A 72,089-nucleotide genomic window follows, 5' to 3' on the forward strand; every position below is an offset into this window, starting at 1 on the left:
CATTTTACTATTAATAGAAACTGGCAATATATTAGGCTACATTTTTTAAGAAGTTCTGGACAACAGAAGGGTTTAACTATGGGAGGGGAGAAACACCGGTATGGGGTATTATTGAAGGGGACACATGGTTGGAAGGGAGTTCTCCAGGGTGTGTATATAGGGTGTATAAAAATGTTAGGATATTTTCATAGCGTTTACAGTTAAAAACGACAACTGAGAGAGTGCTGAGTTCCTAGCCAGAGGAGCTCTATCACACTCCCCAATGGAACAGCAACAATTCCCCAAGTGCAATGGCAAGGACCAATGAAAGGATGGTCTAACAATGAGCACTTGATACTGATAACTATGTTTATGAGCCTGTGTGCCTGATATATGAAGTAGGCCTAGGGCTGCAGGGTGCCTAAGAGTTACCTCCTGACAGCCTCCATGTTGCTCAAATGTGGCCACTCTCTAAGCCAAACTCAGCATGTAGATGCATTGTGTTTTGCCCAACAAAGGACATGACTACTGGCGATGAGCCTCTCTGGTGCTGAGGGATTACTACCAAGAACCAGATGAAGCTTTAACTAGAAAAAGACCTTGAATAAAGAGGTCAACTCAGACTGGCAGAATATCTCAGCCTACATGTAATATCAGTTGTAAAAAACTGCTTTTTGACTTTGGATAAAAGGGGGAAATGGAAAGGACAAGTGATTCTATATGGCTATGAGTCTCCAAAAAAGAGTCTGGTGGTCATCAGAGAGGTGATGCTTATGCACACTTCAGCAGGGTACCAGAGACAGCCAAGGTAGATGGAAACCCAGCTGCTGGTTCTCCTGAGGGCTGCATAGACTCACAGGTTCGATGGTCATGGCAGATGGCTCTGGATTTCAGGGCCATGTCATTTGGCCATACTTTGGAGTTCCTGAGTGTGATGCAGTTGGACTCAGATATGACCTTTCTACATTTGCCTCTTCTGTTGCTTTTACCAGACCTGTGATTGGCATTTGGGTTGGTGTATACTCAGGAGACCTGAATCTCTGAACTGTCCATGTGATGGCTAGGTCCTGGGCCTCAGTAGACTTGCAGCTCCTACCGTCTGGTTTCTTGGACTTACCCTGGCCAGTTGACAGGGAGGCGAAGAGGGTCAACCACCACCTTAGGGAGCCAAGAATGCCTATAGCTACAAGCAGGAGAAGTGCAACCATCAGCAATGTGGTATCTAAGCTCCCTCTTGATGTAGAGGGTAACTGGACATAACCATCCCAGGTTCCACAGGCTGGAGGAATAGAATATGGATTAAAGTGGACTTACTGGTGTTCTGCTGGGAAATTATTGTGATTAGTAAGGGAAGAAATTGTAGTAGTGTGGAGAGGGTTGCCACGGTGTCTGCTGATGGTAGGGAGACAGAAGGAGAGATTTGGTGTGTGGGGGCATTTTCAGGATTTGGAGTTCACCTAGGTAGTGCTGAAGGGACAGATGCTGGACATTGTATGTCCTGTTGTGGCCCAGAGGGTGGACTGGGGGAGAGTGTGGACTACAATGTGGACACTGTCCATCCAGGGCAACAATACTCCAGAGTGTATTAGCCAGGTGCAGTGGATGTGCCGCCATGATGGAAGCGGTTGTTAATGTGGGAGGGGTAGAGTGGAGGAGTGGGGGTTATATGGGGACCTTGTATTTTTTGAATGTAACATTTAAAAGAAAATAAATAATTAAAAAATAAATAAGTAAATAAATAAATAAATAATGGGGAAAAAAACGTTAAGTGGGGAAATCTCATCAAACAATCACCCAAGTGAATTTTTTTTCATATATAAGAAGGGAGCTACCATGTTGAGATGCTTTTTCCTGAATGGCACTTTATTTTACCTTCTGTCACTGAAAACTCACAACAATCAAGTGAAACAGGAGCTATGTTATTGTCCTGTTTTACAGAAGAGAAAGCTGAGGTACAGAATGCAAAAGTAACTTGTCCAAATTCACTCAGCTAATAAATGGCAGAGTTAGGATTCACACAAAAATCCATATTATTCCACTTCCTTTCCCACATTTTTGTGCTATACAATAGTGCAAATATATCTTCCTTGATTCTTCTTTTTAGCAAAATTTTTATTGTCTTTTTAAAAAGATAGATAGATCACACAAAATGTTTCATTAAAAAATATAAGAGATTCCCAAATACTCTACTCCCCATACACCCCCACTCCTCCCACATCAACAACCTCTTTCATCAGTGGGGCACATTCAGTGCATTTGGTGAATACATTTTGCAGCACTGCTATGCCATACGGATTATAGTTTACATTGTAGTTTACACTCTCCCCCAGTCCATTCAGTGGGTTATGGCAGGATACATAATGTCCTGCATCTGTCCCTGCAATATCATTTGTGACAACTCCAAGTCCTGAAAATGTCCCAGTATCAGGCCTCTTCTTCCCTCTCCCTGCCAATGTGGCTCTGTGGTTGAACACCAACTTCCCACATACAAGGTCCTGGGTTCAATGCCTGGCTGAGTACCTCGAACAGAAACCAAAGCAAGCAAACAAAACGTGCTCTTGGTTCTTCTTTAGAACAAACCATTAGGGGCAAACTTAATGATATATTCATTTATAGAAGAGGAAATTGAAGATTAGAATGATATGGTAATTTGCTTAATATTATACAAAGGAACAATGGCAAAAGGAAACATAAAATAATGTTTTTTGTGATCTTCAACAGATCTGTCTTGAAGGTTTATTAGTCATATAGACAACCTTATAACTAAATAAGTCTTCCTAGAGTTTTTAGGCAACACATTTCCTACACTTAACCTTAACTATTTCTGCCCATCTCGGGGATTTTCCTCTTTAGCCATTTCTCTCTTCTTTACACCAAACCCAAATACTGAGGGAAACCAGAAGCATCTCTTTACTACAGAGAAACTGGGGACTCTTTAATTAAAGCAGTAGTTTTTAAACAAGGGAAATGTTGTCCAACCTCTCCCCTTGTCACACTATAATGTATGGAGACATTTTTAAGTGTTAAAAAAGAGGGGGTGGCATTGGCATCTAGAAGGTGGAAGTCAGGAATGCTTTGAACATTCTACAAGGCACAAGAATATGCCCCTGAACCCGCATTAGAATCATTATGTCAAAAATATCAATAATGTTGAGGTTCAGAAATTCTCATTGGAAAGTTAATCATAAATAACCTTACAAGGGTTGTTGCATGAGTTTCCCTGGTAGGATAATACCAGTAACTAGGCTGCTATCTTGTAAATGCCAACAGCTTTAATATAATCAAGATGGCTCCTGTGAACAAAAATTATTGTCTCAAAAGTGTTTCCCAAATACTTATAAGATTCTCTTGCAAGTGATTAATAATTTATTCAAAGGAACCCGGAAACAAACAATTGAAAAGCAAGTCATTCCTTTTCTGGGAAGGGGAGGAATTGAGATGTTCTGAAAGAAGTTGACTCATGCCTTAAATTTAGTTCTGACCTCGTATTTGGTAACTTGTGCCTAGACATACAGATAGTCAAATTTTGCCCTCAGATATTTTTGTTGAAACCTTAGATGTCTGCAAGAGTTAACGTGAGAGTATGCGAGGATAAATATCCTCTCTGAATGTTGTAAAATAAGCAAGTGCACATCTACAGATAGACTAATAGATAATGTTATAATTGGAGCCAAACCATGACAGCATTAATACCATATATTTTTTATAGGTATTTTGGGTTATTAGGTGGCTGTATTTAGACCAATAATATGCTCTGCAATCAGTTATTGGTTTATCTTTAGAATATTCCTGGAGTGGTAATGGTTCATGGTAGAAGGTTTTCAGCTTAAAATGGAATCAGACATAGTATGAGAACTTATGAGGGAAAAAAGAGGAAATTATTGCCTCAATTTTATCAATAAAATAGCATACTGACACCTTCCACCTAAGAGTGTTGTGAAGATTGAATGAGATTAAGCAAGTTAAATGAGACATACTCTTCCCAATACAAGATTATCACTCAAGATATGGTAGCTCTCTCCCATATAAATTTCTCAGGAGTGGACTAAAGTAATGGAATTTAATACATAAAACATTAGGAAATTGCACATTTTATTTGTTTGATGGCCTGCTTGGCCCCCTTAAGTCACAATAGGATCTCATAAAGATTTTCATCTGGACATTTGTTGTGTAATGTTTGTTACATTCTGGTGAGAATTTAGCATAAAGATGGAATTTATTAAGAACTATAACTAAGTGACATCAGACAACAAAACCACTGATTTGACTTCTTAGCCATATTGAGAAGTCATCTTTCATAAAGATCTTTAGATATCTATAGAGAATCATTTTGATTATAGAAAATAAATGGCAGTAGATTTGGCATAGAAATAAATAGACAAGACCCTTGCACTTCTGGGAATGGGTCAGGTTCCCAACCTGTAATGAAAATACTGGCCCATAATTGTCACATAAAAAGAGTTGCCAAGTTACTATAATATACTTCTGGGGGGAGTTTGTAATGGTGGAATTTTGGATGATAATTTAGCAATATGCTTTAGAAACTTAAAGTGATCCTTCCTTTTGATTGCTAATCACACTTTTAGGAATCTATTTGGGGGAAATAGTTCTTAACTACATATAGATAAAGATGCTCATCTAAGCATTATTTCTTACAGTGAAAACTCAAAAAAAAAAAAAAACAATGCTAAATGACCAAGAATGGATTAAATAAATTGTTTTACTCATATGCAGACATATTTTAAAAGGTGACATGAGAAAAATTTCAAAATATAATACTAGGTACAAAAAATGAGATCTAAATTTTCTTCACAATATAATTTCAATATCATTTTGTGTGTATGTGTGTGTGTGTGTGTGCACATGCATATTTTAAAAGCACATGTCCAAATAACAATGGCTGTATCTGAGTAGAGGTATGATGGAGGATTTTTGTTTTTCCTTTATATTTTTCTTATTTTGTGAAAATTTTCACAAAAAAAAATATCTTGCTAATAATCTGTAGGTAAAATAAATGTTTTATGGTTTTGGTGTACTTAAAGAACGTACAATTTCACCCTAGCCCTGAGATTTGAGTTTGCTGGACTGTAAGGAAAGAGAGCTGTCAAAAGATTGATCTGGGGAAACGGACTTGGCCCAGTGGTTAGGGCGTCTGTCTACCACATGGGAGGTCCGCAGTTCAAACCCCGGGCCTCCTTGACCCACGTGGAGCTGGCCCATGCGCAGTGCTGATGCGCGCAAGGAGTGCCCTGCCACGCAGGGGTGTCCCCCGCGTAGGGGAGCCCCACGCGCAACGAGTGCGCCCCATAAGGAGAGCCGCTCAGCGCGAAAGAAAGTGCAGCCTGACCAGGAATGGCGCCGCCCGCACTTCCCGTGCCGCTGACGACAACAGAAGCAGACAAAGAAACAAGGCGCAGCAAACAGACACAGAGAACAGACAACCGGGGGAGGGGGGGGAATTAAAATAAAATAAATAAATCTTTGAAAAAAAAAAGATTGATCTATCTAGCCTGGAAGAAAAATCTAGAGCAAGGGCATATTTAAAGATTTAATTAACAAGTAAGCTGTCTCTAGCTAGTTTAAATGATAAACCTGTATACCTGCAATTCACCTAATCTGCGTATACTTTTATACCCTCAATTTGTCACGCTTTATAATAGTTTTGTGCTCCAGCTGGCTGACTGAGCATGTGTGAGCAATAGTTTTTGTGTAGAAGTAGGGAAGCAAGAGAGAAGGAAAGAGGAAAAGCTATATAGGCCATAGGGAATGAAGATCAGGAATGAATCACCCTCCCCTCTGCTACCAAGCCACTACCTTGGGTGATGTCAACAAAAAGTTAACCAGCAGGAAGCTGCCTGTTTGACGTTAGTCTAGCCCTATTTCCTCTTACTCCCAGTTACTGAGAAGTTGAGAAGAAGTGTAGTAGACACCATCAGAGTTTCTAGAATCCATTTCCTCCACTGATTGCTTTTAATTTTAGACCAACATTCAGGGCATGAAGAGGAAAAGTAGAAGTTTGGACTAGAATTTAAAGAGATTCTGAGGCTCACAGCTGCACTCCTTCTTCCCTGAGGCATCAGAAATTAAAGAACCACCAAATGTTTTTGTCTTTGTCCTTTTTTTTTTTTTTTTAATTTTTTTATTTTTTATTGACTTTGTAATAATATTACATTAAAAATATATATGTGAGGTCCCATTCAACCCCACCCCCCCACCCCCCCCTCTCCCCCCCCCAACAACACTCGTTCCCATCATCATGACACATCCATTGGATTTGGTAAGTACATCTTTGGGCAGTTTTTTTCCCTGTTGGTATTAGTGTAGTCCTACTCAAGTGAGAGTTCTAAGGAGGAATTCACAGGGCTACTCTAGGAATTGGTTAAGCTTACGTGAGCACAGTCCATAAATACTGGCATGTTCTTCAACTGCACTGAAATTACTATCACTTACAATTACCTGTCCCCTTTCATTTTCAGCCCTTGAAAAAGTGATGAGAATGGAAAATCAAATGTAGATTTTTATAAACAAATAAATATATAAAATGTGGTTTTCTCTTGTTATAAAAAATACATATTTATTTATTACATGTTTAATACATGTTTATTAATAATCTCATCACCCAAAGAAAAGTTCCCTTAGTATTTTGGCATAATTTTTTCTTTTCTTTTGCAAGTGTTTGTGTATTTATTTGCCTATTTCTATGTCATTAAATATTCTTCAACTAGAATTTTCTTGGCTGAATAATACAAAATTTACTTAAACATTTATGAAATTTTAGACTTTCAAAGTATTCCTTGTTTTTCTCCATTATGGATATCACTTCAGTGAAGAGTCTGGTAGATAAATTTTTGTCCACACCTTTGTTTCCTTAGGGTAGACTCCTGAATTTAAGATGTGCCAAGTCAAAGGGTATGAACATTCTTTAGGCTTTTGATATATGTTGCCAAATTGCTCTCCGGAAATTTATTGTTGATTAAGTCCCATCAATTGTGCAGGTGAATGTAAATCTGCATGTTCAAACCATAAGAAATAACAAATCATGTTGAGTGAAATAAACCAAACACAAAAGGACAAATATTGTACAATTTCGCTTACATGAAATAATTAGTAAACACAAATTCATAGGACAAGAAAATAATTACAAGTTGGGGTGGGGTAGGGAGTGAGGAATGGGGAGTTAATGCTTAGTGGACATAGAATTTCTACTTGTAGTGGCAGAAAAGTTTTGGTAATGGATGGTGGTGATATTAGCACAATATGAATGTAATTAACACCACTGAATTGTATACTTGAATGTGATCGAAATGAGAAATTTTATGTTGTATGTATGTTACCAAAATAAGACATTTAAAACAAAGAACAAAAAAAGAAACATCACAAATACTATAATAAAATTCAATTCTGATGACAGAGAAATAAAAATGAATCCTACTTTGGTCATTCCTGAGCCTCATTTCATACACTGGGACTAGTTTTTTCCTCACCAACTTTCAGACATACTTAGGTAGAATAAAGGTATAGAAAAAAGAGTGAATATTAAATAAAACATGAAATAATGCTAAAGGCACCTTGGAATATTCTCAAGTGATTGTTATTGATGGTCACCCTCTTATCTACAGGATGAAATCCAGTTTCAAACATCTCTACCATCATGCTCAGCAAGCAACAAATATTTATTGATCCACTTACTCTCCATGCCCTGTTCAAGGCACTGGAGATACAGTTTTGGAAAAAACAAGGTACCTCCTTCATGAAGATTACAGTCTGGTAATCCCACTGCGATGAGCTAACAATTTCTTCTACCCCTCCCCTACACAACTTTTTTTTGCTCTAGTCAACCCTGTAATCATGTTTCTTTATGCTCATTCCTTCCTGTTTACAGCTCTCTTGTCCCATTAAGTGCTAATCCTTTCAGTCAAGGCTCATCTCAAGTTCCCCGTGACTCTCTCCCCACCTATTCCAATCTTCAGAGCACTTAAATCTGTACCCACAGTTTAGTACCCAATTATTCACAGTCTTATTTAGCTCTAATAACCATTCTTAGCAAGACCATACACTCTTTATGGACAGCTTCCCCACAGCACCTAGTGTAGTGTATGTAACAAGTGCCCCCTTTTTAACCAGAACCTTTCTTTAATACAGTAGGATGAGTTTCCGAATGTCTTCAACCACTCCTGCCCAAGGAGATTTCATTATCGAGGGTCCAAATGTCTTCATGTTAGTGTAGTTGCATGTCTAAGGCAGAAACCCTGAAAGCAGTGTAGAAAGGGGCTCCAGCAGTACCTGAGAAGAGCACAGGCCTAGGAATTAAAGAACCAGAGTTTATTTCTGGCTCTGTCACTCACATAAGGAACCTATGTAAACACAACACTTTAGAGACTCTTATGCTCCTTTTGTTTTATAAAATGGGGACAGGGCTACCTTTGCTACCTATTTCATAGAATTCTTAGGAAGATCATATGAGATGTTATCTGTAAATGTAGTATAAATATGTGAAGTGCTGTAATTTCATCCTTTCTTCTGAAAGGAGTTGTACTAGTCAGCCAAAGGGGCGCGATGAAAAGTACCAGAAAACTGTAGGCTTTTATAAAGGGTATTTATTTGGGTAGAAGCTTAAAGTCACAAGGCCCTAAAGCATAAGTTATTTCCCTCACCAAAGTCTGTTGCCACACATTGGAGCAAGATGGCTGCTGGCCTCTGTGAGTGTTCAGCATTCCTCTTCCTCCTAAGGCTCCATGACCCCAGCTTTTTCTGATCTCAGCTGTAGCCTGGCGTTTAAGGCTTATCTCTCTTCCTGGGGCTTGTCTCTTTCTGGGCTCAGCTGCTCTGCTTGCTCTACAAGGCCAGCTGTAACTATCAGGTGACTGGCTCGGTTCTCTCCCCAGGGCTCCAGCATCAAAAACTAAGCTCTCTCCTTTGCCAAGTCATTTTCTGTGTGAGTGTCTGCCCACTAAGGGGGTGGGGACTCAACATAGTACTAATGTGACTGAATCAAAACCCTAATATTAATTTAATCAAGTAAAAGACAAACCACTGAATTCAATACAATCAAAGGGTTTCACTTTCAGAGGAACAGACCAATTTACAAATATAATAAATATTTCTTTTTGAAATTCATCAATTATATCAAACTGCTACAGGAGGAGAGAGGCATTCCCTAGAGCCAAGTAAGGGTGGAGGGGACTCCAAGATGACTGCTTGCCAGAAATTTCAGGGCCTGGAAAAACAGGGAGAGTGGTATGACACTTTTTGTTTTGTTTTAACCTCTGCTTATCCAGTGGATTATCTGATCTGTCCTTATGATTGTGTGAGCAGGAGAAGAAAATGGAATGATAGAAGAGAAATGGTAGGGTAAAGATAGGAGATGTCAGGAATAGTCTTCACTCTCACATTAGGCATAGAAAGTATATATGTTTTCTATTGGTCAAATGGATGCTACAAAACTTAGCTAGGCTTGATACATCTTGCTAGTATGCTACTGAAGAGGGCTGCAAAATGATAAACATATGCCCAGCAGCAGGGGGCTGTGAGGCATACCACCAGAAGCCAGAGCTGATGGATGCTTGGAAGAGGCTGCAACTTGAACAAATCTTTTATGTTAAAAAACACTGTAGGAAGAGCCATGCTTCCATATAGTTCCTGAAGAGGTCACATCACCCATGATTTGGATACCTTCATGCAGAGAGTGCTGATGATCGATCATTCATAGGGAAGCAATGAGAGCTGAAAACAGATTATAATGATAGCTCTTCCCAACATCAAAACACAGAGGAGAAAGAGGCCCTGAAAAGAGGAGAGGAATGAAAGATCAGGTTACATCCCTTCATCATTCCAAGTACCTAGGGCTGAAGTCTAGCTGTTACTTGGGGAAGGAGAAAAGATGAACATTAAATTGCCAGTTAATTGAAGTTTTAAACTGGGTTAGACAGGTTGGACTTCTGAATACAGAAAAGTGACCAAGAAGCTATGGGAGATGCCTGAGGTGTTTGTAAGGGAAAAGAATTGGAGATTCAACAGACCATGGTAGAAGGCAGTGACCAGAAAAAATTTTCATGTTTTTATCCACCACTGTTAAATAAACTGGATACCAACATAAATATTTTTCTATTCCCTAAAAGGCATCCTAGTCGAATGGGTAATAGGATTTAGTACCTATGTAAGTAAATGTTGCTATTTCTCTGGCTACACAGCTTTCTTTGCAACAAGAAATAATATAATAGCAATGTGGATATTTATCTATTTGCTATTTAGAAAAATATAACTAATATATGCTGGACCTATTTTACCTGGCATACCTCATTAGAATGAACAACTCAAGTTGTTAAAATGATTTAATGGAAAGGTATTATGTAACAGGTTGCATTTTCATTTTTCCTGCATTTTTTCAACAATATATCCCAGTAAGTCTTAAACACATAGCTCCCTTCATTTCTAGACACAAAAGATCTAAACAAATGAGTCAGGCTGTAATCTTCCCTGACGTATTAGCTGGTGTTGTATAATTACAAGACAGGTGTATCACCACTCCTAACACTAAAAACAACAATATCCCATTAATACAGGGTCATGAGCAGCGTGAAATCCTGACCACTAGTAACTAATTACTGTACTGCACTGATGTTATTAACTATAACAATACACTGAATATGGAGCTGAACTCCCCATTATTTCTAACCCAACCCCCATAGGTTTTGGCAGAAGTTGTGGTGCTGGTTTTATAAACTGATCTCTGATTGTAGGTAGGAAAACCTATGAAACTGATCCAATTGGTTTGCATGCTGAACCACCCCTCCTTTCTTCTGCAGTTTCTAGGGAAGGATCCCCTGCTTGGAGTAGTGAGATAGCTGTCAGGTGTTAAGGTGTTATCTGTTTAGGCTGGTAATGATTTTTAATTACTCTTTGTGTTTTAAGGAGAAACCAACTGAGGGGAGGGGTGAAAGGAGAGGAGAAGGCCAAGAAAGGGAAAACACTTTGGGAGAGGTCTAGGTAAGGATGATATGGGGTAAAGGAGAAATTGAAGTAAACAATAGGGAGGAATGCTGAAAGAGGGAAAGAAAGTTATAGCATAATCAAGACAAGGCTGAGGTAGGAAGAAGTCCCACAGAATAATTATGTGGAAAAGCTCAGGCTCTGTTAACTAGAACTGGGTTTGCATACTACCTCCCACATTTTCAAGTCCTATGTCTTAAGGAAGTCATTTAATCTCTTTCGACCTATTTATTCATCTATAAAAATAGGGATAATAAGAATATCTCCTTGGTAGATTTGTTGTGGGAATAGAAAATATAAAACATAAACTGTACATCATATGGTAGCAGCTCAAAAAACAGTAGCTTATGTTATTATTATTGTGGTGATGATGACAATTGTTATTGTTTTTATCATTGTTAGAGACAGTAGTATCATTATTGTTAACAACAATATTGTTTGACGTAATAAAATACAGACAAACCAGTAGCCATAACACTCAGCAATAAAAATGCATAGATGAAGGAAACTTAAGATAGCCCTCTAGAAGTCAGTTTCAGCAAAAGAAGCTTAAGCATCACTTTTCTTGGTGAAAGAGTAAATATCGCATTGTATTGTTCACACACTAGACATTCTTCTGCACACCACTTTTATGTTAAATGGCTTCAGCCAAGCAAGGAAAAACAAATGCTACACTCTTTACACATGATTGATTTTGTTCGCAGCATTTCCTTTCTCAGTTCTTTAAAAAATGCCGTGATGTCAGCCTCTAATCCAGTCTTCCTTAAATAAAATAAGATATTGAAAATGCATGCAAATGACCAAGGACAGTATTGACATAGTTATTCTTTGATTGATTTTTATCTACTCAAAGGATTATAGCCGGTGGGTTTTAGTTTGTTTCCACATTTTATTATGCAGGTTTTATTTAAAAATTAGTGAGAGCAATTATTCTATGGACTGTAGAATTGTATAGTTTCTTTAGAGGTGAGAAAGAAAAGATTAGGGACCAAGGTCTATAAAGGGCTTGATGTTTAAGAGCTGTGGCACATAGTTCTGATAAAGTTGATTATTATAAGTGCAAACCAGCAGCAAGCATGCCTTACAGCAATGGTTTTAAAAGGAGAAATATCAGTACATCAAAGGTGAAGACTAAGTATTTCTCTCCTTTAAAGCTTTATTACAAAGCATTATTTTTAATTATTCTCAGATAACTAAGTTAAATTAACATGTTTATTCATTGTTGCTAATACTTTACAGAATATCTCTATTGGCTATATAATCAAAGTTTCAGTGTGATGGAAAGAATGAATATTGACATACTGAAGAAAGAAACTCTCTTTCCTGGGTGAGAAAATTCTCAATTTTAAAAGCCAATGGACACAACCAATCCAGTGTCCACATAGAAGAGGTGGCATTGGATTGGGAAAAGTGGACATAATGGACAAAGGGTATGGGGAAAGGCAGGAAGAGATGAGAGGTGGAGGCATCTTCGGGACATGGAGCTGCCCTGGATGGTGCTTCAGAGGTAATCACCGGACATTGTAAATCCTCACAGGGCCTACATGATGGAATAGAGGAGAGTATGGGCCATGATGTGAACCAATGTATATGAGGTGCAGAGGTGCCCAAAGATGTACTTACCAAATCCAATGGATGTGTCATGATGATGGGAACGAGTGTTGTTGGGGGGGGGGGAGAGGGGGGGTGGGGGGGTGGGGTTGAATGGGACCTCACATATATATTTTTAATGTAATATTATTACAAAGTCAATAAAAAATAAAAAAATTAAAAAATAAATAAATAAATAAAAAATAAAAATAAAAGCCATATTAGCTTTATTAATCAGTGTGAATCAGGCATGCCTTATATTAATGATGTGATTTGGCTGAAGATTTTTTCTTAAAAGCTGTGTTGCATGGGATATTTTACCAAAGCATCTAAGTATTCTGTAGGCTTTAAACCATATGAGTTTGTTACACTTTGAAGTATACTTCTCTTGGGAAGTGGATGTGGTTCACGCAATTGGGCTCCCATCTACCATATGGGAGGTCCTGGGTTTGATTCCCAGGGCCCTCGGGTGAAAGAAAGCTGACTCACATTTCAAGCTGATCCGAGTGGAGAGATGGCCCATGCGGAGTGCTGGCCTGCGCAGGAGTGCTGGCCCACATGGCAAGCTGGCCCAAGCAGAGGACTGGCATAGCAAGAAGACACAATAAAAAGAGACATAGAGGAGAGAATATAAGAGATGCAGCAGACCAGGGATTTGGGATGGTGCAAGAGAATGAACCCCTCTCCCACTCTGGAAGTTCCCAGGATTGGTTCCTGGTGCTGCCTAAAGAGAAGACAAGCAGCAAATGGGCACATAGAGCAGACAATGAGGAGGAAGGGAAGAAATAAATAAATATTTTAAAAAATAAAGTATGCTTCTGTATTTGTTTCTAGATTGAAACTACTGAAATGAAGCCTTCTCTCTGAGCACCCAGCTGAACCTCTTGTGAGTCATCCTTGCAAATTGACGATATGACACTCAACAGGCAACTGTCTGGAAATGAGGTACAAATATTGTCCAAGTTGTGATTCATCCTACAAGTAGGAAATACAGAAAAGCTTCTTCAGTCTCACTGAAGATGAGGTCAAAAGTTTCATCTATATGTAGTGTTCTATAGGATATGCAGGTTCAAGTGATACCAAGTTATGTTGTACCATCATTGAATTGATGCTCTCGGAAGACAAAGCCATATGCAGCAGGAACACCCAGACAAAGCATTTTCCAACATGTTACCCTTATTTTCTTATAAGAAAGTGATTTGAGAGCATAGGCTTTAGAGTCATATAGTCTGGGTTCAAATTTCATCTCTGCCATATACTAGATGTGTAATCTTGAGCAAGTCAATTATCTGAGTCTCAGTTTCTTCATGTGAAAACTGGGAATTATACTAGATCTAACCTCAAAGGGTTCCTGTGAGAATTAATTAATGTAATAAATCTAGAGGGCACATCCTGGCTCAAAACAGAACTGTTTCTCTTCTTTTCTCATCATGTACCTGCTCCCTCCCATTTTCCTTCTCTTCTTTCCACAGACCATTCCATGTAGTCTTTAAAAATCTATGGGGTAGTGCTGGAAAACTACTTTGAAAAAACTGTTTGGCAGTGATATGGATTGAATTGTGTACCCCTTTTTCTTGGTCTTGGTCCACATTTTAGTGGGTGTAGACCCATTGTAAATAAGATCTCCTCAAGATGTTGTTTCAGTTAAGCTTAAATCATGTTGGGTTTTAATCTGAATCACTGGATTCTTTTGTAAGCAGAGTGAAAGTCAAAATTAGAGAGATGCCATGGAGAGCAGCCAGAAGCTGGAAGTCAACAGAATCCAGAAGAAAAAAAAGATGCTGCCATGTGCATTGCCGTATGAAAGAAAAGCCAAGGACCAACTATCACCAGGATACAGGCTTGGAATACCACAGACTTCAGGGAGAAAACATTGCATTCCTAACACCTCAATTTTTGACTTCTCCACACCTCCAAAGTGTGAGCTAATAAATTCCTGTTGTTTAAGCCAACCGATTGTATGGTATTTGTTTTAGCAGCCCAGAAACTAATACCAAGTAGCAGCCACTAATGCTGAACTTACTATACCCTGTGAGCCAGAAATTCCATTCTAGGTCTATTTCTAATAGAAATGCATACAGAAGACATGTTACAGAAGGTTCATAATAACACTATTTAAAATAAATCCATTCTGGGAGTAGTGCAAACACTCATCAGTAAGATGGATAAATAGATTGTGTATATTCATAAGCATAATGGTAGATGAAATATAGCTATATGCAACAACATCTTGGAACTCTAAAACAGAATATTGGGTAAAAAGATGTCAAACACAGAAGTGTACATTTTGAAATATTCTATTTACAATAAGTTGAAAAGCTGGCAAAATAATTTATAGTATTAAAACTCAGAATAGTGGCTAACCTTGAGGAAAAATGAGAGGTCTTATGAGGTTCTGGTAATGTTCTCTTTCTTGAACTAGGTGCTAGTTACATGGCTACATTAAGCTTTTGAAAATTCATCAAGCTGTACACTTAGGATTTATACACTTTTGGTATGCTTGTTACACTTCAATACAAAGCTTATATTAAAAGAATATTCAGGGAGTGGATGTGGCTCAGGCAGTTGGGTGCCTGCTTCCCACATGGGAGGTCCTGGGTTTGGTTCCTAGTGCCTCATAAAAAACATGAACTGAAACGATGAGCAGATGCAACAAGCAGAAAAAAAGGGGAGATACAATAAGCAGGGACAAGATGTGGCTCAAGCAATTGGTCACCTACTTCCCATATGTGAGGTCCTGGGTTCAGGTCCTGATGTCTCCTAAAAAGATGAGCAGACACAGTGAGCAGAAACAGCAAGCAGACAGACAAAGGAGCCATTTTGGAGAGGGGTGTAGTTTAATAGGGTTTTCTCCAGGAGAGGTCAGGAAAACAATTTGGTTGATCAAGGAGTTACTGGGTTTCATGAACTGTTCAAATACCTGCTCATTTGAACAAATTCTACACATCCAGATAGCTAGAAGAAGGCTTTAGGTAATGGGTCCTCTTTATTTTTTTTTAAATTTTTAAAAATTTAGAAAGTACCAGCATGAATCCAGGACCTTGTACATGAGAAGCAGGTGCTCAACCACTGAGCTACATCCGCTTCCCCCCTCCTGTATTTAAAATTTTTTTTTAAATATATATTTTTTATTTTTTAAAAGATACTTAAATTACACAAATGTCACATAGAATATATAGGGGATTCCCATAAGCCCCACTCCCCACACCTACATTTTCCCACATTGGCAACATCTTTCATTAGTGTGGGGCATTCATTGCAAATGATAAACACATTTTGGAACCTTGTCACTAAGCATGGATTATAGTTTACAATGTAATTTACACTCTCTCCCACTCAACTCTGTAGGTTATGGCAGGATATATAATGGCCTGTACCTGTTGTAATGTCATTTGGGACTGTTCTCGATTCCAAAAAATGCCCCTGAATTACAACTGTTTTTCTCCCTCCCTATGCCCCAAACCTCCAGCAGCCACTGCCTTCACATGAATGATCTTTCTTCCATTACTAGAATCACAATAAGTTTGTAGTAGAACACTGGTAAATATACTTTAGTCCATAGCTCATTCTCCAATCCTGAAGACTCTGTGATGTTGATGCCCACTCCACCTTGTACCATGAACCCAGAACCTTGTACATGAGAAGCAGTGCTCAACCACTGAACTATTCCACTCCCCCCCACCCCGTCCTTTATTTAGTCACTAGAAATAAGACTGAAGGGACCTCTACTGATAATGACATGAACCTAATTTTCATAAGGCAGGAAAAGAATGTAGGATTTACCTATTGGATCATTTTTTTATTTTAACTTTGTTTCATGGACAAAATCAATGCAATAAACTGATTTTAAGTTGTTGGTGATATTACTAAATAAACTCTTAAATCTCTAGCAACACTTTTATTATTAAGTCAAGGAGATTCATGGTGTGGTGTGTGTGTGTCCTGGAAGAGATGGTCCATAGTTAAAAGTCCAGCATTGCACAACTTGTTGCATGGTGGTCATTAATTATAATTTTGAGTCATCTTTGCACAACTTAAGCAAAACTTGCCATATGTCATTCCCACATTAATAATCACTTCACTGTTGCCTATCAGAGCATGGCTTAGGCCTGGATTAAAAGGCACATGAGGGCCATACTTTCTCTCTCCAACCTTATTTCTTATCAATCCAACATTCAATATAGTTTTCTCACGTTCTCCCATGTCATGCTTATTCACACACCTGTGACTGATGTTATGAAGTTCTTTCTCTCTTTTGTTCATTCAATGTTCTGCACCTCTTTCGAGTTTGAAGTGAAGGAAAAAACACAATTTGCTCATCAGTTAATAAGTCAGACCCCAAAGAAGAGAGAACATGCTCTTGGTATTTCATGATCTCTTCAGAATGAATTCTAGGCCAAATTCTCTTTTCCCTTGTTTAACAACAAAGTCATTAAATGACCTGTCTGAGTCAAATATTCTAACAAATATTTACTGAGTGCCTTCTCTGTGTTAGGTTCTGTGATAGGTGTTGAGAATGCAGGAATGATTAAGATGGTGTTTTACCCTCAGAGAATTCGCAGTCAAGATGACTATATGCAAATAGTTTTACACTACGTAAAAATAGTAGAAGGTAGCATGGTGATACAGAGGAGAGGCATTTAACCCTGCCTCTAGTAATAGAGGAGGAACCATTATGAAAAAACCTGGAGGAGGTGACACCTAAGCAGAGTCTCAAAGGATGAGTAGCAAATTATACAATGAAGAGGAGGGTGGGAATTTTCAGAAGAAGAAATAGCATTAACAAGAAGACATAGGTGAGAAATAGCATATATGTGTATGCACAGGAGAGGACACATAAGCTTAAGAGTTTAAGTCAGGGAATGCAAAGAGATGAAACTAAAAAGTGGGCAGGGGACAGGTGATGAAAAGCTGTATTTGACTATGTGAATAACATATACGAAACAAACAAACAGAAGCAAGAAAAACAGAACATTCTTTAAAATATAATCTATTTTAAATATCATATGTAAGATGTCCTAAACTATCAAAGGTTTTAGAAGCTTTTCTATTTTTAATGGCTGGGAAAAATAGTGGTTGTTTTCCTCTATTTAACACTTGCTTTGCTATCCCCTAATTTCTCTATCCTGGGGATTTCTATTTGCCTTCTACTCTGTAGTTACTATCTGTTTGCAGTGCTCCACGGTGAGCTGCTTTTATTTCTATGGAAATTTGATAGTTTGGTAAATACTATTAAATATGTTTTTCAGCTCATCCTTTCATAAAGAGGTATATAAACGCCTCTTTCTTCCCTCTCTTCTATGTCCAAAATTCCTTCAGCTTTTCCTTTATGGCATACCAGTATATAATACTAACAGGCACACACTTACACTCATACACACACCGGTGCACACATATACACATATCAGTCTGTGTTAGATTCAAGGTAAAGTCAATGGAAACTTATTGGTTCTCCTTATTCCTTCCATACTTCTCTCATGGACTATCTTTTGCCCTACTTGCCAAGATTCCCCAGGGCATATTTCTATTGCAAATGGAAAATTCTTGTCGTTAGCCGAGAACAAAGAAGCTGTACATAGAATACGGATTTTGGCTCTCTGCTAGCTTCTCTGTAGGCACTGGTTTGTACTGTGTTTCATAGAACTATCAACATCACTTACCTAGGCAGATCTAGTTTACATCATTTGAATTTTCTGAAGAAAATGTGCTACATTGGTAAACAGTATTATAAGAATTATTTTCTCCCTGGTCAGGTTGGGTTACTTCCTCAAAGTTTACTTTCTAGGCCTCACCTTTCTTGCAAAGTGGATCCCTTTGTTAGGATAAGAATTTCCCATAAACTTGTTCAATAATTTGTTTTGTTTGGTTTCTTTGAAATACTACACAAAGCAACCCCTGTAAATGGCAATGCTGTCTCAAAGCCTCAGAAAGGTTCAGAAAGACATAAGCTCAAAGTTGTTCTTTTCATGCAGAGCCAGATGGGTAATCTTACCTTGCTGGCCGCTTTTCAAAGTAGCCAGTTCAGAGGCTTTCCCTCTGGGAGCAGCGTTTGCCTCAGGGAACCAAGTGCTTTCTAGTGAGGGCCAAAACTTTAGGAAATTCAAGGGCTTAAGGAAATCAGGGCTCAATGTGGGGTATGGTCTGTTCAGAAAAGTCTTGGTAAATAGAATGGGCTCACAGACAGTGCTCCTTCCCCTTCCAGCATGTGTGGAGATCAGCACTTGGCCCCAGGACAGAGACTGGACTGAGAGGTAAAGTTTAGGAGGAAGCAGGGAGCCCGGGAAAAGAAGCAAGATTGCAAAGGCACCTTTAGGGCTCTGAGTCAAAGCCTGTCAGTCGTCTCAGCTCAGGCTGCTGTACTCTCTAGCAGCCCAGCCCTTTCCCTCGGCAGGGGCAAGGGATTGCTACATGTTGATTTACCTGGGGGAAAAACCGGGGCCTCACTTTAGTCCCTTCCGGTAATTGACACTACAGGGCGCCCGGGAGGGGGAGGAGAGAACTTCCCTCCATAAATGGTCCCACCCCTGGGCAAGGTGGTTCACTCTGGCAGGTAGGAACGGGTAGTGTGCACCTGCCACCAGTCAAGCTCAGCCAGACTGCGAGAAGAGGCGGAGCGAGCTAAGGGAGTGAGTGAACCATGGACAAGTTGAAGTGCCTGAACTTGTTCAAGTGCAGAGGGAAAGAGGTAGGGGACTGGGAGCTGCGGGAGGAAGAGTGGATGGCCTGGGAAGGGAAAACTAAATTCTAAGTTTTTACTTTCTTCTCCTTTTCTACGTCTCCGTTTAACTGCCTACAAGTGTGCCTGAGGTGTCTCCAGATAGTAGTGGAGAAAGAGAACGGCTTACTCCTTAGTCAGCGGATCTAGGAACACTTCATCTTCTGCTTCGGGTGGGCCTTCATTCTGTGCTCTCTCCCACTCCAGTCTGTGTTCAGCCTTTAGACTATGGTGGAGGGAGATTGGAAGGTGCTTTGTCCTCATGCAGCTGGAGGAACCTTCCAAACCCCAGGGCAGCTAACAGGTTTGGGAAAGAAATCCTTTCCTATAAGTGAAGAGAGAGCTGCTCCACCTGGTGAGACTGGAGAATTAATCTGACTCTGAATGCTATGCTGTAGCTTTCATAAAAGCACTGATTTTTCTCGACAAATTAGGGAGTGAAGTTAAACTTCCCTTAACTCCAAAACCCCTAAGCTATTTGCCCATAAAAAAAGAGTCTGTGAGGTTTTATTTTTTTCCAGTATATGCTACAGTTGATCCTTCTTAAATATCTGCTATGATCTTAAGAGATTGATTTTACCTAATTAATCTTTAAGTTTTCTGTATGTAAGACCTGCTTTGTCTTCTTTCATTTGCTCCTCATGGCTGAGAACAATATGCACCCTTTCACCAAAATTTAGATGATCTCAGTTGAAGAAGTTAAAATGCCCACCTAAAGAACTTTTATAACATTTCAAGGGGTAAATGTAAAATTAAAAGCAGCCATCAGCAGAAATTTCCCCATCTCTCCAAGTCTTTTTTCTTTCTATTATTCTTTGAACTTGAGAAATTGTGTTTCTCCAAAATTTTTCATGTTAGAAAGACAGATGGTATTTTCTCTTCCCCAGAAAGTGACGGCCTCATCTGAGAATTTCCATGTTGGTGAAAATGATGAGAATCAGGACCGTGGTAACTGGTCCAAAAAATCGGATTATCTTCTATCTATGGTGGGATATGCAGTGGGATTGGGAAATGTATGGAGATTTCCATATCTGACCTACAACAATGGCGGAGGTATTCTTCTTTCTTTCCTGTTTAAGTGGGGTGCTCTATGGCCTCTGAGGGTATTTTAACAGCTAAGGAAAGCTTTGCGATAGTTGGATTAGTGGAAGGTGAGGGAGGTGGGGAGGTCATTGCTGAAGACTATAAGCTACTAGCTCAAGTTAGAAACCTATGTGGCTTTATAGAAACCTCAGATATAAAATATAAAAATTTTATATTAGCACATCTGAGCTTCTGAGTTGAGATCTCATGTAATCTTTAACTATGACTTCTTCTTAATTTATACATGTTTCTATAATAATTTGTTTGGACACAAAATGTGTTTTACGTAATGTGTAACTGAATCTAAGAAAAAGGCAGAGAAATCTAGTTCCGTTAAAAACAAAGAACCCTCAAATAAATTATTTAAGTAGAATAAGGCAGTACATTTTTTGGAAATTTATGTGTGGAAGGAGTTGATTAAAAAGTAGTTAAAGATTTTTTATTTTTAAACTGCAATATTCAGATGCATGGTTTACAAATTGTATTGGCTATGTAGAACATATTTCTAAAATGCAACAGGGTTTAGTTCAAGGATAGGTGATTTATTCCTACAAAATAATACTGTTTATACCATGTAGATCATTTAGACTCAATTAGAACCAGGAATGAAAAATAATACTGATGCGACACACTAAGAAAAACAAAATGAATTGCACAATTCTCTAGTAATGTTGAAACAACTTTTACACCATATTTGATTTACTTGTAATTATAGGTTCTATATAGCATAGAAGTGATATGCCCTTATATTTCATAACTGGGTGCCAGTGAAACTGTGCCACTATAATTTTTTGGTGCAATAAGACTTTGTATGGTGATATTTCAATTATGTATTGTTTTTTAATTCTTTGCAATAAAACATTCACATTGGCTTTCAGAGACTTAAGAAAGGATCTCTGTTTATCAAACACCTTAAGTGTTGATGGAATAAATTCCCCTATTTATAACCTTGGTTATAACACTGGTTTGCTATATGTTTTAGGTAGAAAGTGAATCAGGACTCACAATCTTTTTGATGTCTCTGTCTTAAGGTTCAATGTGGTGGAGAGAATCATTCGGGTTCTTTTCTAGCTTCTTGTGCTCATATTTAGAAGAAATAATTCCCTGTGATTTGATATTATAAGCAGGCCCAGTCATCACCATAAATTCCCAGCAATTACATCAAACTTGTATTAAGAGAGAATTAAAAAATATAGCCAAACCAAAATAACCTTATTTTTAAACCTTATTTATTATATGATGTTATGTATTTCACTATTGCCTCTGAAAATTAATGTACCATATTAGCTCTCAATTTTTAATGGTTACATCATTTGGTAATGGATACTCTAAGGATCTACCAATAGCTTCTTTATCTTCGGCCCAAGATTAGGAAAGAAACATGAAATTCAAATTTGTCAAATGTAAATAGATCAGGTTAAAAATATATGATCAACTCCACAAAACTATTGCTAAAATTTGGAACAATTTTTATGTGAAGATGTTTCTGACAATTTAAGAAACCCGAGTCTCAAACCACTTGAGGGTTTAGGTCAGCAATATTCACAATTTTTGACCCCTATATCATATTAAAATTTTATTATTGATAAAATAATAGGTGAAAAAACATATATGACATTGAAGAAAATATTCAAATTAGTTTTTCCCCAAAAGATCTGCCTTCGTTGTGTTAGTAAAACTTTCTTTTTTGTTACCATTAAACAGGGATATTTTGTATTACTTTTTCTTCATATTTATCATTGGTAGGTCTTACACTTCTATTAGTCATTGTAATGATGGTATGTACATTGCATCATCTATATAAACATATTTGTTCCTATGGTCTAGTAACTCGCAGGGTTAGCATTGAAGTAAAACCACTTAACTATGAGTATGTAACAAATAATTTTTAATAGAACACACACTTTGTGGGTTGGAAAAAATGTAATTCCTAGGTATGTTTTGGATATATAATATGAAAAGTATATGAGGGAAAATACAACATAATAAAATAAGTGTACATAATCCAAAAGTCCATTTTTAGTCACTGATCACCACATCCTCTTATTAAATATTTTGCCAATATTTGTAGAGTATTTTATCAGTAAGCTTAATATTCTGTCCTTGCTTCAACCTACAGTCTGGCAAAGATTCTCCTGAGCAATGTTATCACCAAAATGTGGGCAGAAGAGTAGCCACAAACTAGAAGTTTTTAAAAAACAAATAGAGGCCTACATAAACTAAATGTGGGATAGTTTCTAGAAATTGGGAGTTAACTATGAATGCTTTTCAAAAGTTTAGATTTTTCTAATAGAACCAATATATTTCTTAAAAATTGAGTGAAGGTCTTAACTATTTGGAGAAAAATGAACTTAACTGCAACAACATCTACTCTGAAACAATTTAGCCTTTGTACACTAATTCTTAAAGGTAGTCCATTTATTTTCAAGGGGAACAAGTGGTACATTACATTGAATAAATATTATGTGCTTGATATTTTGCCAAATGTTTTCAACTCACTTCAGTTGTGTAACTGAACTCTTACCATAGACTGATAAGTTGGTATTGCTCTCCCCATTTATTGAGAACTCTGGGTTCAGAGATTAAGTTCCCCTGGATCCCAAAACTGGTAAGTGGTGGAGCCAGGATTTTAAGTACATTGCCAGGTCCAAAACCCCCAGTCATTCAACTTCTCTAAATTATTTTAAATAGGATATCGCTTTTAATATTCACAACAACCTCATTAAGTAATTTTAGAATCACCCATTTTATATATGTGAAATTCAAGATTTAGAGAAATGACTACTTTCTCATAGAAAGTAGTAAATTTGGGGCCCACGTCAAGCCCTCTGACTCTACTATATCAGGATGTTTTAAAAATGTTCTTCTGGTTATCAAAGTGCAATCAAGATTTCAAAATGTAATAATCCTTTATTTTCCCCCTTTTCTAGGTGCCTTCTTGATACCTTATGCGATTATGCTAGCATTGGCTGGTTTACCTTTGTTCTTCCTAGAGTGCTCACTGGGACAATTTGCTAGTTTAGGTCCAGTTTCAGTTTGGAGGATTCTTCCATTGTTTCAAGGTTGGTATTAAAGTGTTTTCCTCACTGTGCTTATTGGTCTATTTGTGCAAGTAGATATCTTCACTATGTGGAAGAAAAAAATGTAATGTTCTGACATATCAGGGTGAAAAAGCAAACATTTTATATATAGTTTGTCACTGTAGAATTTAAAAATCAACTGTTACTTTTTATTTCTGTTCTTCTAAGGCTGCAGCTATGTTAAGGGGACACTTAGGAAGCACATTAGAGAGGGTTATAAGAGTGCCATTTTAAAGGGTGTCTTTCAAATTCCCTTGGTATACAATGAATACAGTCCTCTCATGCATTAACTCCATGGTTCTGTCTTTTTTTCTACTATCTTTGTCTTAACTGTTTTTGTACATCTTTCACAAGGACTGATTCAGAAAAGTTGAAGGGCAAGTCACTATTTTTTCTTGGATTCTTCTATAGAATAGGATACTTGTGGAGTAAAAAAAAAAGCCTTGATTGTGATTAAACACCAAACTTCTTTTCTGTCTGAAGATTAGATATCATTCTGGTATGTACTAGATGCTGAAAACCATTTGTAAAACCTCATTGTGCCATTAAAAATCAATTCATACTGATGTGAATAGAATATTGGAAAAGCTACCTCAAAAGCTATGCTCAAGCAAAGAAGTTATAATCATATTTTAAACTGCATTATGGAATGGCTAATTTTAAACAACTTTTGAACTTCAAATTCAGATTGTTACTAGGTTACTTAATTGTTTTACATATACTTGTAGAAGTCTTATACCCAATCCTTTCAGGACATTAAATCAGAAATTGCATTTCTACCTGTCAAAATATTGGTTTACTTATGAAGACATAACTATTGGCCAATGGGTAGACAGTGTATCAGCTTTGAATTGCATTTCCAAGAATAGTGATCACTCTGACAAGAATTTACAGACTGGAAAAAACAACGGACATCGGTTTTTTTCTTTATGTAATTCTGTTGGGCTTAATACAGGTCTTCTGCCCTTGGCCGTAATACCTTTTTCTAATCAACTGAGAACATGTCTAAAAATGCCAGTCATCAAAATAAAGTTAAATTTGGGATATAAACTCTTCTGGCTGTTTACCCCTACATCAATCAATTATTTGAAATGAACTTTTTCAAAGATTTTGTAGAACTGGAAATGCAACTTTTTAATGAATTAGCAAAAGAAATTTCACTTGAGTTTATTTTATTTTTGTTGTTCTCTTTTCCAGGTGTGGGGATTACAATGGTCCTTATTTCCATTTTTGTGACCATCTATTACAATGTCATAATTGCCTATAGTCTTTACTACATGTTTGCTTCTTTTCGAAGTGAACTACCATGGAAAAATTGTTCTTCTTGGTCAGATGAAAACTGTAGCAGATCACCTATAGGTATAATTCATTTATTTTTTAATATAAACTCTGCATCATCCTTTTATGTTTTCTAAATAACCTTAAAGAGTTAAATTATTCTCTACCCATTTATGTGTAATTTTAAGTTAGCCAAAGGTCATTGGTGAAAGCAGAATAAAGCTTCTATAACTTGAAAATTGATTATTATAATCTGTTAATTTCTGATGGCAACCAGCAAGGCTAAGCAATGCCTAGGAGTATTTCTTGCAAGCCTCAGGCATGGGCAGGGGAGAAGGGAAAAAAATGATGAAGTGATAAAGGGAGAAAAATGCTATCCATAATGTTAGCAGTGTGTCTCAGAAGACAGTGATTATTGGCAATGTCATATGTGGTAATGTTTGAGGAAATGTAGCATCAATATCGTAGACTATTTCTATAGGAATTACCTGTGCATATCCGATAGTAAAGTTGTATATATTTAACACTTCTCAGGAATTTAATGTTGCCACTTTACCTATATGTTAGATAAATCACCTACTAAAAATTACTTAGAGCACCAAGAACCAAATGAAACTGTTGTTACTTTTAGCTGTTATTACTAGGAATATAATCAAAATTTAAAAGGTGATATATTTTCATTCTCACCCTCAGCTTAATAGTAGAGAAGATTTAGGATCCTAAATGTACATGGCTTATTCCATTTGTAAGATTTCAATTCTGATTTCACCAAGTAGCAATTTAGAGAGTAATTTAAATATTTTAATTATAACATTAATTTTTTTCCGGGAAAGTAGTCTTCTAATACTAAGTATGTACCTGTATTTGTGTATATTTTTTCTTTTTATCATTTTTAGTAACTCACTGTAATGTGAGCATAAGAATAGGGGAGATCATCCAAATGAATAAAAGCTGGGTAGACCACAACAATTTTTCCTGCATCAACGGTAGTGAAGTTTATCAACCGGGGCAGCTTCCCAGCGAACAATATTGGAAGTAAGTACTCTAGAAGATCTAGTTCTTACGCAGATGTTACTACACATTTTAATAAGCAACAAAAATATTAATAATCCCCTTCTCTTACTCACATAAATAAGATCAATGAAGAATTAGATTATACTTCACTTGACTCAAATATTTACCTATTCTGGGTGAGTAGGTGAGTAGTAGTTACCTGAAAAATTGCCTCATTGCCAGCAATGTATTATTTATAAATTCATTATTAAAAACAAAATTATCAGTAATGATTTATTTAGTGTTTACTAGCCATAATTTAGGGCTCTGCTTTGAAAAAAAATCAAATTTTAGACAATAATGAACATGTTTTAATGCTAATCAGTTAAGTAGTAAGTAACATTATTATTTAAAGCTAAAATTCCCCATTACCCATTTTGATTACAAATGTCATCATATGGCAGAATATGTGTTTTGGCTTACATTTACTTTTTTATTTAAAATGATCTTTCTTTACTCTCCTTACCCTATACCTACCCTGTTACCTTTACCTAACATCTTTGACTCTGCTGCTGAAATTAGCATTTCTTCATCCATATGTTAATACCATTTGTGACCCTTTGAAAATCTGGAGCTTAAAATATTCCCCAGTATCAAGCTAAGAATTAAGATCCTAGATCCATATATGGCCCTAGTGGAGATTGTAGAATTTTACAGAAAGCCTTTGGAAAAGGAATAAATAATAGAACTATTTGGATTTGATGATATCTAGAAATGTGATGAATAAGAAAAGTAGTAAACACAATTTAAAATATTTTCTCCTTTATTTAACCTGAGAAAAATCTTGCACTGAAAATATATCTGATTTAAGGTTAGTTTCTTTACATAAAGGAGCTTTGAAATAGTACCCCAAAAAAGGTCCATAGATATTTGAATCAATAGATATTTGATTCTGGGAACTTTGGAGTTGCAGTTAATCCTAAAGTTCAGAGATTAGTTTTCAATGAACTATTTTTGCCCCTCCCAAAATAGTATTAATGAAAGGCTTGTAGGACATTGGTGTATTTATAAGAAATAAAATTAATGAAGTTTCCCCCAAATGAAAGATATTACAAAGTTCAATATATTTTTGAAGCCAAGTGATTCTGTCTTCATAAAAGGGCTTATGTGTTTTCAGTAAAGTGGCACTCCAACGATCAAGTGGAATGGATGAGACTGGAACAATCGTGTGGTATTTAGCACTTTGTCTTCTTCTGGCTTGGCTCATAGTTGGAGCAGCATTGTTTAAAGGAATCAAATCTTCGGGCAAGGTAATTTAAAAAACACATTATAGTAATGTAGCTGCTTTCTAATTTAATTGTAGCTCAATATCAAGCATTATAAAGTGCATATTTTTTTCCTATAATGGATATTCAAATATGTAAAAAGCTTTCCATTAATTCTAAGCAGGCAGCTTAACTCTAAGTAAATATTTAAGATCACTGCTATTGTAAACAAAGAATTCTATTACTAGAGTTGTACAATCGCTCAAAACTTGGACCCTACAAGCTGATAAAGCGTTATGAGTTGAGGGTATATTTTTAATTTTTTTGTCTCACTGTATAAATAAACATCTTGAATGGAATTATACATTGCAAAGTTTGTTTTGAAAAATCTATATCCTTGATACAGAGTGTAATAGTGACAGCACACCCCTAGTTGGAGAGAGAGAGAAAAAAATGCATTGAGCCGTCTTTTTTCTTCTTTATTTTCTTTTAAATGTTACATTAAAAAAATATGAGATCCCCATATACCCCCCACCCCACCCTCCCCACCCCTCCCACATCAACAACCTCTTCCAGCATCGCAGCACATCCATCTGCACCTGGCGAATATATTCTGGAGCACCGCTGCACCACATGGAAAGTGGTCCACATTGTAGCCCACACTGTCACCCAGTCCACCCAGTGGGCCCAGGCAGGGCACACAACGTCCAGCATCCATCCCTGTAGCACCACCCAGGACAACTCCAAATCCTGAAAATGCCCCCACATCATATCTCTTCTTCTGTCTCCCTACCATCAGCAGCCACCGTGGCCACCCTCTCCACATCACTATTTCAATTTCTTCCCTTACTAATCACAATAGTTCCCCAGCAGAACACCAGTAAGTCCACTCTAATCCATACTCTATTCCTCCAGCCTGTGGACCCTGGGATGGTTATGTCCAGTCACCCTCTACATCAGGAGGGGCCTTAGATTCCACGTGGATGTTGGATGCAATTCTCCTGCTTGTAGCTGTAGGCACTCTTGGCTCCCTGGTGTGGTGGTTGACCCTCCTCACCTCCCTGTCAGCTGGCCAGGGTAAGTTCAACGAACCAGAAGGTAGGAGCCACAAGTCTGCTGAGGCCCAGGGCCTGGCTGTCACATAGACAGTTCAGAGATTCAGGTCTCCTGAGTATACACCAACCCAAATGCCAACCACAGGCCTGGTAAAAAATAACAGAAGAGGCATGTGTAGAAAGGTCATATTTGAGTCCAACTACATCATACTCAGGAACACAAACTCCAAAGTAGGGCCAACTGACTTGGCCCTGAACTCAAGAGCCATAGAACCTGTGGGTCGCTGCAGCCTTCAGGAGAACCTAGTAACTGGGTTTCCAACTACCTTGGCTGTCTCTGGTACCCTGATGAGGCATGCATAAGCATCACCCCTCTGATGATCTCCCAACTCTTTTTTGGATAAGCCATCAATTTTAAGTTAAAACTTGCCAAATTTGACTCAGAACTTTCCCCCTCAGGGAAAAAGCTTCTTGGAAAATGTTGTTAAATTTTCCCATTCCATTGTTTTATTTTTTAAAACTTCAAAGAACATCACAGCAATTTAAGAGAACACCATGCAATTTTCTCTGTGAGCAGTTGCACAACTCAGAAATGTGAATATTATGTGTGTGTAACTAATAGAATCACATTTCCTTAAAGGAGAAGTCAGGAATAACTGTGCATACTATCTTTGAATTCCTAGTAAAATATCCAGTGTATTTGGTTGAATGTTGAGTTGTAATGAGCCAGTCTGTTAGATCAGAAAAATACTGTGAACATCACAAATGCAGTGGAAACTTAATATAATTTTTTAATTGTACATTTTTAAAGTCTTGGTTCCTTTTCAATGATAATATTGAAAAATCCATTAAAGACCATTTACCCAGGCAATTAATTTTTATTGGTCTCTGGATGCCTTGTTTAAATTGTCTCCTTGGGCATATTATCGAACATAGGGCATTTATGGATCAAAGGAATAATCCACGTTCATGAAAACCCAGTCTCAAAGACAATCTGATCATCTGGAACCATTTATTATCTAGGACACAAGCAGTGAGTGTACTATTAAAATCTCATAATGGTAGATTTAAAGATAACAGTAGAAAATGCCCAGTATTAGCTTTATTTTTTTTTATTTTTAATTTTTTAAATTTAATTGCATTTTTAAAAAGATATGTAGATCACGAAGTGTTACATTAACAAATATAAGAGGTTCCCATATGCCCCACAACCCACCCCACATCAACAACCTCTTTCATCACTGTGGCACATTCATAAATTTTGGTGAATACATTTTGGAGCACTGCTGCACCACATGGATTAAAGTTTACATTGTAGTTTACACTCTCCCCCAGTCCATTCAGTGGGTTATGGCCGGATATATAACGTCCAGCATCTGTCCCTGCTATTTCATTTAGGACTACTCCAAGTCCCAAAAATGTCTCCACATCACATCTCTTCCCTCTCCCTGCCCTCAGCAACTCCTGGGGCCACTGTCTCTACATCAATGCTATAATTTCTTCCATTGCTCATCACAATATTTCTGTAGTAGCCCTGAGTCTCAGCAGAGTTGCAATTTCTACTGTCTGGTTCGTTGGACTTACCCAGATCAGATAACAGGAAGGAGAAGATGGTCACCAACCACACTAGGGAACTGAGAGTACATACAATTGCAAGCAGGAGAATCACATTCCATCAACTATGTGGGATCTAAACCCCTCTCAATTTAGAGGTGTAGTGGACATCACCATCCCAGGGTCCACAGGATGGAAGAATAAAATATGGATTAGAATAGATTTACCAGTATTCAGTTTAAATAGCTTTCATGCAATTTAGTTATCTAGTAGGAGATTATTTTCATTCTCTTTGAGGACTGAATGTATATTAACCATTGCAAGGTTTAAAATCATTTCCCTTCCCACCTTACTGCAGTAACAGAGAGGAAAGAGTCCCCTCAGACATTTATAAGGAAATACTTAAGAAACCACTCTATTTAGATTCCAGGTTATCACTACTGATGCATTGCTTATTTACAACGTGAACCAGGGAAATATTGCACCTTATATCAAGTTGTTTTTGACCACTGAAAATAGAGAAAATGAGGAAAACTTTGGCATGGATATTATTATACTTATTAATAACCTTATGAAATCTCCTTTACTTTTAAAATGTTTGGTTTGCAAAGTCTAGATCCTTGATATATAGTGCAATAATGTCAGCACTATTGGAATACAATTATATACCATGATTTAAAATATAACATTTTTAACTTTGATTATTTTCCTTAATAGGTGGTATATTTTACAGCCATTTTCCCTTATGTTGTCCTACTAATCCTGTTAATACGAGGTGCAACTCTGGATGGTGCATTAAAAGGCATTTCATACTATATTGGAGCACAATCAAATTTTACAAAACTTAGGGAAGCTGAGGTAAGACTTAACTTGAATTTAAAATTATCTGAGGAGGCAAACCTTTAAATAAAATACCAAAAATCTTTGTTTGCATATAAGTGCCATAATGTAATAGCTTGCAAAAGAAGAAACAACTAAATTTATTAGTGTTTCTTTCATCTAGGATGTCTGATTTAACTCTTTAAAATGACATTAATGCTAACTTATTTCTTATTGGAAGTGAGATAATAATTTTTAACAATAGGATTTGAAAACTACCATTATTTTCATCTAACTGATTCTATTTGAACAAAATGATTTTTGGCTCATTAATCTGAAAAGTAATATTTCACACATAAGTACCTCCAAGTTAACTGGGATTATGTGATTTAATGGATACAATTAATAAATAGCTTTAAAGAATACAATAGAAAGTTTGTCTAATATAAATTTTTAACCATCTTAAGAAGTTAATATCCCAAAAGCAATACCAAATTTTGCCTAAGGGATTACGAAATTAAAATACAAATTTGACATTGTCTATGCTTTCTATGAACAAATCTGAAACATGATACATGTGTCATGAATATGAATAAAGTAACTATCTTTTAACGTTAGTCCATCTCCATATGATGGCTACATCTATCATGGGTACATAAAATAATTTACAATTTTGACTGCAGAGAGTATTAACAATAAGTGTATTCTAGGGACTATGTTTCTGTTGGTACAGTCTAAGAATGCTTTCACCTTTTTAGTAGTCACATCATATTCTTGGCGCTTAGTAAATTTCTGGTCACCTAAAATCCCACAAATCAAGAAATGCTATGTTAATAGCATCTAAAATCTGTGTAGTGCTATCCAGAATGGAGATTATTTTAATTTGCGATGGTATTCTTTGTGGAACTCATGTTAACTTCCAGCCATTGTTTATTTTTATAAATGCTAACAACCTGTATATTTAATGACTTGTAGACATTTTTTGGGGGACACAGTGTCAACTTTATCAGCTATAGTTGTGGGAATCCATCCCTTACCCATTTTGAAAATTGAGATGTCAATCTCTAGTCCTTGGTTGCTTTCTTTTGTCCAATAATTTCACTCAATGATTAATCACAATAGGTCTAAATTATTTTAGAATGATAAAATTTTATAATTTAGATTTGGAGATTTACATATTTTGATGTGTTCAGAGGTTGTCTTAATTTATTTTTTCATTTTTCTTGGGCTTCACTCTTTTTAACCTTGTTTGTTAATCTCTTCCCAACTCGAAGACCATTGTTGGTGGTGAATAAAAAACGAATAAAATTGAAGTTGTGATTCATCATCTTCTCCCTGTTAGATTTTTAAGCAAGATAACATATGTTCATGCATATTAAAAACTATTACTTATGTAAATATGAGATCATATAAAATTATTTCAATTATTGCTGCTATATTATACTATATTATTATAATTACAAAATAAAGAAATAGACTCACCAATTTTTAAACTCCATAACTGAGCACATTTGAAAAGACCAAATCCTTTTGGTTGTCTTTAAGTGGCTTTTACAAGCCTGAGATCACCTCGGTTTTGTACTTCCTTGAAACTATCCTGAAAATTTTATATGTTTATTTCATATTGGTCAGTTTTTCTTTGTCTCTATTATTGTTTTAAAAATGAGCGCTAAACTGAAAGTTCCTTGTGAAACATGTAATTTAAACCCCTTCCCAACCGAACACACATTACCCCACCATTCCTTCTTTGGGCTTGCTGGCAATGAGAATTTTTTTTCTTAGATTCTTTTTCGAGTTCTTGCAACCCATATTCCAAGGATAAGATCATACCCATATATTTTTTATTTGTTAATATTTGAACTCATTTGAGATCTACATTTAGGAGCATAGCTAAATGCAGAGGGGTCTTCTTCAGAGATTATTTTACTAAGTCCCTCATTTTACAGTGAACATACTGCAACCCTTTCAAAATATTCAAATTTAGCCAAGTTTACTCAGTACACTAGTGCAACATGAATTAAGGTTTCCTAATCCCTAATCTAATAGTCTGATAAATAGCTATGAGACTGGTAGATATGGAGTTTATAACTATAGAATTTCTTTTCACCTTTATTTACTGCCTAGGTACACATCATGTTATGTAGTAGAGTGCTTAAAAGCATTCTTATACAACCCAGTCCCATCACACCCACTTCCACTCCTAAGTTACATATTCATACAGAATGTAACCAGAAAAAGAGTCTCATGGACCAACATAAACAAGTTTTTCATCTCTTAATACAGACAAATGCCTAAGAAATAAGAAGACATGACTTTACTAACAAGATTTTGTTATATATGAGTGAAATAACTTTGGTCTATCTACCTATCTATCCAACCATCCATGCATCTAACCTATTTTGTACTAGCTTCCTGCCATTATAAAACTTTTATAGCATGATAATAACCTAGTATCAAATATGATAATAATCCAACACCAAGTTACATTCTAAAGATCTAGTAACATTTTGCTGCCTAACAACTTTGCTTCTATTTAACTTGGAAATGGATTATATGCATTTTATCTTTCACAGGGTAAAATGATTGTTTTTAACCTCCATATAATAAACTGACTATGAATCGATGATTGTTTTCCATAATAATAATAGCTACCATTGAATACTCTTCTAAGTGTTTCACATGTGTTATCTAATTTAATTCCACACCATCCCTAGTATATTATTATTATTATTATGTCCATTTTATAAATGAAGAAAGAACCTAGAAGAGATTAAATAAATTTAAGTCAGGGAGCGTGAGGTGTGGAATGTAAACTTCATTCTTTTTGATTCCAGAGCCAGAATTCTTAATCACCAACTTGACTTTTACTGATCAGTTCTGGTTTATGATGGACTAAAAAGATATATTTGCCCAAATATTCTCCAGTTCTTATATTTGAAATCTGCATACTTATATTCCACAAAACCTATATATGAGAAGACATGCACAAGAATGTTCATAGCTATATTCTTTGTTAGCAAATAATGTGAAAATCTAAATGTCCATCAACAGGACAAAGGATAAATAGTGGTGTGTATATATATATATATATATATATATACAATGGGCAATACAGAAATGAATATGATAAACTATATATATTTAACTGAACTATATGAATTTGTTTATATTCTTTAATTTTTGACTTATAAAAATAGTTCAACTTGTTAATAGATACATCTCATATTCAATATTAAATGAAAAAGGCAAGTTGTATAATTTCAAGGCATGAGTATAAGTTCAAAATCATGCAAGGTTAAATGCTATATTGTTTAGGTTTATATATTTATGTAGTAAAAAATATTTAAAAAGCAAGAAAGTTAAGGTAGCAGTTAAAACTGGAGGATGAGAGGATGATATTATTAGAAAGAGTCACAAAGAAGACTTTTAAAGACTAGTAACATTCTATTTAAATGAAAATGAAAATAATGTGTGTTTTTAAATATTTTTTTCTTTTATAGGTTTGGAAAGATGCTGCCACTCAGATATTTTATTCCCTTTCAGTGGCTTGGGGTGGCTTAGTTGCTCTATCATCTTACAATAAATTCAATAATAACTGCTTCTCCGATGCCATTGTAGTTTGTTTGACAAACTGCCTCACTAGTGTTTTTGCTGGATTTGCTATTTTTTCTATATTGGGACACATGGCTCATATATCTGGAAAGGAAGTCTCTCAAGTTGTAAAATCAGGTACGTAACGATATAGTATCAACTTTGATTACAATGCTGCTCGATCAAGAAACTAATATAACTTAAAGAAATTTACTTAAAGCATTCATGATTTTTCTCTTTTCATTTTATATAATTTGGTTGTTTTGATAACATAATTCTTAGATAATCTGGAAAAATAAGTTTATTTTAGAGAACAATTGTTTACTAAGACATGATTTTTTCCCAGATTTTGTTTAGTTCTTGATATGGACCGCTTATGCATAATTACAAGTTCAGGTTTGCACTTCTAAAAACATCAGTATTATATAGATACAAATCCAGGTGTCTGTATTTGAGTGTATAAAGTATACAGATGTGTCTAGCTCTAAAGGAATCTGATGAACTTCCTAACTTTAAAGACATTAGCTAGGTTGACTTAAATTATCTGGCTAAAGATTCTGAGGAAAAGAATTTCAGAATTTTTAAGTAGGAATTCCTTATTAAAATCTTATTTATAATTAATATTATTTAATGAAGAGATTAAATAATGACAATAGAATGTCAGAACTAGAAGGGACCTTGGACATCATCTAGTATCTAGCTTTTCTTTTATAGAAAAATGAATTAATGCATCAGAAATGTTCTATGTCTTGCAGAAAGTCAGTGAATGAAGATGTGATAGAACTTAGCCTAGAAGTTAATTCTCTTGAATCCTAGGCCAGTTCTCTGGGAGGCTGGAGAAACTTAAAATACTTAAATCTAAGGATCATGTAATAGAAGCGAAATGAAGGAAAAGTATCTCTACAGGTATAACATATGTCAAAGAGAAAGCAAGATTCAATTTATAGTTTCTTTACATACAATTATTCAGTAATTCATATACTGATTAAAACGACACTGCATATATAGTAATTCTGCATAAACATTTGGAGAAAAAGTTGAAGACTAAAGAGTTAGTTCCATTAATGCATCTTTCTTGACAGTGCAATCCTTTCAGAATTTCTAGTCTGAGAAATTGACCTAATTTATGTTTCAGGACTTTGTGTTATTCTTAAAAAAAAAAGGAGCTACACAATGTCATTAAAATAGTTAGCATTTCTTATGTGAGAAATAATTTGTTTCGTTAGCTTAAATTATGTCATGTGTTCACATTATTACTTCATAGAACAACCAAATCAAATATAAAAAGTAAAAGAGTTGGTAATAAATGTATGCAATGGAGTGGGTTACCAAAAATGAGATTTTTCTAGTATCTATTTTGAAAATGTCCAATATATGAAATTTCTTGGCATCTAATTTAAATTAAAATACCATACATTTTCCTTAGGCTTTGATTTGGCATTCATTGCTTATCCAGAAGCTCTAGCCCAACTCCCAGGTGGTCCGTTTTGGTCTATATTATTTTTCTTCATGCTTTTGACTTTGGGTCTTGACTCACAGTTTGCTTCCATTGGTAAGTAATAACTCTTGGTTTTAAAATTCCCTTATATATGTAATTCATTTCCTCTTATTGAAAACATCCTTCTCTTGTCCCAATTTCCTCCTCTAGCACTTACTCTCAGAATGATCTTTCTGAAAGTTTTTAAAAATAAATTTGAAAAACTGGAAATACAAAGTACCCATGTACTTGATACCCAAAGGAGTATACATTACTATTTTATCATATCTGCTTTAGATGTTTTTAAGGAACTAAACTGTTGCAGGTGGATTTGAAGTCCCCTTTGTTTCACTCCCTAATAAAATCCATTGTATTATATAGTTCATGTTTGCATACATTTAATATATATTCATAAACAACATAGATTTTTGAAATTTCACAGAAAGCTAAAGTATAGCATACCTATCATTCTGAAAATTTTTACATGGATTATGAATCCACATTAATAGATATACATGTAAGTCTTGTTCATTCACAGTCTGTTTGCTGCCATAGTAATGGGCATTTGGATTTCCAATTTTTAAAAACTAATTGCACACATTGTTGCAATCACTATCCATGCACATGGCTCTATGCACACATAGGGATTTTTCCTTGGGTATAGGCCTACATATTCAAACAGGTTTTATCATATCACTCTCTTAAAAGATTTTAATAGTTTTCTTTATTTACAGGACTAAGTCCAGATTCCTCAGGTTAGCTTCACAGGCCTCCAAAATCTCAAACATATTTCCAAATTGTTTCTATTATGTATCATTTTACTCTTAGCTAGTTCCCTGATTCATGAAAACATTTCTTAAACATAGAATGCCTTTCTGTCTCCATGCTGCTTATTCAGATATTCACCTTATTTAAAAGTCTTATTAGAATTTTCCCTTTCCTATGAACTTTTTAAAAAAACTGTTTCAGCCCATAGGACTACTACCTTAGAGTTTCTACCAACCTTATAAACAGAATAAAAACAACTAGTGCTGCATTTTGTTTTTCTCATAAGCCACAAGTGGTGACTGCTAAGAGAAAAGGTTTTACAGACTTTTGAAAGCAAGGATCAGAGCCTGGAATATATTCTCAAAATTATTTTTGTGAATTTGTTTAACAGATTTTGAATTCTGTGATTGACCTTATTAGCAAATGACTTGACATGTAACATCATCTCTCTTTTTTTCCTCTAAAGAAACAATTACAACAACGATTCAAGATTTATTTCCCAAAATTATGAAGAAAATGAGGGTTCCAATAACTTTGGGTTGTTGCTTGGTTTTGTTTCTCCTTGGTCTCGTTTGTGTGACTCAGGTATATTACACCATTTTCTCACAGACAAAATATTAGTTGGAAGCTACATTATAATCTCAGTGAGAAAAAGATACAAAAGGATGTTTAGTGACAAGTCCAAGTCTGACTTGGATCAAGATTTTCTGAGTTTAGCCAGTTTTCTTTTTTCCCATTACAACTCAATTCTAATTGTAGAGGAGAAGAAAGCTCAATAATGGACAATTACCCCAAGATAAAATTATAGACCTTAAACACACACTATATGCTTTTGGGCAGCTAATATAGAGCACACAGGGACTGCATACCATTTTGAAGTCAATTATTTTAAATGCTTATTTTTTTCTGGTGGCTCAGTATAGAACGAAAGATAATGGTGCGATTTTTTTGAGATATTTAAAGCCATATTCATATTCACATTTGTATACATTCTTTTTCACATTTTAGCAGTGGTGAAACTAAGGAGAATATATTAAGATCAAATTAATATATTCAATTTTTAATATCACATCAGTCATAAAATTATTAAATATATGCTTAGGAGTAATTTACACTTTTTTGGTAGGCTGGAATCTACTGGGTTCATCTGATTGACCACTTTTGTGCTGGATGGGGCATTTTGATTGCAGCTATATTGGAACTAATAGGAATCATCTGGATTTATGGTAAATATTGACTATATTACTACTTTTAAGATTTATTAAAATAATATACCTTGATTCATTTTCATTATGTTTACTACAATTTCAAATAGAAAGTACTGAGCAAAAAATATATTTTGAAGAAAATATAGTTAAAGATGTATTCTCCATTGCTATAGTATAGGAAAACATTTAGAGAAAGATAATTTGGAGCCACAATGATCATAGAAGGAAACTATGAACAGGGGCCCCCATGTATTCTTTGATGTTATTTTCTTTAGGAGGGAACAGATTCATTGAAGATATAGAAATGATGATTGGAGCAAAGAGATGGATATTCTGGCTATGGTGGAGAGCTTGCTGGTTTGTCATTACACCGATCCTTTTGATTGTAAGTATTATGGCATGGATTTGGTGCTGATAATATATACACTTAAGCATTTCTAAAATAAACTTGAAAAATAATCAACATTCGAGATATAAGGCAAACTAATATATTAAGTGGATGATTTTCCTATTTTTCAGTATTTCTTATGTCTGGTACCACCAAACTGGCTAAGCTAAAAGGCCTTAAATTAACATGCCCTTCTATGAGGCCATGATGAGTTTAAAATTTATCATTTTTGAAAATAAAGAGACTCCAAAAGACATAAAAGTAGCACAGATTTAAAAATTATCAATAAGAAAAAAATAAATCATTCATTTGCTCATTACCTAAACATATGGTGAGTCATCTACACCTACAATGGCCCTAACCTATTTACCAGGTACAGAAAATAAAATGCCCAAGATCCAGACCCTGCTTTCAAGGAATTCACAATATAAATGTACTGATTACTAAGAAATAATACTCATATTTTAATGCATATTTTTTCTCTTTATGGGAGTCATTTAGTATCTGAAGTTACTAAAAGACATTCACCTGTGTCAACAGAAGTAATGATTTATGTTAAATTCAACAATTGGTACTCTATAGGGCCTGTGGAAAAGCAAAAGATATGTCATATAGACATGAAATCTTTAACTGTTCAGAACAGGATATGGCTTGAGTGCCAAAATAACACTTAATGGGAGGGAGGATTATGTAGTAGAGATAATGGGTAGGCATAGTGACAGAGCTTCATAGAAGATGTGTTTGAGTTCTCATTGCTTTCATGCTTCAAAATTTTTCCTAGAAAAAAAACATTAAATATTTTAATCCAGGATTTGCTTTACATATGAAGCACATATTCATTTTTAGGAGGTATTAAGTTTTCTATATCACATTATAAGAGCAGGATCAAGTAATGCGTAGTTTGGACTGGATGTGCTGAAATAAAATATTGATGCTCCATATATTGCTAAATGACTTTGAAAGTGCCATTAAATAACTAGTTTTCCTCATTTCACAGTTCTCCATAATAAGCTCCTTATCAACTAAGAAGATCTAACTTGTTTTTATTTGATAAGGGGCTTATTATGGAGAATAGTCAAATGAGAAAACAAATTTCTTAACAAATTTTCTTAATGAACAAGTCTTAAATTTCTTAACACATTTTCATTGATTGCTTAAGATTTGACACTTGGATTTATGTTAAAATGCTAAAGTGTTAAATATTAACTGTTACACGGGATCATCCCCATCCATTTTCTTGCAGTTATGTACAATTATGGTTATTGTGGAATACATTTAAATTATTATAATTAAATTAAATTAATGGGATTAATCCATTAATTCTAAAGTTAAACTTGATTATCTTGAATATCTATTATATATACTTACTCATTATTTTGTTAATTTAGTAATTCAGGGAAAGGTTTTTTGTGTTGTCTTATTTGCAGGTTTAAAAATAGCTAATTTTAATTCATAAGTATATCAAGTAGCTATTTTAATTAACAACATTTTATTTAACCTGGACTTTTAGTGTTTTCACCTTTAAGACTCAAGTCTTTCAGCCTCTTATTTCTGAATTACAGGCTGAAAATGAAGTGTGCTTTTGTAAATATATACCAGTAATGTGTGTGAATAACTATGTATTTTTGGGTTGGGGCAAAGGGTGCTCTGTGCATTAGGAGAAAATAGAAGAAATTGCTAAGCAAGGAGAGAAGTATGTTCACAAAAGTATGATTTACATTTTCATTATTCAACTAATTGATTTGATGGCTAGTGTACGACATAAAACCATGCTTTCATAAATGAAAATTAAAAGGGCAATAACATAAAATACTTGGTCAAATATTTTGTTGAAATATATGCTGGATAAGTACTTGTGTCTTCGATAGATATATAGAGGTGCTAATTTTGGAAATAGTTATTTAATGCCAAAATATGAGTTATTTAATTTGGTTCATTTAGTATTGTTTTCTTCTATTTAGTTACCTGATTATTTTAATTGCTTGAATGCCTTTTTATTTTTAGTGCTGTTGATAATTTACTTCTAATAAATGGAATCAAGCTGCTAATCTTTAGGGCCATTGAAATACTTAGTGCAATCGAATCTAATCTTTAAGTTTGTCTTTTTATATTTTTTCTGTCACAGGCAATTTTTATCTGGTCTCTGGTGCAATTTCATAGACCTGATTATGCCAAAATACCATACCCTGATTGGGGAGTTGCTCTAGGCTGGTGTATGATTATTTTCTGCATTATTTGGATTCCAATTATGGCTGTCATAAAAATAATTCAGGCCAAAGGAAACATTTTTCAAGTAAGCATATTAAATTTAAATTTAATTATTTTGATTTTATATAAAGTACTCGTGATCAAAATAAATATTAATTTACTCATATAATGACAAAAGAGTTTGAATATGAGGTAAAATTAGTCTAAACTTGTTCTACACTTCAGGCAATCATCTCTTACTATGTACTTAACATTGTATTATATATATTTGTATGTCTCAAGTTCCTTGAGGAGCTTACATTTTACTGCATCCTCAGATACTAGACAGTGTTATGATATCTATATATTATACAGATATACTTTTACTGAGTTGTTCTTGAAGATGTCACAAAGCAAATTATCAGCAGCTTATAATATGAACCCTAATAGTACATCTAAACTGGAATATGCCAGGTAAATTACTTTAAACCCAATCTGGACCCTGAATCATCCCTATTCCATGCAGGCCTAAGGGAATGAAGTTGATTATCATATGACACTAGGCCAATGGTAAACCCCATCCAAGAATCCATCCAAATCAATGGTTTGACTCTGGAACTCTCTTTCTTTGGCTTTTGAAACACATAACCAGGTACATACTGGTTGAAACCCTCACCTAACTCTCAGTCTTTGGCTATGATGAAAATGTCTGAGAATTAATTCAAGGTGTGTGGAGTAAAGCTCTTGTTCTAAAGGGCTCACATACTTTAAAAAAATCATTTGCATACTCAGATCGTTTTGTTTTAGTAATTTCTACAATTCTATTAACAATTAAATTTGATTTTAATTTTTTGTAGACTATGCAACATTCATAATTTAGATACCTATGCTTCTTATATTATTTAGTCAACAAAGATCAACTCAAAAATTTAAAATGAAAGTGTAATTTAATATTTAATTGTTCAAACATTTTTGTTTTTGCTTTTCAGCGCATTGTAAGCTGCTGCAGACCAGCTTCTAACTGGGGTCCCTACCTGGAGCGACACCGTGGGGAAAGATATAAAGACATGGTAGATCCTGTAAAAGAGACTGACTATGAAATACCCACTGTTAGTGGCAATAGGATACCAGAATGAGATCTCATATCTAAAAATATATGGTTGTGTAATGTGATTTTTTTTAGAACAGAGGAAAAATTTATTTATTTGTATGTTCATTGAGTAGAGAAGTGTATATACTACGTTTATAATAGTGTGGGAAGCCTTTCTCCCAATGAAGTAGAAGTGCAATATAAAAATGTGAATCTATTCATGTTTAACAATGTGTTTCTTATAATTCCTTTTAGATTATCTGTATAATACATACACATAAACACAGAGAACTATTTCTATTTTACAATAACTTTTTGTGAATATTGCCATAATGTTCTTATAACTCATTTAAGACTTTATTTTGAGTTGATTATTTAGAAAATGGTTATATTTTCTATTACAAGTTTTGGAAATATTACTTGCTTATAATTTATAAATGCATAATCTGATTTCTTTTCCACAAAACTAGGAGAAAAATGAACTAGCATATTTTAAAGAAAGCGTTACAAAGTGAAGCCTTCACATAATTAAAAATTCCATACATTTCTGGAAAAATTGACTTTAGTTTAATACTTTTGATCCAAATATGTATAAAAGCTTCATGCATTTGTTAATGCTCACTTTTTCTATGTAACTTTAGTGGTTATGTTCTTTAATTACAAAGAGTGAAATAAGAGAAAAATAAGGATCCTTTGGCCAATAAGTGGTAAATATAGAAAAAGGAATCCAGAACCTTTGATTATTTCTTCCCCCATATAATATCCTTCTTCCCTTTGGTTATATTTGGAAGAAAAATATGACCCACTCACTTTTCATTTTGTTTTACAAAATTAAGAGTGGTTCATTACATTCTCTGACATCTAGTTTTCATTCCAAACAGAATATGGCTTTAATGAAATCTAACATTCTATGATCATAATATATGTTAGAGTTATTTTGCCTCAATTAAATAAGTTAATACTTATGGGTGATAGCTTATTTACATACTTAAGTAGATAAATTTGTCAAACTATTCAAGAATGACACAAGTTAAATTAAAAAGTACTATGTCTCAGTTTCCGTACCAAAGATAAAGAAGATATAACATCACTAACAAGTTTATACATTGATTATATATCACTGAAAAGTGGTTTAAATAGCACAGCATTGGACTATGTACTCTAACTGAATATGTGAATAACTTTTCACCAATTCTTAAGGTGGTTAACCTGGACTTCAGGTATCAGGGAATGTAAGATACTGAAATTATATATTTATTACATACATTCATTTTTGTAGGGACAGAGTCCATAGATTTATCCAAACTTCAAAGGAATCTATGACTCAAAAATAAGAACTACATGCATTACAGCTGACGTTTTGTGCTTGGCAAAGGAGTGAAAATAAAAGGAATAATTTTAAGCCTTGATTTATTATACATTCCTTTTCCTCTTGATTTTTATGATTAAAGCATTAAATGATTAATGTATTTCTTTTATAGTGGTCATTTATTTTAGGGTAAAAGGGGGATGAAAGTTAAGTAAGTAGGTAGAAATGTAATTGAACCATCTAAGTGAGTTATGTACAGATATATATAATTAACTTGTGTTTGATATTTTAAGGGTTTCTTTGAGGGTAGATTAAATGCTGTTAAGAAACCCCAAAAGACTGTCAAATCCCCAGTTATACTGCATTTTGTAAAATATTATTTAAAATAGATGACTGACTTGGGTTTAGAAACCTTAAGACTACATTATTTGCATTCTAGCCATGTATTTTGGTGCTATTTGTGTTGTGGATTTTTCACTAAATTGAAACTTGAAAGGTATTTTCTATAGGTGGCTCTTGCAATTCAGTGATAATTTAGGCACATTTCAAATAGAAGAACGTCTTCTAATTGGCTGGGGGGGAGGAAGGTGAAGGGGAACAAATCCTCTTTAATAATGGACCACAAGGAGCAGTTAAGAGTTTGTGTGACTATAATCACAAATGTGTAAAGTGGTAAACGGACTTGGCCCAGTAGTTAGGGCGTCCGTCTACCACATGGGAGGTCCGCGGTTCAAACCCCGGGCCTCCTTGACCCGTGTGGAGCTGGCCCATGCGCAGTGCTGATGCGCGCAAGGAATGCCGCGCTAAGCAGGGGTGTTCCCCGTGTAGGGGAGCCCCACGCGCAAGGAGTACACCCCGTAAGGAGAGCCGCCCAGTGCGAAAGAAAGTGCAGCCTGCCCAGGAATGGCGCCGCCCACACTTCCCGTGCCACTGAGGACAACAGAAGTGGACAAAGAAACAAGACGCAGCAAATAGACACAGAGAACAGACAACCGGGGGTGGGGTGGGGGAGAAATTAAATAAATAAATAAATCTTTAAAAAACAAACAAACAAAAACCAAATGTGTAAAGTGCAGCTCCTAACTGAATGCCTGGCACTTCACAGGGTACTAAATGACATCTCTTATTGCTATTACACAGATTCAATGATAGTAAGAAACAGTATTCTGAATAAGCAAAAGAGTTTCATTAATCTTATTCCACTTATTTAATGCAAACTTGGAGAAATTTGTCCTATTATATTGTAAACCACTAGAAAAAAAACTTTTTCCACTTGAACAAAATTAAATTCACTATCTCAACTATATCTTTTTACTGTAGCATTTCTTTTAAAAATGAAACTTTTACTTTCTTTTTCTATCTTTCTTCTATCCCTTCCTTCCCCAGTAAATTGTATTTTAGCACAATATAATGCAGTCTTTAAATAAATTGTGAGTTCGATTTGATAAATGCTTGGATTTTGTATCTGACTTGGCACCACCTCCCTTTTTAAATAATAATTCATTTATTATAAACACATATAATCAAGTGAATACACTCAAAGTGCCTTTAATGATTGCCTCCACTGTCATTACATTCTGTGAGTTTTTCAGTGGATTTCCAGTTAACTAATGCACCATTTAAACCCTTGATAACTAGGAAATGTTCCAATTCAGCCAGCTTGTATTCCACAATCCTGAGGTTTACCAGTATTCGCTTCTGCATGGCTACTGAGTGTGGGAAATTATTTAAGATATCCTGAGAGAGGCTGTTGACTGAAAGACTATTATCAGTATTGCTCTTAGCTGAGCCAGTAGAAGAGGATGGTCTTACTAATGCAAGAGAAGTCGAATTTGAAGACATTTCACCAATGTTTCTCTGTAAGAGAAGGAAATTATACATACGCAGTTTATTGAAATTAGCAAATCCCAAGCACTAGAAAATGACAGCATTGTTAGTCTTGATAACCTAAATGAACTGATTGGCCTCCCCTAACAGAGATTAAAAATGTGTTGAATGACTACATTGATTTAGAATTATGCTGATGCCAAAGGCAAACTATGAATCAAATATGTGAAAGTAGTCATTTAGTTGCCAAAGTGTCATATTTTTTGCTTACATTTCTTTGGCAGTCCAGTAGGTCTATATTTGGACACCTTTAAACTTTATCTAAAAGCACTCCACTTCCAACTTTAAATAGCACCAGGGAACCCACATGTTGACTTGAATTATCTGTGAATGTCTAGAAAACCCCCATAGAGATGACTGAAAAAGAAAGGGGAGAGACAAACAGAAAGATGGAACGGGGAGCAGAAGAAGCAAGAGCCAGTAAGCAAGAGAAAGAGAAGTGGTGGTGGGGAGTGGGCACTTTCTTTTGCCTCTTCTCTTTAAGTGGGTAAGAAACTGACTCAGTTACCTGGGCTTTTTAAAACAGACCACAAATATCAAATCCCTGGTAAACATAAAGGAAGTATGGCGGTGAAGAGTAAAAAAGTTTGGGCCCTTTCAAGAGAAAAAAAGGAATGGGGTGACCTCCCCTTAAAATTCATTTTACTACTACCTTTCTACTCACACAAGTTTCAAATATATATGTCCTGCTTCCAATGTGTCTCATATATAACTTTACCTGACACGGTTTTTTCCAGAATACGGATAGAAAGGCGAGAATAACGCCGCTTATCAGAAGAAAAAAAATATTCATGGTTCTTCTCTCCTCTTTTTTCGGGAATGGAGGTACTAAGCTGGCAGTTGGGAAGCAAGGGGCCGCTAGGGGCCCAAACGTGCACGGGCCAGGATGCCTGGCTTCTGTCACTGCTGGTGCAACTGGGGATCCTCTGTAGCGGTCAAATTTATATACTAGATACAGCGTGTCACCTCACAATTGGGCACACGCATGGCGGGGTTACATCACAATTCGATGACACAAAGACGGGTCTACCGGAAACTGTGGCGTTTGGTAACCACTTACCTGGTTACTCGTTAGAAGAGGTCAGCAAGAGACACAAGAGACATTAAAGGGGTATGGGAATTCCAAGAAGCTGAAATATAGTAGATATACAGACTCCAAATCGACTGGTTAAATATATGACTTAAAATGTGCTCCTTTTTATTTAAAAGTAACTACCTCCAAATTGTTAAGTCTTTGGCAGAAACCATCTTTCCTCCGCAGTCCAATAGCTGTTTCAGGATTAACTTCAGTGCTAGTCACGTTGGGATATTTACATTTGTGTCACTTTACAGTTTAAAATGTACTTCCCAGATGTTTATATTACAATAGCTTTGTTCTATTGGTGTTTTTTTTTTTAAACACTTTATTTTTTACAAATGTGGAAGCAGATTCAGGTGTTAGGTAATCTCATTTGAAACTTGTAATAAAAGTAGGACTTGAATCCATTGCTTTTGAGCACTGAGAAGAAATTCTCCCATTTTCTCACACCCACTGCCACCCCAACAACCTGTGGCTTCAGTCACTGAATTGTGCGCATCAACTGTTTAATATTTTCCACCCAAAGAATTGAACAACAAATTTGAATTGATATTACTAGGAGATAACAGAGAGGAATTATTGCACTTGGAAAGTTAGAAATGTTTAAGAAATTCAAGTAACTGTACAAGATGACACTAAAATAAAAACCCAACTAAAATCAATAACCAGGGAAATTTCACAGTGAATTTTTACCTTAACTCTACTTGGAGTAAAATTCTCACCTTCTTATAGATAGGAAGGAGAGGGATTACATTTTTAAAAGTTTACACACCACACATTTCCTAATATTTAGGTCATATCTTAGATATTTATTCATTAACAAATATTTATTAAATGCCTGTGCACTGAACACTTGGAAGCACATTTAGGGAATATGATTGTGAGCAAAAATAAAGTAACTTCTTACCTAAAATCTGCATTCTCCAGTGGGAAATAAATGTTAATCACATACTGAGGATTTTATATATAAACATGCTAATGAGATATGTGATAAGAGGGAGAAAGTACACAGTGGTATGAGAACTTATAATAGGATATGGGATATAAAGTAACATGAAGCTCCTAGCTTTCTGGCTTACTCAACTGGGTGGATGGGAAGTAATCCACTTTGGGGTTGCTGATCAAGAATTTGGCCTCAGATATGTGGAATCTGAGGTAATTTTGCAACCTGAAAGAATTCATCTTAATGATAAAATTGAATATGAGTGCTGGGGCTCTGAGGGGAAGACTGACCTGAAGATGTATAATTGTGAGTCATTTCCATGCAAATAATATTTAAAGCTCTAAATATGTATGAATTTCTCTAGGGTCAGTGTTAAGTACAAACAGAATAGAAGCTAAGATGGAGTTTTGAAGGTTACAATATTTAATGACTGAGTAATAGCACTTTTGATAGTAAGCTCACATAGTTGTCTTAACATCTACACTTCTTGTTTCATGGAAGAAAAAATTACTGAGGCACAGTAACTTTGTTTCTAACAACAGTGTTTTGAGTTGTGACTGATACTGATACCCAGGAGAATATGTCAGAGATCTTGGTAAATAATCCCATCCAGCACATTGGAGTACTAGTTCTAACCTGTGACTTTTAAAACACAACAGCTGGAGGAACTAGTTGACAGTATAGAATATTCCAACCTGCCAGAAAATAATAAATAAATAAATAATGGAATATATATCATACACATAATTAGCTTTCAATTTTGTTATCTACTTTTAAATGGATGTCAAAAGTGAATTTCTCATTTGTCATTAACAATTTGAAAATTCCCTCCTTTGTTTCAGTGCTTCAGGGAATATTTTCTAATAGCATGGTTTTCCTGGAATTGTCATCCACCCAAATTTTTGTTTAAACTAAATGTTGTCACTTTCTTTTGTATTTGTCAAAATGGGATTTTCTTATGTTAACATTTCAGGAGTATACTACCCAGATAGTCAAGAAATTAAACTATTAATATTGTGTTATAGTAAAAATGTTGGCTCTCGAAACTTTTTCCTACTAAAACTGTAACTCAGACAAAAATTTTAACACAACTTCAAAGAACAGCCTTGGTTGATAGGTAACAAAATAAACAATAAAATGAGGCACTCAAAGGTTTGGGGATGGTTTCAAGAGTAAAGAGGTTTATTGAATCTCAGCAGAGAGAGGGAAGAATAGGTGTAACAGGTTACTTTGGGGACATTGGAATTATCCTAACTGACATTGCAATGATGCATACAAGCCATTGTACATTTTGTCAATAACTATAAAATTGTGTGGTGCAAAGTGTAAACCATAATGTAAACTATAATCTATGGTTATTAGCAATGCTTCAATATGTTTTCATCAATTGTAACAAATGTACCACACTAGTGAAAGATGTTGTTAATGGGGAAAAGTGTGGGAAAGGGAGGGAGTGAAGTATATTGGAATCACCTATATATTTTTTCTTTTTAAAAATATTTATTTTTGTTTTTTAAATATATTTATATTATATAAATGTTACATAAAAAATAGGTATTCCCATATGCCCCACTCCACTTACCTTACCTCTCACATTTTCCCACAATATCCTTCATTAGTGTGGTACATTCTTTGCAATTGATAAACACATTTTGAGGCACTGCACTGAGACTGGATTATATTTTACATTGTAGTTTACGCTTTTTCCCACACAATTCTGTAGGTTATGGGAAGATATATAATGGTCTATATCTGTCATTGCAATGTCATTGAGGACAATTCCCAAGTCCCTGAAATACGTATTACACCTGTTTTTCCCTCTCCTTGCCCCCAGAGCCTCCTGTGGCCACTGCCTCCAACACATCAACGTTGTAATTTCTTCCATTGGTAGAATCACAATAAGTCTATAGTAGAATACCAGTAAGTCTACTATAGTCCATAGTTCATTCCCCAATCCTGAGGATTCTGGGATGGTGATGTCCACTCCCCCTCTGATTGAGAGGGGGCTTCAATCGCATGCAGCCAATGGATGAGAATCTCTTGCTTGCTTGTGTAGGCTCTCCTGTTTCCTTGATATGGTGGTTGTGCATCCTCACCTCCTTCTTAGTTGTTCTTGGCAAGCCCAATGAACTGGAGAGTAGGTGTTGCAAGTCTGCAGATGAATCAAATTCCACTTTAGAAATTAAGTCAGAACTTAAGGGTGCTGTGGGAGACAAAACATTCTTTTATTTTTGCTTTTTTTGTTTTTTGTTTTGCTTTATTATTTTATTATTTTATTTTTAATTATCTTTTTTAAAATTAAAAGATCACACAAAATTTTACATTAAAAAACAAAAAGGTTCCCATATATCCCAATCCCCACACCCCCACCCATCATTTTTTAAATTGTACTTTGAAGGTACATAGATCACAAAAAAAATGTTACATTAAAAAATATAAGAGGATCCCATATGCCTCCCGCCCACCCACCACACTCCTCCCATATCAAGAACCTCTTTCATCATTGTGGCACATTCATTGCATTTGGTGAATACATTTTGGAGCACTGCTGCACCACGTGGATAATAGTTTACACTGTCCCCCAGTACATTCAGTGGGCTATGGCAGAATATAGAATGTTCAGCATCTGTCCCTGCAGTATTATTTAGGACAACTCCCAGTCCTGAAAATCCCCCCACAACACATCACTTCTTTGCTCTCCGTGCCCTAAGCAACTACCGTGGCCACTTTCTTCACATCAATGCTACAATTTGTTCCATTACTAGCCACAACAGTTCTATAGTAGAATACCAGTAAGTCCACTCTAATGCATATTTCATTCCTCTATTTTGTGGACCCTGGGTTGGTGATGTCCACTTCACCTCTATATCAAGAAGGGGCTTAAATTTGACATGGTTGATGGATGTGATTCTCCAGCTTGGAGTTGTAGGCACTTTTGATTCCCTGGTGTGGCGGTTGACCATCCTTACCTCACTGATAGCTGACCTGGATAAGTCCAGTGAACCGTAGAGTAGGTGTTGCAAATCTGCAGAGGCTCAGGGCCCAGAGCTTCAAGTCTCCTGAGTATACAACAACCCTAACATCAACCACAGGTTCAGTAAAAGTGCTAGAAGAGACATGAGTAGAAAGGTCACATCTGAGTCCAAATCCATCACACCCAGGAACACAAATTCCAAAGTAGGGCCCACTGACAAGGCATTGAACTCCAGAGGCATCTACCATGACCATAGAACCTGTGGGTCTCCATAGCCCTCAGGATAACCAGTACCTGGGTTTGTATCTACTTTGTCTGTCTCTGGGTCCTGCTGAGGCATGCATGAGCACTACCCCTCTAATGACCTCCTGACTCTTTTTTGAAGACTCTTAGCCATATAAATTCATTTGTCTTTGCATTTCCCCCTTTTATTAAAGGTCAAAAAGCAGTTTTTAACACATGATCCTACATGTAGGCTCTGATATTTTGCTGGTCTGAGTTGACCCTTGTATTCAAGATCTCTTTCTAGTTGCATCACCAGTTAGTGATTGGTAGTAATCCCTCAGCACCAGGGAGGATCATTCCCAGGAGCCATGTCCCAAGCTTGGGGGAAGGTAATGCATTTACATGCTGAGTTTGGTTTAGAATGTGGCCACATTTGATCAACATGGAGTCCCTCAGAAGTAACTCTTAGGCACTCTGCAGCTCTAGGCCTAGTTCATATTTCAGGCACACAGGCTCATAAGCATAATCATCAATAACAAGGGCTCACCATGGAACCATCCTTCTTCATTGGTCTTTGCCGTTGCACTTGGGGGATTGTTGCTGTTCCATTGGGAAATGTGACAGAATTCCCCTGTGTAGGAACTCAGCACTCCCTCAGTTGTCATTTGTAACTGTAACTATTACGAAAATACCCAACATATATCCAAACATTTTTATGGACCCTATATACATACCCTGGAGAACTCCCTCTGAACTGTGTGACCCCATCAAAAAACCCCACACCAGTCTTCTTCCCCTGCCATAGTTGAACCTCTCTGTGGTCCAAAACGTCTTAAAAAATGGAACTTAATATATTGCCATATTCAATTAATAAGAAAATGAAATAATAGTGATAGGTTTAAAGATTAGAAATAGAATACAGACTAATTTTTAAAAAACTAAAATAAAGTAAAAATAAATTGGGGTATTAAAAACAAAAAAATATAAAACTTTCTTTTTGACATTTTGCCTTTCATCACTGTAATAGGTGTTGCCTTGTATCTACAGTGGCAAGGTAATTTCTTTCATTTCTTACTCACTGTCTACATTCTTTCTTTTTTTGATTTTCTAATTTTTAATTTTGTCTTCAAAAAAGTTTTATATCACAGTAATTCACATATACAATATAGGAGACTCCCATATATCCAACATCAAACCCTTTTCCCCCTTCCCTAGTCATGATAATTTTGCATATTCATGTTATATTTGCTGCAGCTGATGTACAGATATTGAAACATAGCTATCGAACATGGTTCCATTTTGGTTTACATTATGGTTTCTATTTTAGACTGTACACTTTTCTAAATTTTTAGTTACCTTATCTTTTACATTATGATTTACATTTAATCTGTAGACTTTTAAACAATTTTGGAGTAATTTAACATGTTCTATATCCATCATTGCATGATCTTGTATAACACTTACATTGTCCCTCAGTTACCCTGCTTCCACCTATTCTATCTCTCTCTCCTTTTCTGCTCAATGAATCTTCATTACTTGAAGGACCAAGTTGGCAGATACTTGCAAGAAGGCTGAAGGCTTGACATACCAGAGTGCCCTAACACATTGGGAGCCACCGATTTTCTCGAGAGGCACAACACCCTCTGTATGAGAACATCAGGCCTCCCCAGAATGTGGGTACACCTTCACAATTATTATATGAATCTCCACCCAATGATTTAGCACACTATGACAAAATGAGCATAAACACACTCCCTAGATGCTTGCCCCTGTGCCAGATGCCCAGTTAAGCACCTGAAACAGGTAATCCTTCCTTGTTATAATTTCTAAAGATTTTTCTCAACATTATAGTTTCAACCACATGCCTGAAAACCTCCCATGTTCAACTGTTCACCCCAGGTCTCCCCCCAATTCCTTGGGCCATTTGACCCATCCTCCAAACCCTAACCCCCTCAAGCCTACAAAGCCCTACCCAAAGTTATCCCTATGCCCACATCTTATCCCTTCCCTGCACTAATACTTACAGTTTATCATAGATTTCACTCATGTAGCGTCAGCTCACAACCATCCTCTCCCCCTCAACTTCCTTTAAGCATCTCATCCAGTCTCTAGCACTCTGAGACAGCTATGTTTGCTGTTTCATATCTGAAAGGTCATATAGTATTTGTTCTTCAATGCCTGTCTTGCTTCACTCAACATAAGGTCCTCAAGATTCATCCATGTTTTCCCATGTGTTTGTACTGTATTCTTTATTACAACTGAGTAGTATTCCATGAATATACCATACTTTTTTATCCATTCATCTGTTGATAGGCATTTGGGCAAATTCCAACTTTTGACAATAGAGAATAATGTCACTATGAGCATTTGTGTGCATATATTTGCTTGTTTCCTTGTTTTCAGTATTTCTATGTATATACCCAGCAGTGGGATTGCTGGGTCATATGGCAAAACCATAGCTAGTCTTTTGAGACCCTCGAACTGTCCTCCAGAATGGCTGGAATGTTCTGCATTCCCATTAGCAATGGATGAGTGTTCCCACTCTTCCACATCCTTTCCAACAATTGAAGTCTTCTGTGTTTTTGATAGCCATGAGTATTATGGGAGTATGATGGTATCTTATTGTAGTTTTGATTTGCATTTCCCTAACAGCTAGTGATTTTGAGCTTTCTTTCATGTTATTTTTAGCTATATGTATTTCCTCTTTGGAGAAGCATATGTTTAAATCTCTTGCCCATTTTTATATGGGTTGTTTGTCTTTTTATTTTATATTTTTATTTTATATTTTATATAGGTGTTCTTATATATGCAAGATATTAGTCTCCTATCAGATATGTGCTTACCAAATATTTTCTGCCATTGGTAGGCTATCTTTTCATTTTCTTGATAAACTCCTTTGAGGTGCAAAAGACTTTAATTGAGTAGGCCCTGTTTATCTATTTGTTCTTTTGCTGCTCATTCTTTGGGTGTGAAATTCATGAAGCCATTTCCTACTACAAGGTCCTGTAGCTATTTCCCTACATTGTTTTCCAAGGTCGTTAAGTTCTTGGCTCTTATATTTATGTTTTGATCCATATTGAGTTGATTTTTGTATAAGGTGTGAGTTGGAATCCTATTTCATTCTTTTGTAAATGAATATCAAATTCTGCAGGCACCATTTGTTGAAGAGATCATTCTCTCTCAGTGGAGTGGGGTTGGTAGCCTTGTCAAATATTAGATGACTATATAAGAGGGTTCATATTACAACTGTAAATAGGTTCCATTGGTCAATGTGTCTATCCTTGTGCCAATTCCATACATTTTCAACTGTAGCTTTGGAGTGTGTTTTAAAGTCAGTAGTGTGATTCCTCCAATTTCATGTTTCTTTTTCAAAATGTCTTAGGCAATTTGAGGCCTCTTTCCTTTCCAAATAAATTTTATAGTTTAGTTTTTCTAGTTCATCAAAAAGTTGTGTCGATTTTTATTGGGATTGTATTGAATCTGTAAATCAGTTTTTGTTGGATAGACATCTTAATGATATTCAGTTTGCCTATCCATGAACAGGGAGTATTCTTCCATTTATTTAGGTCTTCTTTGGTTTCCTTGAACAGTCTTGTGTACTTCTCTGTGTATAAGTTTTTTACTTCTTTAGTTAAATTTATTCCTAGGTATTTAAATTTTTCATTTACCATTGTAAATGTTATTTGTTTCTTGATTTCCTCCTAGATTCCTCATTATTTGTGTACAGAAAAACTACTGATTTTTCTGCACTAATCTTAAAACCTATGACTTCACTGAACTCATTTATAAGTTCTAGAAGTTTTGTTGAAGACTTCTCAGGGATTTCTTTGTATCGGATCATGCCATCTATACATAGTGAAATTTCTGTAAATAGTGAAATTTTGATTCCTTCCTTTCCAATTTGGATGCCTTTTTTTTTCTTTTTTTTCCTTTCCAAATTCTACTCAATTTATTCATTTTTTAAAAAGATATTACATTAAAAAAATATGAGGTCCCCATTCACCCCCACCGCCCCCACCCCACCACTCCCCCCACAGTAACACTCTCCCCCATCATCATGACACATCCATTGCGTCTGGTGAGTACATCTCTGGGCATCGCTGTACCCCATGGCCCGTGTTCCACACCATAGCCCACACTCTCCAATCTTCCATCCAGTGGGACATGGAGGACATACAACATCCGGCAATTGTCCCTGGAGCACCACTCAGGACAACTCCAAGTCCCAAAAATACCTCCACATCTCATCTCTTCCTCCCATTCCCTGCACCCAGCAGCCATCAAGGCCACTTTTTCCACACCAGTGCCACATTTTCTCGAATATTAACCACAATAATTCATGAATAGAATATCATTAAGTCCACTCTGATCCTTACTGTATTCCTCCTTCCTGTGGACCTTGACTTGGTTGTGTCCATTCCACATCTATGTCAAGAGGGGGCTTAGATTCCACATGGATACTGGATGCAATCCTCCTGCTTTCAATTGTAGGCACTCTAGGCTCCATGGTGTGGTGGTTGACATTCTTCAACTCCATGTTAGCTGAACGGGGTAAGTCCAATAAATTAGAGTGTAGGAGCTGAAGTCTGTTGAGGCTTAGGGCCTGACTATCATATTGTCATTCCAGAGATGCAAATCCCCTAGATATACCTTAAGCCCCAGCACCAACTACAATTCCAGTAAAGTAGCATGAAAGTCTAGTGAAAAGAGATCACATCTGAGTCCAGCTACATCACGCAGAAACACCAGCTCCAAAGAAGGGCCAACTGGCATGGCAGTGATCCCCATCTGCCATGACCATAGAACTGGTGGGTCTCTTTAGCCCTCAAAAGGACCAATATCTGGGATGGTATCTACTTTATCTGTCTCTGAGACTCTGCTCAGGTGTGCATAAGGGCAATCCTTCTGACAACCTCCAGACTCTTTTTTAGAGACTCATAGCCATATGAACTCATTTGTCTTTTCCATTTCCCCCTTACTTTAGGTCAAACAGCATTTTTAACTCCTGTTATTATATGTAGACAGGGATATTCTGCTGGTCCGCGTTGAACTTTAATTTAAGGACATTTTCTAGTTACGTCATCAGCTGGTACTTGGTAGTGATCCCTCGGTGCCAGGGAGGCTCATCCCCGGGTGTCATGTCCCACACTGGGGGAAGGCATTTCATTTGCATGCTGAATTTGGCTTCGAGACTGGCCACATTTGAGTAACACGGAGGCTGTCAGGAGGGAACACTTAGGCACAGTGCTGCTCTAAGCCTTGTTCTTATTTCAAGTGTATAGGCTCACAAGCATTGTCATTAACATCAGGGGCTCACTGTTGGACTCTCATTCCTTCCTGATCCCTACCGTTGCACCTGGGGGACTACCGCTGCTCCCCTAGGGACCACAACAGAGCTCCCCCAGGCCAGGAACCCAGTACCCCCCAGCTGTTGTTTTTAATTGTTTCCACTATGAGTATATCCAAACATTTCCATGCCCCCTGGATATAAGCCCTGTATAACTCACTGTCAACCATATATCGCCTGTCAATAACATCCCATACTAGTATTCCTCCGCTGCCATTCTTGAACCACTCTATGATCCAAAACTTCCTGAAAAGTGAAGCCCAATATAATGTCAGGTTCCCTTACTAGTAAAATGGAATATAGTGATGACTTTAAAGATCAGATATAGAATACTTATTGATTTGGAAAAATTCTACATCCTATCTTTTTCTTTTCTTTTGTCCTAATTATTGAGCTTCTCTTCACAAGAGCCTTAGATCACAATAATTCATATATACAATATACTATACTCCCACATATCCATTATAAAACCTTTTCCTTTCCACAGCGATAATCTTTTAACTTATTCATATCATATTTACTGAAACTGATGTACAGATATTGAGACAATAGCTTTCAAACAAGGTGACATTTGTGTTTACATTGTGGTTTATATTTTAGGCTATAGAGTTTTCTAAATTTTTTAGTTATCCTATGTTTTACATTTTGGTCTACATTATTAGTCTGTCGTCCCCTATATGTTTTTGGTGTAATATTACTTGTTTTATATCCAACCTTGTGTACTCTTGTGAAACACTTCTTTTGCCCTCACATTTACTTTGATTCCATCTATTCAATATCTATTTCCCCCTCCCCATGGGGCCCACAGTGACAGTCAATCTTCATTTCTTGAGGAGCCATGTTCAGAGACACTTGCAACAGTGTTGAGGGCTTGACTTGCTCAACTGCCCTAATGTCTGGGAGACACCCTTTCTCTTGAGAGATACAGTTCCCTTTATTTGATGGCATTAGTCCTCCTCAGGATGTGGGTCTACCTTCACTCTCATTATATGGGTCTCTACCCAATGGTATAACCCACTCTGGCAAAATGAGCATTCAGATATTCCCTAGGAGTCTGTCCTGCGTCAGATTATCCCCTTTGAGTATCTTAAACAGGTAACTTTCCTAATTATATTTTGATACGGTTTTCTCAGCATTTTACTTTCAAGGAACACCTGACAATCTCCTATGTTCTTATGTTGCCCATCCCTCCCCCCAATTTTTGGGCAATATTACCCATCCGCCCATCCCTAGCCCCCCTCAAACCTGCAAAGCCCCACCCAAATGTAACCCTATGCCCCCATTTTATCTCTTCTTTGTGCACATACTTACCGCCAGCTTATCATAGATTTCACCCATGTAGATGTCAGTTTACATCCTTCCTCTACCCCCTGATTTCCTGTAAGCCTATCTTCCAGTCTCTAGCTCTCTGAGGCAGCTTGCTTATTTCATATCATTGAGGTCATGTAGGATTTGTCCTTCAATGCCTGGGTTGCTTCACTCAACATAAGCTTCTCAAGATTCATCCATGTTATCACGTGGGTTTGTACTGTACTTGTTCTTAAAGCTGAGTCGTATTCCATTGTATGTATATACCACATTTTATTGATCCACTCATCTGTTTATGGGCATTTGGGTTGATTCCAACTTTTGGCGATAGTGAATAATGCTGCTATGAACATTGGTATGCATATATCGGTTTGTGTCCTTGTTTTCAGTTCTGCTGGTTATATACCCAGCAGTGGTATTGCTGGGTCATATGGCAAATCTATGGTTAGTTTTTTGAGAAACCGCCAAACTGTCCTCCAGAATGGTTGGATCCTTCTGCATTCCCACGAGCAGTGGATGAGTGTTCCCATTTCTTCACACCCTTTCCAGCATTTGTATTCCTCTGTTTTTTCATAGCTGCCAATCTTATGGGAGTAAGATGGTATCTCATTGTAGTTTTGATTTGCATTTCCCTGATAGCTAGAGATTTGGAGCATTTTTTCATGTGCTATTTAGCCATTTGTTTTTCTTCTCTGGAGAAGTGTCTGTTTAAATATTTTTCCAATTTATTAAATGGGTTGTTTAACTTTTTATTTTCAAGATATAGGAGTTCTTTATATATGCAAGTTATAAGTCTCTTATCGGATATATGGTTGCCAAATATTTTCTCCCATTGTGTAGTTTCCCTTTTTACTTTCTTGACAAACTCCTTTGAGGTGCAGAAGACTTTAATTTTGAGGAAGTCCCATTTATCTATTTGTTCTTTTGCTGCTCGTGCTTTTGGTGTGATGTTCATGAAGCCATTTCCTATTACAAGGTCCTGTAGATGTTTCCCTACACCGCTTTCCAAGGTCTTCATGGCCTTGGCTCTTATATTTAGGTCTTTGATCCATCTTGAGTTGATCTTTGCATAAGGTGTGAGATTGTAATCCTCATTCATTCTTCTACATATGGAGATCCAGTTCTCCAGGCACCATTTGTTGAATAGGCCATTCTCTCCCAGTTGAGAAGGTTTGGTGGCTTTATTGAATATTATATGGCTATATATATGAGGTTTTATATCAGAACTTTCAATTCAACTCCATTGGTCTGTGTGTCTCTACTCATGCCAATACCATCCTGTTTTCACTATTGCAGCTTTGTAGTATGTTTTGAAGTCAGGTAGTGTGATTCCTCCAATTTCATTTTTCTTTTTCAATATGTCTTTGGCTATTCGGGGCCTCTTTCCTTTCGAAATAAATTTCAAAGTTTTTCTAGTTCCTTAAGGAAGACTGTGTTGAATTTTATTGGGATTGCATTGAATGTGTAGAGCAGTTTTGGTAGGATAGACATCTTAATAATATTTAGACTTCCTATCTGTGAACAGGGAATATTATTGCATTTATTTATGTCTTCTTTGATTTCCTTGAACACTCTTGTATAGTTCTCAGTATATAAGTTTTTTTACATTTTTAGTTAAATTTATTCCTAAATACTTGATTTTTTAATTTACTGTTGTGAATGGTATTTGTTTCTGGGTTTCCTTCTGATCTTGCTCATTATTGATGTTCAGAAATGCTGCTGATTTTTGCACATTGATCTTATAACCCGCAACTTCAATAAACTCATTTATGAGTTCTAGAAGCTTTGTTGTATACCTCTCAGGGTTTTCTATGTATAGGATCATGTCATCTGCAAATAATGTAATTTTGACTTCTTCCTTTCCAATTTGAATGCCTTTTATATCTGGTTCTTGCCTCAGTGCTCAAGCAAGCACTTCTAAGACAATGTTAAATAGAAGGGGAGACAGTGGGCATCCTTGTCTTGTTCCTGCCTTTAGAGGGAAGGATTTTAGGATTTCTCCATTGTAAACGATGTTGGCTGTAGTTTTTTCATATATACTCTTTATCAAGTTCAAAAAATTTCCTTGTATTCTGATCTTTTGGAGTGTTTTTATCAAGAAAGTGTGCTGTATTTTTCAAATGCTTTTTCTGCATCTATAGATATAATCATGTGATTTTTTTTCCTTCAATCTGTTTATATGGTGTATTACATTGATTGACTTTCTTATGTTGAACCATCCTTGAATACCTGGAATGAATCCCACTTGGTGGTGGTGTATAATTCGTTTAATGTGTTGTTGAATATGATTAGCAAGTATTTTGTTAAGTATTTTTGTGTCAAGGTTCATTAGAGAAATTGGTCTGTAATTTTCCTTTCTTGTGGTGTCTTTGTTTGGCTGTGGTACTAGGGTAATGTTGGCAATATAGAAGGAGTTAAGCAATGTTCCTTCTGTTTCAATTTTTTGGAATAGTTTCAGCAGGATTGGTGTTAGTTCTTTCCGGAATGTTTTGTAGAATTCACCTGTGAAGTCATCTGGCCCTGGGCTCTTCTTAGTTTTGAGGTTTTTAATGACTGATCCTATCTCTTTACTTATGATTGGTTTGTTGAAATCATCAATTTCTTCTTTCGTCAATATAGGCTGCTTATGTGTTTGTAGGAATTTGTCCATGTCCTCTGAATTGTCATTTTTGTTGGAATATAGTTTTTCAAAGTATCCTCTTATGATCATCTTTATTTGTTTGGAGTCAATGGTGATATCTCCTTTCTCATTTCTTATTTTGTGTATTTGCATCTTCTCTCTTTTTTTTCTTTGCTAATCTTGCTAAAGGTTTGTCAATTTTATTGATCTTCTCACATACCAGCTTTTGGTCTTGTTTATCTTTTCAAGTGCTTTCTTATTTTCTATTTCATTTAGTTCTGCTCTTATCTTTGTATTTCCTTCCTTCATCTTCCTGTTGGATTACTTTGTTGTTTTTTTTCTAATTCCTCCAAATGTGCAGCTAGTTCTTCAATTTTTGCTCTTTCTTCCTTTTTGATGTATGAATTTATGGTTATAAATTTCCCTGTCAGTACTGCTTTTGCTGCGTCCTATAAATTTTGGTATGTTGTGTTATCATTATCATTTGTTTCAAGGTAGTCATTGATTTCTTTTGAGATTTCCTCTTTGACCTACCATTTTTCTAAGAGTGTGCTGTTTAATTTCCATATCTTGGTGTGAAATCTGGGCCTCTGGCCCTTGCAGATTTCCAGCTTCACTCCACTGTGGTCAGAGATATTAATTTGTATGATTTCGATCTTTCTGAATTCCTTAAGCCTTTCTTTGTTCCCTAGCATATGGTCTATCTTGGAGAATGATCCATGTGCACTTGAGAAAAATGTATATCCTGCTGTATTTGGGTGTAATGATCTGTATATGTCTATTAGATCCAGCTCCTCTAATATACTGTTCAAATATTCTGTTTCTTTAGTGATTCTCTTTTGAGATGTTCTGTCCAGAGTTGATAGTGGTGTATTAAAATCTGCACTATAATTGTAGATGCACCTATTCTTTTACTTAGTTTTTCCAGTGTTTGCCTCACGTATATAGAGGCACTCTTGTTAGGAGCAAAAATATTTATGATTATTTGTTCTTCTTGACAGATTGTCCATTTCACTAATATGTAGTATCCTGCTTTGTCTTTTATAATTGTTTCGCATTTAAAGTCTATTTTGTCTGATATTAATATAGCTACTCCTGCCTTTTTTCATTTATTGTTTGCTTGTAAGATTGTTTCCAACAATTCGCTTTCAGCCTCCATGAGTCTCTGGGTCTAAGATGTGTCTCTTGTAGACAGCATATAGATGGGTCATATTTCCTTATCCCATGTCTCAGTCTGACTCTTTTGATAGGTGAGTTTAATCCATTCACATTCAGTGTTATTACTTTCAAGGAATTATTTATGTTAGCCATATTTTGTTTGGACTTGTGTTTGTCATATTTTGGTTTTTTTTCCTTCTCTTTTTGTCTTTTTTGTTGCTCTTACACTCTCCTCCAACTCTGTCTGTCCTGTTTTTTCCTTTCTTCCTGCCGAACTCCCTTTAGAATTTCTTGAAGGGGAGGTTTCTTGTTGGTATACTCTTTCAGTTTCTGTTTATCTGTGAATGTTTTAAACTCTCCATCATTTTTGAATGCTAGTTTAGCTGGATAGAGTATTCCTGGTTGGAAATTTTTTTATTTTATTACCTTGGCTATATCATACCACTGCCTTCTTGCCTCCATGGTTTCAGATGAGAAATCAGCACTTATTCTTATGGAGCTTCCCTTGTATGTGATGGTTTTCTTTTCTCTTGCTGCTTTTAGAATTTTCTCTTTATCTTGAGCGTTGGATAATTTGACAAGTATATGTCTTCGGGTGGGCCTGTTGCAGTTTATGATGAGTGGGGTGCAATGTGCTTCTTGGATATGTACATCTGTCTCTTTCAGTAGATTTGGGAAGTTTTCAGCATTATTTCCTGCAACACTCCTTCTGACCCCTTTCCCTTCTCTTCTCCTTCTGGAATGCCTATAATACGTATGTTTGAGCATTTTGCATTGTCATTCAGGTCCCTAAGTCCTAGCTGGATTTTTTCTATCTTTTTATCGATCAATTCTACTCTCTGTTTGATTTCCAATGTACTGTCTTCCACATCAGTAATTCTCTGCTCTGACTGTTCTAATCTGCTTATATTTTCTGCGAGTGTATTTTTGATTTCTTTAACTGTGGTGTTCATTCCCATCATATCTGTTATCTTTTTGCGTATGTCTGCAATTTCCCCTCCAAGTGTTGTCTTCATGTTGTTAACCTCTTCCTTTACTTCGTTCAATTTTTCTGTGATATATGTTCTGAGATCTTTAATTACTTGTGTGAAATTCTGCTCCCCTTCCTGGTTTTTAGTTTGTTCTTTGGATTCAGTCCTGTTTTCCAGATTACTGGTTTGGTTTGTAGATTTTTATTGCTCTCTCATCATCATTTATCTTGATGGGTTTAATCAGTTCCTTAGCTTCTTTGTCTTTTCTTGGGGATTAATTACCTGTTGTTTTTGTGAAAGTGCTATATCTTCTCTTTGTCACTTTGTTCTTATTCTAATTTCTTATTGCTGGTTGAGTTCACTTTAAAGGAAAGTATGAGGGCCAGGGAAAGGCAATTGTGTAAGCAAGGAAAATGTGTAAAGTAGTATTGGTGATAAATGTTAACAGAACAACAATATGGGATCTGGGAGGATGGATATTAGATTCATGTAAGTTGTGTAGAGTTATAGCAGTAGGTAGAGTACTTATAATGAGGTAGTCGACTGAATATGAGAGGAATATGGTGTGAATTAAAAAGCTAGTGTTTTCGTGAGAGAGGGAAAGAGGGAAAGAAAGGCAGTAATTTCAAGAGTGGATAAAAGACAGAAAACAAAACAAAGGTATTAGAAATTAAGAGTTAGACACTTTGGAGATCAAAGAAAGGGAGGTGGAATATAAGAGAGACAGTAGATGATGGAGGATATCAAGATGTAGGGGAAAGGGGGTAGTGTAGGTAGCCAAAATCAATTCACACAGAAATGAGGCAATGGAGGATGAAGAAACCCAGCAAATGTGAGGTGTTCCCTGCAGTACCTATTATATAATTAAGATAAAATAAAATAAGAGGAAAATGAGGGCAAGAGAGAAAAAAAAGAAAAAAAAACAGAAGAAAGAAAGAAAGAAAAAGGGGGTGGATAAAGGGAGGGGAACATGTAAGCGAAAGAAAAAAAGATATAGAACAAGCACAACAGAAACAACAAAAACAACCCTAAATAACTGAAAAAAAAATTGGGCGGATACACTGGGAGAATAGACTAGGAGATAATGCAATGTTAGCAATCAGGACAATAAAAAGTAAAAAAATAAAATAAAAGTAAGCAAAACAAAACAAACAAAAAAGAAAAAACACAAACGTTGAGGCCTAGGACATTCAAGGACCTCAGATGGACCTCAGGGCATGATGGATTTAGCGATGGAAAGTCTGTGATATTGAAGACTCAAGAGGTGTGAGTCTCTGGGGTGTGGGCCACCAGCGTCTAGGGGACTCAGACCTGGCAACCTCAAATCTGGCTAACAGGGAGCCTGCGAGCACCGCAGTGCAACATAGCCTTCAGGGATCCCCACAGCTGGGTGCCAGCCCTATGGGAGAGGTCACATCCGGAAACTCTGACCTATATGTCTGAACTCCGCAATTCACTCACTCATTCGGGTCTCTTCTGTGGCTGTATCACCAATTTGACTTCTGGACACCTCCCACCCTGTAAGCCCCCGGAATGGCCACCTGGGGGCGCCTCTACACTGCATCCAATTTAATGACACAGATCAGTAGCCAGGATCGGGGGTGGGGCTCCAGCTGGAAATGCTGTTAACAGAGTCCAAAATTGAAATTCCCACACTTCGCAAAATATTCCCCTAATCAGCTTTCAGTCGTCTCCCACCCTGCCAGTCCCTGAAACAGTCTCCTGGTGATGTCTCTTTATTGTGAACAATTTAAGGCTGCTGCAGATCAGCAGCCGGCCTTGGGGGGCGGGGTTCTAGCCAGAAGCGCTATTATTTGTGTCCACAATCAAAAATTCCCCTACTCGCAAGAAAGCTCCCGTTTGTCTCCCCAAATCGGTCTGCAAAGGCCTCCTGCCCTGTTAGCCCCCCAATAGCCCGCTCAGGGCTTATGAATTCCCCAGTACTGCAGAGCCTCCAGGCATCGCCGCCACCAAGCCAATGGCGCAGCTCCACCCACCCCAGGAGGGAGCATCCCGCACGCAGCTCCCACCTCCATGTTATAGAGCCTCAATTTTATCTTATACAGGAATTTTCTGTTACCTTCCCACCAAATCAATGTCCAGAACCCTCCTACCCTGCAAAATCCCGAAACAGCCTGGTCCTGAAGAAATTCCAATGCTGCCCAGCCACTTCTTTGCAGGAGAGATTATCAGGTATGCTCACTCAGCTACCCTCTTGCCCTGCCTGGATGCCTTTTATGTCTGGTTCTTGCTTCAGTGCTTGAGCAAGTATTTCTTATGCAATGCTAAATAGAAGAGGTGATAGTGGTCATCCTTGTCTTGTTCCTGATCTTAGAGGGAAAGATTTTATGATTTCACCATTGTAAATGATGTTAGCTTCGGGTTTTTCATATATACCCATTATCATGTTCAGAAAGTTTCCTTCTATTCCTGTCTTTTACAGGGTTTCTATCAAGAAAGGGTACTGTGTTTTTTCAAATGCTTTTCCTGCATCTGTAAATATGATCATGTGATTTTTTCCCTTCAATTTGTTTATGTGGAGTATTACATTAATTGATTTTCTTGTGTTGAGCCATCCTTGTATACCAGGAACGAAATCAACTTGGTCATCATATGTAATTATTTTAATGTGTTCTTGGATACAATTAGCAAGTATTTTGTTGAGGATTTTCTCATTGACTTTCCTTAGAGAGTTTGGTCTGTAATTTTCATTTTTTGTGTGTCTGTTTGACTATGGTTTTAAGATAATGTTGGCATAATAGAATGAGTTATGCAATGTTCTTTCTATTTCAATTTTTTGGAGGAGTTTAAGCAAGACTGGTGTTAGTTCTTTCTGGAATGTTTGGTAGAATTCTCTTGTGAAGCCATCTGGCCCAGGGTTCTTAGTTGAGAGGTTTTTAATTTCTGTTTCTATCTCTTTACTTGCGGTTGGTTTGTTGAGATCACCAATTTCTTTTTTCATCATGTCGGCCTACTTATGTGTTTCTAGGAATTTGTCCATTTCCTCTAAATTGTCCTTCTTGTTGTAATATATTTTTTCAAATATCCTCTTATGATAGCATTTATTTCTGTAGGATCAGTGTTGCTATCCCCTTTCTCATTTCTTATTTTGTGTATTTCCATCTTCTCTCTTTTTTCCTTTGTTAGTTTAGCTAAGGGTTTGTCAATTTTATTGATCTTCTCAAAGAATTAGCTCTTTGCTTTGTTAATTTTTTCTAGTGCTTTCTTATTTTCTATTTCATTTAGTTCTACTCTGATCTTTGTTCTTTCTTTCTTTTTCCTTCGGGGTTAGTTTGCTGTTTTTCTTTTTTTTGTTTTTTTTTTTTTCACTAATTCCTCCACATGTGCAGTTAGTTCTTCTATATTAGCTCACTCTTTTTATTTTTGATGTATAAATTTATAGCCATGAATTTCCCTCTCAGAACTGCTTTTGCTGTATCCCATAAGTTTTGATATATTGTGGTATCAATTTCATTAGTTTCAAGGTAGTTACAGATTTCTTTTGAGATTTCCTCCTTGACCCACTCTTTGTCTAAGAGTGTATTGCTTAACTTACATATCTTGTTGCTCAATCTGATTCGCTGGCCCTTGCAGGTTTCCTGCTTCATTCCACTGTAGTCAGAGAAAATATTTTGTATGATTTCAATGTTTCTAAATTCGTTGAGACTTTCTATGTGGCCTAGTATGTGGTCTATCTTGGAGAATGATCCATGTGCCCTTGAGAAAATGTGTATCCTGCTGTATTTGGGTGCAATGTTCTGTATATGTCTATTAGGTCCAGCTCCACTAATTTATTGTTCAAATTCTTTGTTTCTTTATTGATTCCCTGTTGAGATGTTCTGTCCAATGGTGATAGTAGTGTATTAAAGTCCCTCACTATAATTATAGAAGCATGTATTCCTTCACCTTCTTTTTGTAGTGTTTGCCTCACATATTTGGAGGCACCCTGGTTAGGTGCATAAATGTTTATGATTGTTTTTTTCTTCTTTAAAGATTATACCTTTCATTAACATGTAGTGTCCATCTTTGTCTCAATGGTTTTGCATTTAATGTCTCTTTTGTCTGATATTAATATAGGTACTTCTGCCCTTTTTTTGGTTATTCTTTGCCTGTAAGATTGTCTTCCTTCCTTTCATTTTCAATCTCCTTTAATCCTTAGGTCTAAGGTTTGTTTATTGTAGATGGCATATAGGTGGGTAATATTTCCTTATCCATTCTTCCAATCCATGTCTCTTAACAGGTGAGTTTAATCCATTGACATTTAGTGTTATTATTTTCCAAGAATTACTAATATTAACCATATTTTCTTTGGATTTATGTTTGTCATATGTTGTTTGATTTTTCTCTTTTTGTCCTTTTAGTTGTACTTCCACTGTCCTCCCCCTTTGTCTCTCCTGTTTTTATCTCTTCTCCTGCAGAACTCCCTTTAGTATTTCCTCATGGGTAGGTTTCTTGTTGGCATACTCTCTTAGTTTCTTTTTACCTGTGAGTATTTTTAACTCTCCATCATTTTTGAATGCTAGTTTCACTGGATAGAGTAATTTTGGTTGAAATTTTTTTTCTTTTAGTACCTTGACTATGTCATTCCACTGCCTTCTTACCTCCATGGTTTCAGACGTGAAATCTGCATTTAATATTATGGAGCCTCCCTTTTATGTAAGTGTTCTCTTTTCTTGTGCCTCTTTCAATATTTTCTCTTTGTCTGGTGCATTGGATAATTTGACCTGTATATGTTTTGGGATAGGCCTGTTGGGATTTATGCTGTGTGTGGTGCATTGTGCTTCCTGGACATGTACATCCATCTCCTTCAACAAGTTTGTGAAGCTATCAGCCATTATTTCCTCCAATACCCCTTCTTTTCCCTTTCCCTTCTCTTTTCCTTCTGGGATGCCTATAATGTGTATGTTTGTGCGTTTTGCATTGTCATTCTGGTCCCTAAGTCCCTGCTGGATTTTTTTCTATCTTTTTTATCAATCAATTCTTCTATCTGTTTGATTTCATATATACTGTCTTCCACATCACTAATTCCTTCCTGTACCTCTTCAAATCTGCTGTTATTTGCTGAGAGTGTATTTTCGATTTTTGGTTTGTGTAATTCATCACCATCATATACATTATCTTTCTTTGCATGTTTACAATTTTTTCTGTATGCGCTCCATGTTTTTTCTTCATGTCTTTAATATCTTCCTTCCCTTCATTAAATTGGTCTATGATATATGTTTTGAGAACTTTGATTAGTTGTTTGATGTTCTGCTCCTTTTCCTGGTTTTTAGTCTGTTCATTGGATTGGGCCATGTTTTCCTGATTATTGGTATGGTTTGTAATTTTTTATTGCTGTCTGGTCATCATTTTATCTTGACGGGTTTATTCAGTTGATTAGCTTCTCTGTCTAGTCTCATGTTTTATTTAGGTGTTGTTTTTGTGTGTTTGATAAGTCTTCTCTCTGACACTTTGTTTTCCTTATTCTTTTTCCTCTTTGTTGTCTAAGTTCCCTTCAAGGAAAATATTGGGGCCAGAGAATGCAAAAGGGGTCAGAAAAGAAAAAAATATAATGGTATTATTGAGAGTTAATTTTAGCAGTAGAACCATGTAAGATCTCAGAGAATGGATATTAAACTCATTTAGCTGTGTAGAGTTATAATAGTAAAAAAGTTGTGTACCTACAATGAGATGGTAAACTGTATATGGGTAGGAATATAGTATGAATTAAAAGGCTAGTGTTGTCTGGAGAGAGGGAAAGAGAAAACAAAGGAGGGTAACATAAAGAATGAATAAAACGTAGAAAATATAATAGAGGTGTTAGAAATAAAAAGTTAGACTATTTGGGGCTAAACAAGAGAGGTGGAATATAAGAGAAACAATAGATGATTGATGACAGAAAGATGTAAAGGAAAGGGTATAGCATTGGCAGCCCAAATCAGTAAACAGAGAAAAGAGGTTATTGAAGATGAGGAAGCAAAGCAAAGAAAAAACCCTGCCTGCAGTACCTAATAGAAAAAAAGAAAAAGGAAAAAGGGGGGAAATGTGGGGAAAAAAGCAGCAAGAAATAAAATGTGGTGGCAATGCAGGGATAAAGTGGAAGGAAAAACAAGAAAACAAAACAACAAAAAAGACCAGACAAGGTCTAAAGCAAGAAATTCTCTTTGCAATTTTACAAAATGTTTAGGAGTCTGGCCTTCTGCCTTTCATCCTTCCTCACTTCCCTCTCTTCCAGGGCAGCAAGAAGATTGCGTGAGGCCTCCTCTTGGGTATTCAAATGGGACCCCGGTGAACCAACTCACCAGAAAAAATAGAATACCCACACCTTGCCAAGAACCCTAAATATGAACCCTATAAAGCACATTCCACTGTCTCTCTCCTTTAGGTGTGCTATAGGGAGCTAGTTAATTTTCTGACTCCACCTTCTCCCAGTCCAAGTTTTTCAATCCCAGGGTGTTTAGGTATAGCAGGCACTCTCAGCAAATTCACCTCTCCTCTCTTCCTAGCCTTTCCCCAAGCCAGGTGGTGTGCTCCTCTAAGCTCAAAATAAGGGGGAACCAGAAATTTGAACCTGCACTCCATGGGTCCCTTGGCACCCCTCACCAAAGCCCTCCCACTCTCGGAGTTTCTCTGAGACCAGAGGGTTAGAGGAATGCCAGAGATCTAGGAGTGCTGTGTTCAGGCAACTTGGGCTTGGGAGAATCTGTGCTTGTGGTATGCAGGTTTGAGGAATGTGGTACTTATGGAACACAAGATTCAGGGAACATGGGTTCGGGGATCATGTGTTTGGGGAACACAGGACTCTGGAATGCTGTCATGTGGCCAGCGGTGTTCAAGGAATGCTGCAGCTCTCAGCCTTAGGAGAAGGGTTTTGCCTTCCCACACCTTCTGGCTTCAGTGTCAGAAACCTGTAGTTTTACCTTGAGTAAGCAGTAACTTTGTCACAGTCTCTCCATATTGATATCTAGATACCTCCTGCTTTGTAGGTTCTTAAAACTGCTTGTTTGGGTTGGATTCTGTCCCCACTCAGCCAGTTTTTTTGCAGGAGAGATGATGAGGGTGCAGTCATTCAGACGCCATCTTATCCCACCTCCCAAATTTTGCTTTAATACGTTTTATGTCTATTGCCTGAGTTTACCACTGCATAAATATTAACAAACATGCAGTGATTTAGTTCATATGACATATTTTATTTATCAAGATTTATATTTATATTTTCTACACAGGTGTATGGGTTAAGTAAATTAATATTACTATTTGTACAAATAGTTTTAATTACTAAAATAAAATATTGTGTTTAAATGAATTTTCAATAAACGTATATATTGTAAAGAATGTTGTGGGTTTCTATGATGCTACAAATCATGAAGATATATTATATTGGCTTGAATTATAATTTCCAGATCTTCATTTAACTTCATATTCTTGGTAATATTAATTTGATCCAAATGATAAAAAATCTTTGGCTGTCTGGGCAATTTCTAAGCAGAAAAAGTGCACAAGACCTTGGCTATTAAACTTAGCTTTCATTTACCACTTTTTTTGGAAATGTGTAAACACTATGTTGATTAAATTTGAAAACAATTTAAAATACATGCTTTACTGTGTGCTTTGTACTAATATTGACTTATTTTTTACTTTATTTTATACTCTTAGTAATTTAAAATATAAATAATTAAAAACAAAAAAAAGCCACAATTGGATAAAATCATATATTTCTCTATTAAATATACTGGATAAATATCATTTACCTTTATTCCTTATTTAGAGAATAATTATAAATTAAGTGAATGAATAAAACATTTGTATATTAGTGTATATTTTCATCACTATTACTTTAAAATTTGTATTAGTAATATGAAATATGTAGTAATGGAGAAAAATAGTTAAACAATTCTTGGTTTCCTGGCATCTAGATTTTCTCTGTCACCAGAAAACTAATTTTGATTATTTGGTTGATTCTGCCAAACATAAATGGTTGAATTCATACAACATACATTAGGTATAGAGAGAAATGAACACATGAGATATCATGTACAGATCTCTTTATTAAAAAATACAGTTTTAATGGTGATAAATTAAATATAACATGCACATTGTTTTATTTAAATGCTGATAGAGTTAATTATATATTTTTTTGTTTTTATTTTTAAAACCCACCATACAGTCTATTCAAAGTGTACAATCAATGGCTTTCAGTTTAATAACAGAGTTGTGCATTCATCAACAAAATCAATATGAAAACATTTTAATGGCTCCAAAAAGAAAAATTATTAACTCTTGATACCTCAAGATTCCTTTGTCACAATTGATGAAAGAATATTATGTTACTGCTCACCTTAGGTCATAGATTGCAATAGTTGGATTTCCCCATATATCACACCGTTAACAACTTGTAATAGTGACAAATATTTGTTCTAGTTAATGGAAGAATGTTCTTATATTTGTACTATTAACCACTGTCATCATTCACAACACAACACCATTCACTATATTATACAGCCCCATGTTTAACTTTCCAGCTTTCCTTCTAATGACATGCATGACCCTAAACTTCCCCTTACACCCACAATCACATAATGACACACATAATTCAGTGCTGTCAATTACACTTATAGTAATGTGCTCTATTCATTTCGAAACATTTACAATCTGAGTTATTAAAAACTGCACAAATTAAACATCAACTCCCCAATCGCTACCCTCATTCTATCTAAATTTTAACTCCAGGTGTTTGCTCATTATAATTAGTTCATATTAGTGATACCATAAAATATTTGTCCTTTTATGTCTGGCTTATTTAACTCAAAATTACACACTCAAAGTTCATCCACGTTATTACATGAATCAAGATTTCATTTTTATAGAGCAGAATAATATTCCATTGTTTGTATATGCCAAATTTTATTTATCCATTCATCATTTGATGGACTGTTTGGGTGGTTTCATCTTTAGGCAATTGTGAACAATGCTGCTATGAACCTCAGTGTGAAAATGTTTGTTCTCAACCCTGCTTGAGACATTATGACTGAGCACACAGAAAAAAACAGATCATAAGAAGATATAAAAAAATGTATGCCAACAAATTAGACAACCCAGGTGAAATTGACAAATTTCTAGAAATGCACAAAGAACTTGCATCAATATTAGAAGAAATACAAGACCTTGACAAGACAATCACAAGTAAACAGACTGGTTCAGTCATCAAAAATGTCCCAAAGCATTGGGATTGCTCTGCATGATGTTGCAATGCTGGATAAAGGCTATTATACATTTTGTCTAAACCTATATAATTGTATGGTGCAAAGTATAGACCAATCTCTCTATAAATACAGATACCAAAATTCTCAACAAAATACTTGGAAATCAAATACAACAAAACATTAGAAATATTATACACCATGATCAAGTGGGTTTTAATCATGCTGTGCAAAAGTGGCTTAACACAAGAAAGTCAATTACATAGTACACCAAACCAAATCAGAAAAGAAACATGATAATTGTGTTTGATGCATTAAAGGCATTTGACAAAATTCAGCATCCTCCCTGGATAAAAAACACTTGGGAACATAGCAAAAGAAGGAAAATTCATTTACATGATACAAGACATTTATGTCATTGTACTCAATGGAGAAAGGTTGAAAGCTTTCCAACTAAGATCAGGAACAAGGCAAGAATGCTGTATCTCTTGAGAGAAAGGGTGGCTCCCAGGGCATTGGGGCAGCTGAGCAATTTAGGACCTAAACACTGTTGCAAGTATCTCTGGACGTGGCTCCTCGGGAAACGGAGGTTGGCTGTCACTGTGGGCACCAAGGGGATGGGAAAACGGATGTTAAATGTGTGTAACCAAGGTAAATGTGGAGTAAGAGAGGAGTTTCGTGAGAGTACACAAGGATGGATATAAAATATGTAATATTACATCATAAACATATAGGGGACGACAGAATGATAATGTAAACCATAATGTAAAACATAGGATAACTAAAAATGTTAGAAAACTGCGTGTCCTAAAGTATGCACCACAATGTAAGCACAGATGTCACCTGGTTTGAAAGCTATTGTCTCAGACTCTGTACATCACTTTAAGTAAATATGTTGTGAATAGGCTGTTAGAGTATCGCTGTGGAAGGGAAAAGGTTTTGTGGTGGATGTGTGGGAGTGCTGTATATTGCATACATGAATTGCTGTGGTCTAGGTCTCTTGTGAAGAGAAGATCAATAATTAGGAAAAAAAAAAAGGAAAAGAAAAAGATAGGATGTAGAATTTTTCCAAGTCAACACGTATTCTATATCTAACCTTTAACCCCATCGCTATATCCCATTTTGCTAGTAAGAGATCCTGACATGATATTGGGGCTTCAATATTCAGGAAGTTCTGGATCCCAGAGTGGTCCAACAATGGCAGTGGAGGAATACTGGTATAGGTTACTATTGACAGGGGATATATGGCTGACAGGGAGCTATACAGGGCATATGTCCAGGGTGCATGGTAATGTTTGGATATACTCATAGTGGCAACAATTAAAAACTAAAGCTGGGGGGGTACTGGGTCCCTGGCTGGGGGTGCTGTTCCGTGGTCCCTAGGGGAGCAGCGGCAGTCCCCCAAGTGCAGTGGCAAGGACCGAGAAGGAATGAGGGTCCAACAGTGAGCCCCTGATGCTAATGACTATGCTTGTGAGCCTATATGCCTGAAATAAGAACAAGGCCTAGAGTAGCACTGTGCCTGGGAATTTCCTCCTGACAGCCTTTATGTTACTCAAATGTGGCCAGTCTCGAAGCCTAACTCAGCATCTAAATGCAATGCCTTCCCCCCAGCGTGGGACATGACACCCAGGGATGAGCCTCCCTGGCACCGAGGGATCACTATCAAGTACCAACTGATGATGCAACTGGAAAATGACCTTGAATTGAAGGTTCAATGCGGATCTAGCAGAATATCCCTGTCTACATATAATAACATGACTTTAAAATGCTGTTTGACCTAATGTAAGGGGGAAATGGAAAGGAGAAATGAGTTTATATGTCTACGAGTCTCTAAAAAAGAGTCTGGAGGCTGGCAGAAGGTTTGCCCCCATGCACAACTGAGCAGAATCTAAGAGACAGATGAAGTAGATACAATCCCCAGGTATTGGTTCCTTTGAAGGCTAAAGGGACCCACGGGTTCTATGGTCATGGCAGATAG

General features: G+C 36.2%; 1 protein-coding gene and 1 non-coding gene across 2 annotated transcripts; one reads left to right on the top strand and one right to left on the bottom strand.

Moving 5' to 3' along the window:
• Nucleotides 1-19,086: 19,086 nt before the first annotated feature.
• SLC6A14 (solute carrier family 6 member 14) lies at nucleotides 19,087-42,578 on the top strand. The gene is made up of 14 exons (XM_058291267.2): nucleotides 19,087-19,243; nucleotides 20,161-20,326; nucleotides 23,287-23,418; nucleotides 24,634-24,795; nucleotides 25,611-25,749; nucleotides 26,885-27,017; nucleotides 30,299-30,439; nucleotides 33,901-34,129; nucleotides 35,418-35,543; nucleotides 36,703-36,821; nucleotides 37,363-37,462; nucleotides 37,720-37,829; nucleotides 39,958-40,125; nucleotides 41,009-42,578. Exons 1-14 carry the CDS (start codon nucleotides 19,196-19,198, stop codon nucleotides 41,153-41,155), a joined length of 1,920 nt encoding a protein of 639 aa, XP_058147250.1. The 5' UTR covers nucleotides 19,087-19,195; the 3' UTR covers nucleotides 41,156-42,578.
• LOC101440364 (uncharacterized) lies at nucleotides 31,536-45,060 on the bottom strand. The gene is made up of 3 exons (XR_011647996.1): nucleotides 45,024-45,060; nucleotides 44,231-44,275; nucleotides 31,536-31,735 (listed from the first exon to the last, which is right to left on the bottom strand). It is a non-coding gene; the product is annotated as an uncharacterized protein (transcript).
• Between the last annotated feature and the right edge of the window lie 27,029 nt (nucleotides 45,061-72,089).

The sequence above is a fragment of the Dasypus novemcinctus genome, chromosome X (assembly GCF_030445035.2).
Source record: "Dasypus novemcinctus isolate mDasNov1 chromosome X, mDasNov1.1.hap2, whole genome shotgun sequence".
NCBI lineage: Eukaryota > Metazoa > Chordata > Mammalia > Cingulata > Dasypodidae > Dasypus > Dasypus novemcinctus.

What these genes read in the sequence shown, in the direction of transcription:
- SLC6A14 (XM_058291267.2), top strand. Translation starts at nt 19,196, where the DNA reads ATGGACAAGTTGAAGTGCCTGAACTTGTTCAAGTGCAGAGGGAAAGAG. An exon ending in CTCTCAAGTTGTAAAATCAG is followed by an intron (nt 34,130 to 35,417) that starts GTACGTAACGAT and finishes CATTTTCCTTAG; the next exon opens with GCTTTGATTTGGCATTCATT. An exon ending in TTACACCGATCCTTTTGATT is followed by an intron (nt 37,830 to 39,957) that starts GTAAGTATTATG and finishes TTTCTGTCACAG; the next exon opens with GCAATTTTTATCTGGTCTCT.